Source organism: Bubalus kerabau, chromosome 13, assembly GCF_029407905.1.
Source record: "Bubalus kerabau isolate K-KA32 ecotype Philippines breed swamp buffalo chromosome 13, PCC_UOA_SB_1v2, whole genome shotgun sequence".
Lineage (NCBI taxonomy): Eukaryota > Metazoa > Chordata > Mammalia > Artiodactyla > Bovidae > Bubalus > Bubalus kerabau.
The window spans coordinates 63,243,878-63,315,025 of NC_073636.1; the positions used below are offsets into that span (position 1 = coordinate 63,243,878).

General features: G+C 45.2%; 3 protein-coding genes across 3 annotated transcripts; all 3 read left to right on the forward strand.

Annotated features, from left to right (window-relative positions):
* Window positions 1-422: 422 nt before the first annotated feature.
* LOC129625218 (latherin-like) lies at window positions 423-5,730 on the forward strand. Its single transcript, XM_055543335.1, has 4 exons — window positions 423-672; window positions 1,839-1,971; window positions 4,603-4,707; window positions 5,577-5,730. The coding sequence occupies exons 1-4, from the start codon at window positions 573-575 to the stop codon at window positions 5,728-5,730; spliced, it is 492 nt and encodes a 163-aa protein (XP_055399310.1). The 5' UTR covers window positions 423-572.
* Window positions 5,731-31,275: 25,545 nt separating this feature from the next.
* On the forward strand, window positions 31,276-42,981 carry BPIFA3 (BPI fold containing family A member 3). The gene is made up of 7 exons (XM_055543223.1): window positions 31,276-31,399; window positions 38,405-38,555; window positions 39,566-39,673; window positions 40,551-40,700; window positions 41,891-41,975; window positions 42,397-42,460; window positions 42,977-42,981. The coding sequence occupies exons 1-7, from the start codon at window positions 31,276-31,278 to the stop codon at window positions 42,979-42,981; spliced, it is 687 nt and encodes a 228-aa protein (XP_055399198.1).
* A 7,752-nt stretch (window positions 42,982-50,733) lies between these two features.
* Window positions 50,734-58,784, forward strand: BPIFA1 (BPI fold containing family A member 1). The gene is made up of 10 exons (XM_055543224.1): window positions 50,734-51,305; window positions 51,636-51,836; window positions 53,384-53,558; window positions 53,708-53,867; window positions 55,317-55,424; window positions 55,742-55,891; window positions 56,736-56,820; window positions 57,395-57,458; window positions 57,959-58,034; window positions 58,597-58,784. Exons 3-9 carry the CDS (start codon window positions 53,399-53,401, stop codon window positions 57,997-57,999), a joined length of 768 nt encoding a protein of 255 aa, XP_055399199.1. The 5' UTR covers window positions 50,734-51,305; window positions 51,636-51,836; window positions 53,384-53,398; the 3' UTR covers window positions 58,000-58,034; window positions 58,597-58,784.
* Window positions 58,785-71,148: the final 12,364 nt, after the last annotated feature.

The window sequence follows — 71,148 nt, forward strand, 5'->3', positions numbered from 1 at the left end:
GAGCCACCAGGGAAGCCCACAAAGGAGTGTAGGGAGTGTTAATCCCTGCAAAAATGTAATTCACACCAAGTCAGGGAGTGTTAGAGGTTAGCTTTTGAAGAGCCATCTAGTTACAGACACTACAGATTAGTAACAGTTAAAACTCAGATAGATCAACTTTTTCAGGCCTGTTTATGCTGTTTCTCTAGACCAGTTCGCTGTTCTCTTTATTTTCTTTGTTATCAGGATAGGAAAAGCCTCATTTCTGATTTTGTTGCTATAGTCTTGTAACTACAACTTTATACAGCCTCTCACAGAGGCAGTCAGAGCTCCACTGGGGGAGGCTGTGTCCCTGAAGGAAGAGTTGTATGTCTAGATCTCTTGGGCATAAAATATGGGTTGTGAAGCCTTGGGCTGGACCTTCCATTTCTTGCTCAGTACTATGGGGAAAAGTGTGTCTCCTCTCTGAGCCTCAGTGGCCCCATCTGTAAAATGAGTCCAGTGAGTTCTGTGGCCATCCTGGATCCAAGCTCTGGGGAGATTCTCTCAGAGAACCATCTCTGCCCTGCTTACCCACAGGTACCCATTCCAAGATGCTGAAGGTCTCCAGCCTCTTCATTGTCCTCTGTGGGCTGCTTGCTTTATCCTCTGCTCAAGAAGTCCTGTCTGAAGTTTCTTCCCAGATCAACGATGGTGAGACTGTCCAGCCTTGGGTCACACCTAGTTGTGTCAGGCCCACAGGCCTCTTCTAGAGATCCAGGTCATTAACTAATGTCAGTAAAGTTCTGATTAGCCTAGTACCTGGGACACAGTTAACTCCAATAATCGTTAACAGCTCTGATCATCACTGCATTATTCTATTTAACCCCCTTCCCCCAAGGTTCCTCCCTTTCCTGTCTCTGTGCTTCATCGATTAAAACCTCTGCCCACTTCTCCTACTACTGCATGCTCACTCCCTCCCCTCTGCCACAGTAGCATCCTCAGCACGTTAAGCACACCCCAGGACCTTTGCACATGCTATTCCTTCTGGCTGGAACACTCCTCCCCTAACTATCAGCACCGTTCCCTCCCTTTCTTCAGGTCTCTGCTAAAATTTTGAATTTGCATGAAGACCTTCCTCCATCTCGCTGCATATATAAACACCCTCACCCAGGACTCTCAATTCCTCACTCTGCCTTTTATTTTCCCTCATAGACAAAAATAACATTCAGTATATTGAAAAATTTTTCTATTCTTCCTGGGAAATAATCCTTGTTCAGAGACTCCCAGCGGCTCTCGCTCATCACCCTAACCATCCCAGCTTCACCCGCCGCTTCCCCCCACCCCCTTCCCCCAGAACTCCAGGCTCCTCACCAACCAAAAATCTGAAAAGTTAAGCACAGGAGCCCCAGGACCAGGCCTCAGCTACAGCTGATGTTCTTTCTGACCAGCCAGTGCTGTGCCAAACTGGTTGCTAAATATTTTGAAATCAACCCCTTTATAGCATTTATTTGCCCCCGCCTCCTGCAAGTCTCTTCATTCATGGCTCTGCCGTCTCTCCCCTCACTCTCACTGACACGCCAGCTCCACCAGGGCAGAGAGTTCTGCCTGTTCTCACTGCGGCAGCCCCATCCCTGACAGAGCTGTGGCTCCTATAAATGTTTACTGAGTGACGGTGTCTGGAACTTGGCTCGGCACTGAGCAGACCAGAAAGACTAGGTGAACGAAGAGGAAGCACCTCGTATGGGACTTACTCAGAGGTCAAGGTTGCATCTGAGACACTTTGACCTCTAAATGTCTAATTGGGTTTGGGGGTGGGGGTGGGGGGCATGTTTTTCAGTCTTGACTCAAGAACTCCTCAGCGTGGGCTTTCTCCGGAGCCTGCAGAACATTGACCTTCAAGAGTCATTGCAGAATGTCTTCGGCCAACCAGCTGGCCTGCTGGACATCAACAGTGATAGCAATGCTGTGTGAGTGTGCTCCAGTCGCCGCCCCCAGGTCCAGGCTCTCCGGGTTTGTCAATTTATTAGAGCTCATCGCACGTGCCCTGGCTTCACAGAGGCCTTCCCTTCAGTTAGCAGCCCTTCCAGCACCTATGACCTTAGATCCACTACAGTAAGTCCCCTACATAAAAGGAGTTCCTTTCAGAGAGCACGTTCATAAGTCCAATGTGTCTGTAAGTCCAACAAATTTAGCCTTGGTAACTAACACCAATGGCTATATAGTACTGTACTATAATAGGTTTATAATATTTTCACACAAATAATGCATTAAAAATACAAAAAAAATAAAGAAAACATTTTAAGTCTTATAGCACAGTACGTTGAAAAGTACAGTCATACAGTACAACAGCTGGCACACCGGGGTTGGCACTGAGTGAACAGGGCAAGAAGAGCTGCTGACTGCAGGAGGTGAGAGATGGTAGAGCTGAAGGATGGTCAGCAATGGGAGACAGAGGGTAAGCTGCAGTTTCACTCACACCTTATGTGATTGGACACGCAAACACATGTTGCATCTTTGAAAGTTCACAACTGAAAGATTCGTACATAGGGGATGTACTACAGTTGGAAGAAATTCCCACAGTGGGGGTTGTCGAGGGGGCTACAGGAGTTGAGGAGGTGCTGCAGACAGGGTTCAATCTCTCTATCTGCCAGGAGGGCAACAGTTCTCTTCCCTTCTCTCTTCCTCTTCCCTTCCCTTCTCAATTCTTGTTCCATGTTAAATAGGGAATGATAGCATTTATCCCTGGAGAACTGCTGTGAATATTACATGAAATAATACATGTAAAACGCTTGCACAGTTCCCCATCCTTAGTAAGACCCCAATTGGCAGTAACAATAGCAACCTCTACAATAATGGGTTTCCCTTGTTGCTCAGATAGTAAAGAATCTGCCTGCAATGCAAGAGACCTCCATTCAATCCCTGGGTTGGGAAGATACCCTGGAGAAAAGGAATGGCAACCCACTCCAGTATGCCTGCCTGGAAAATCCCATGGACAAAGGAAACTGGCAGGCTACAGCCCATGAGGGTCACAAAGAGTCGGACACAACTGAGCAACTAACACTTTCTCTTTCACTTTTTCTACAATAATCAATGTTATCTGACCACCAGAGTGAAAAAGACCCAGCTCCTGTTCCTAACACACCCAACATAACTGCTGATTCCCACCCACACTCGTCCCACCCTACCTGGTCCTTCCCCGACCTAGCTCATCTTAGTTAATGACAGGTCCACTCAGGAAGTTTGCTCTGGCCAAAGCTCCTAATGTGGTCCTAGCCTCCTCTCTTTCCCTCAGAGCCACATCCTCTCAGCAAATCTGGGCAGCCCTACCTTCAAAACACATCCAGGCATTTGCCCATTTTGCCCACCTCCTCTGATCTGAGAGACCCTCTTCTTTCACTTTAAGCCCTCCCCTCCATCCTGTTCCACCAGTATCCAGAAAAATCTAAGGAGTAAGACAGACTCTGTAACTCCCTTACTGAGACCCTCCAACGTCTTCTCTTTGCTCTCAAAACCAAACCCAAAGTCCTTATCACTGGCCCACAAGCCTTTGTGATGCCTGGCCCTGACTCTCTCGCTTCTCCTATAATTCTCCCCTCACCCACTGCCCACCAGCCACACTGAGTCTGTTGCTGTTCCTCAAACATGCTGGCCAAGTTTCAGCCTCAGGGCCTTTGCACTTACTCTGTCTTCAGCCTAGCTGTTTCTTCCCCTGGTTATCCTTTTGACTTGTTTATTCCCAGGCAAGAATATTGGAGTGGGTAGCCATTTCCTTCTCCAGAGGATCTTTCAGACCCAGGGATCAAACCCAAGTCTCCTGCATTGGCAGGCAAATTTTTTACTGCTGAGCCACCAGGGAAGCCTCCCTCCTCATGACCTGTGCCCTTATTTTATTCGTGATTCTGGCCACCAAATGTCACCACCAATGAAATGGTTTCCTTGACTACCCTATCTAAAACTCCATTCTTCCCAATGTCATCCTTTTTTTCCTGATCCTACAAGGGCCTTTTCACAGTACCTGTCACCTGGGTTTATTTACTGCGTTTATTGCTTTACACATACACACCCTCTCTAGGTATGTGCTACATATGGCTTTCAGTCTTTTCCTGACTATTTATCCACTCTTTTATTCCAGCCTGCTTTCGTGTGTGTGTGCATGCTAAGTCGCTCAGTCACGTCTGGCTCTTTGTGACTTAGCACTCACGCACACACACTGTAGCCCACCAGGCTCCTCTGTCCATGGGATTCTCTAGGCAAGAATACTGGAGTGGGTTGCCATGCCCTGCTCCAGGGGATCTTCCCAACCCAGGGATCCAGCCCACATCTCTTTACATCTCCTGCATTGGCAGGCGGGTTCTTTACCACTAGCACCATCTGGAAAGCCCTCCAAACTGCTTAGTGCTGACCAAAGGACTGGACTGGATCATCCTGAGATGCATTAAGACAAGAGTTTCTTTCTGCTTAGGGCTATATTCCCAGTGCTCATAACATGCAGTAGCTATGCAATTCCATGATTAAAGAGTGAGCAACCATATTTGCATACCTTCAGCTTCTGCTCTGCAGGAGACCTGCCTTCACACAAAGCGAGGTCCACCCACAGCTGAAGCCCACAACCTTCCCCTGTTGTGCTATTTCTTCACCCAGGGTAGAACTAGAAGACCCCCGCCTCCTTCAGGTCTTCCTCCAGGACTCCGTCAACAACAAGGAAGCCGAATTACTGGTAGCATTGGCATTTTCTGTACGTACAAAGTAAGTAACAGCTGCAAATCTCATGTGCAACTCCATTCACTTTTGTGCAGTGTGCAGCAGGGGGAGGGGGGAGGATGTCCAGCACAGTCTCAGAAAGACTCATTGTGTGGTTGAAATAAAACAGCCCCTCCCCCCCCAGGCCTGGGTCACCCTATGTGTAGAATCAGGAGCCTGAAGAATACTCGAATGCTTCCATCCTGGGGCCCCTCTAAGGAAAGGAGGAAGGTTGAGTGAGTTTCTTTTTCCCTGCTTCGTTCAAAGGCCCCCACTCATTGATTTGGACTTCATGAGCCAACTCAGTTCTGACTGAATAGGATTTAAGGTGAGAACTCAGGAACCTGCTCTAGATCCCTACACTCCTTGGCACTAACACATACAGATGCCTAGAGATATGTTTTTTTAGTCTGCATAGTATATTTTTAGAGAGGATGGGCGTTCTTCAGTTCATCACAGCCTTCACTCATCTCCCTACAAAGCCAAGCCCTGGTCTGTTTCATTCATTTCCATTTCAAGTCTGACCCTCGAGGCAGTAGATTTTAAGACCTCTAAAAGAGTACTTTACAAGGTCATGGTTTCTTGGTTTGATAGGATGCCATACTCAGAATTAACTTTTTCCTTTCTAACTGTCCCCTGAGCCAGAGGTAGTATCAGTCGTGTGTTCTGGATGCTGCTGGCTGGATACATGACTTCAAGAAAGCCACTCCTGCTCTCCAGTCTTGAGTCACATCTTTTGAAAAATGAGGAAAGGGATGTAATAGGGTGATTTTTAGGATCTTGTGTGAACATGGAGACCCTCATTCTAGAAATAAATGGGAATGTAGAAAGCTCTGAAATTCTCTCCCACCATCCTTAACTCTTCCCTCCCACAGGCTTCCAGTTCTTAATCCCCTCATATTTCAAGTGAGGACAAATATGAAAGTCCAGCTGCGTTTGGAGAAGGATGTAAATGGCATATACCGGCTCACCTTCGGGCATTGCAGGCTCGTTCCTGAGAGTGTTCGGATCCAATCTGGAAGTCTGTGAGTTTTCCATCTTTTTCCACCAGGTGCGATGAAGCCCACAGTGAGGCTTCAACTGAAAGATGTCACCAGCAACTGTACCCTCCAAAATCAGCCTTTTGTGTAAATCAGTTCAGTTCAGTCACTCAGTCATGTCTGACTCTCTGTGACCTCATGGACTACATTTTATAAAGGGAACTTCATAGTAATTTAGAATTGTGTAGTTTGTAAAATTAGTAATTTCATTTATATGAAAATGGTTCCCTGAATAGTACTAAGGACAAAGAAAACAGAATCACTTGATCATTGGTTGGCATTTAGGTTATTTATGAATTCTTTACTATCATAAGTAATCCTGAGACTTTGGGAAATTTTTTTCCAAAAATAGAATTACAAATGGGATCATTTCCTTACTGTAGATAAATAAAAATATTCAAAAACTATAAACATTTTTATGACTTTAAAATCTGAAGGCATATAATAGTTTAAAGACACTCCAAATAACTTACCAAATACTTCACCATTAGAACTAAATTAAGTGATTTGTTTCTAGTCAGTGTTGGTCAGTTTCACTTCATATTCAAACAACACCAATTATTCCATTTTCACAACTTTTCTCTTCAGTAGCTAGAAAATACCATAGATGAAATTCTCTTCTTTTCTTTTTTTTTCCTTTTCTTTTTATTTGGAGGAGGAGGTGGGCAGGCTACCAGTAGGGCCAGGATTTCATCAATCTCTTATTAGTCTGTGACGTTTCCTCTTCTGAGTAACCGTCTTCAGAGGTTTGCTCTTTTATTAACCAGAGTTTTAGTGTTTTCCTATACATTTATAATCTCTTTTTTACAATCTTCTTTAGTAAAATTTTTTAAAACTTAGGCTGACATCCACAATTAACTGAATCCAGTGATCATCCCCAATCTATTTTATTCCCTGTCTTTTTTCACTTCCATGTTCTTTATTTTGATTCGTCTCCCAGTTTTCTTACTGTTTCCAGAGAGAACTGAGTGTGGAATCCTTTCTGAGCCCATACAGATCTGGTAATGTTCTCCAGTCATGTTCAAATATAAGTGAGAACCAAGCTGAACACAGCCTCCCTGGCTCTCAGTCACCTCCCCTTCACTTCAGTTCAGTTCAGTCGTTCAGTTGTATCCAACTCTTTGCAATCCCATGGACCACAGCACACCAGGCCTCCCTGTCCATCACCTGACCATCATCCTGGAGTTGACTCAAACTCATGTCCATTGATTTGGTGATGCCATCCAACCATCTCATCCTCTGTCATCCCCTTTTCTTCCCACCTTAAATCTTTCCCAGCATCAGGGTCTTTTCAAATGAGTTAGTTCTTTGCATCAGGTGGCCAAAGTATTGGCGTTTCAGCTTCAACATCAGTCCTTCCAATGAATATTCAGGACTGATTTCCTTTAAGATGGACTGGTTGGATCTCCTTACAGTCCAAGGGACTCTCAAGAATCTTCTCCAACACCACAGTTCCAAAGCATCAATTCTTCGGTGCTCAGCTTTCTTTATAATCAAAGTCTCACAAGCATACATGACTACTGGAAAAACCATAGCTCTGACTAGACGGATCTTTGTTGGCAAAGTAATGTCTCTGCTTTTCTCTGAAGATGGCTCCCATGTCTTTTGATGTGTTGAAGAAAACAAGTCCCTTCTCTGTGGGAAATCTAAGATGTCAGGCTGGCAGAGGTAGATCAATTGATTTACATGCAAGGTTTTATAGAATAAAGACACATGGAATTTATATTTACATGTAATTATAGATGGGCTTTCCAGGTGGTTCAGTGGTAAAGAATCTGCCTGACAATGCAGGAAACACAGGAGACTTGGGTTCGATCCCTGGATCAGGAAGTTCCCCTAGAAAAGGAAATGGCAACCCACTCCAGTTTTCTTGCCTGGAAAATCCCATGGACAGAGCAGCCTGGTGGGCTGCAGTCCATGGGGTTGAAAAGAGTCAGACTCGATTTAGCACACAAACATGCCATCTCCCCATGATTATATATATTTGCATATATATAAATTTATATATAATTTATAGAATACATCCACAAACCTAATGCCTGAGAATTAGATTTTCCCTCACCTGTAAGGATTAAAGACTGAGTAAGAAATACAAAGATACCTTGTCACTGTTATTTCCTGTTTCTTTCTCATCTCTCCCAACTGAAGACTGTTAAAATATTCCTTTGGTGAATGCACAACCATCTAGCCAAGGGAACACGTTCTACTAGGGTGTTAGATAATCAGCGAAATAGGAGTTTGCCAGAGCAAACTCAGAGTTGGCTGGAAAACTTCAGAAGGGCTCTCTGGAGGAAACGGCTGGACCTAAAAGCATGACAGGAGTTGAAGAAGGCATCTCAGAAGAGAAAAATAAAATAGTCACAGAGAGGGGGGTGAAGGGCAGCAGTGATGAGGTCAGGGTGATTTAAATGGGAAGATTCATTTTGAGGATCCCTAAGAAGTAGGTCAAGGCAGAAGGGCAAGACTGAGTCATGAAGCACTCTGTATGTGTATGTTAGCCATTCAGTCATGTCCAACTCTTTTCAACTTCATGAACTATAGCCCACCAGGCTCCTCTGTCCATGGAATTTTCCAGGCAAGGATACTGGAGTGGGTTGCCATTTCCTTCTCCAGGGGATCTTCCTGACCCAGGGATCAAACCCAGGTCTCCTGCCTTGCAGGCTGATGCTTTACCGTCTGAGCTACTAGGGAAGACCCATAAAGTGCTATGGAAAAAAGCAATAGACTTTAAGCAATTTAGGGTCCATTGAGCAAAGAAGTGAAATGAAAAAAGGAGAGTTTGGGAGAAATTAATCCCTTCTACCCACTTTTTTCATTCTTCATTTAGAACCAGTCGGATACCAAATTTTGTTTGGGAATATGTGGAGATAACTATAAAAAACCTGATCATCAATAATTTGGGAGAAAAAGTAAGTCTACAAAATCCAATTGCTTCAGTACAGCATGTAGGATCTTAGTTCTCCAACCAGAAATTAAACTTTGCCTGTATTGGAAGTGTTTCCCAGGTGATGATAATGGTAAAGAACCTGCCTGCCAATGCAGGAGACATAAAAGACACAGGTCGGATCCCTGGGTTGGGAAGATCCCCTGGAGAAGAGCACAGTGACCCACTCCAGTATTCTTGCCTGGAGAATCCCACAGACAGAAGAGACTGGCAGGCTTCAGTCCATAGGGTCGCAAAGAGTCGGACACGACTGAAGCGACTTAGCACCCACGCACATATCGGAAGTGCAGTCTTAACTGCTAGACCACCAGGGAAATCCAGGATTAGCTATTCTTAAACTGGAAGGAAATCTCCCAGGAAGGAAAGTTAGAGAAAGAGGAAATGGGAGAAAAAAGCTTCCATTCTGCATCCAGGCATGGAGAAAGTGCTTTACAAACATTTAATTCTTCATATCAGAACCAGCTTCTGTGTGATTGGAGGCAAATTGATAAGCCTCTCCAAGACTCAATTTCCTTAATCAGTAAAATCAGTAGAAGGTAATTATAAATTTGAGAGCTAACATTCATTAAGGTCACAGAAACTGTGCTAAGTATCTTACATGAATTTTCTTATCCCATCCTTCAAACTATCTCATACTTTAAGGAACAATATTATTTCCATTTTCCAAATTTTAAAAAAAAGTCCCAAAGAAGAATGACTTACCCAAGTCATAGAGCTGTCAAATGGCTCAGCTGACATTTGATGCCAGGGCAGTCTGTCCCCCAAAGCCCTTTACCTGATTTTTCCCTCGGATGGGTTGGCTTAGAAGAACTTGCCTTGATTACTTCCATTCAGGCTCCAGTGGGTAGCACCTTCCTCCTGATTCTTGCATATTTCCTTTTCTTTCAGGTATGCCCCTTCATCAATTCATGGCTCTATAACCTGAACCCACAGGTGGCTAATGAGCTGATAAGTAAGTGATGGCGATGGAAAGGGACTGGAATACTCCAGGAGAAAGCTCCAACCCTCCTTCACACTTCATCTCCTCTGCCTTGACCTCACCTTATACTTCTCTCAGATTGAAACCAGAATGGCCCCTAATAATAACAATTCTAATGACCTCAACAGCCATTAATTGGGAGAGTCCTGTGCACACCAAGCCCAGGGGTAATCACCCTGCTTGCCCTAGCCATTAACCCTCCACCACTAGCTAAGTCATGCTGATTTCAATTCTATTCTGGTCCCAAAAGCCTAGAGAAGCTGAAGTATGAATGGAGGTTTCTGTGGGAGACAAAAGCTGTCCAATTCCTCCTAAATTTTAGATGTTGCTTTATAAGCAGAAAATGGTTTCAGCCCAGTCAAAACCTGCCTCCTTCCAACAGTCACTATCTCTAAGCCACTGAAGTTCCCACATCTGCAAGAACCCAAAGCAACAGATCCAAGATTGAATCTCAGTAGCTGAGGCCCCAGTGGGACTCGGAAAACCAATGGACTTGCTGGGTTGAAAAGACTCTTCCTACCTTCAATGACTATTCACTTGTTCTACCAAGTGCTAGATGCTGCAGTTTCTCTCCCAGTAAGCAATTTTCTGGTGGCTGTTCACATCCCTCCATTGACAGGGTACACCCAGATTATGCAATAGGAAGCTCAAGGCAGTTAAATCTGGTTGAGCTTTAAGGCAGAGGTCCCCAACCTCTATCAGTCCATAGCCTGTTAGGAACTGGCCCACAAAGCAGCTTCATCTGCCACTCCCTATTACTCCCATTACTACCTGAACCATCTTCTCTCAATCCCCATCTATGGAAAAATTGTCTTCCACGAAACCAGTCCCTAATGCCAAGAAAGTTGGGGACCACTGCTTTAAAGTTCCCAAAGCTTAGTCCCCAGCTTCTCAAAGTAAATGTGAGTGGAGGAGCTCAATCTCACCCTGATGATTCTGGGCCACCACAATGGGGAGATGGCTGGGCAAATGGAGACTCTGGCTGCTATAATGCCAACTTCCTCTACTGTCTCACTCTTCAGTGATTCGCTTGGGAAGGATAGTTGTTCCCAATATATAGATGAGGAAAAGAAGGCTCAGAACTGTCAGTGAAGTGGTCAGAGACAGCTAGTGACCGATAGTGACAGCCCCAGCTTCCTGTCTTCAAGCCTTTGGCTCACTCCCACACCCTGCCACCCCCAGTTAAAGCAGAGGGAATTCCTTTTGGTCTCTCTGATCTGCCTTCACTCCCACTGTTCTAAGCTATCTGTTTTGCATTCTAGACTGGCTGCTGCAGCAGAGTGGGTACAAAGCCGCCATTGAAATAGCTTCAAAGTGAAGAAGCCATGTTTGTACCAGTCTGGTAAGACATCAGAGCATATTCCACTCCTTAGTGATGATGCTTGGCCTCTAGAGCCATTATGTCATTCATTCATAAAATTTCAATTTAAGGGTCTGTTATGTGCTAGATGGGGCTTTCCTAGTAGCGCAGATGGTAAAGCATCTGCCTGCTGCAGGGGACCTGGATTCAATCCCTAGGTCAGGAAGATCCTCTGGAGAAGGAAATGGCAACCCACTCCAGTATTCTTGCCTGGAGAATTTCATAGACAGAGGATCCTGGTGGGCTGCAGTTCATGGGGTTGCAGAGTTGGACACGACTGAGCGACTAACACACACACACATGTGCTAGATATGAGGGATACAGCCATGAACAACACAAGACTCTTATCTCCTGAGCTTGTATCCTAGTTGAGTGCACTAACAATGAACTAGGAAATAAATACACAGTCAACTAAATTCCAGAGAATGGTGAGCACGGTGAAGAAAATCAAATAGGAGGAGAGTGGCTGGGGTGAATGCAGGGAAGAACACATCAAATTAAGAGAACATAAGCAGGCAGAAGCCCCTTTGAGGAGATCTTTCAGCTGAGCCCTGTATTGTAAAGCAGGAGTTGTGCCAAACCCTGGGAAAGAACATCACTGGCAGGAGGATGAACATGTGCAAAAGTCCTGAGGCAGGAAGATTTCCTTTTTGAAGCAAAGACAGAAGAGCAATGTGACTGCAGTGTGGAAAGGGCTCAGCTATTGGAAGCGTCTTTACAAGGGTGATGTTTGATGGAGAAAAGAGGGAGGTTTCTGTAAAAGGAGATGCCATTATTCATGTGTCATGTGCTTTTTGCAATTATTCTGTGCTGATACACCCTGCTCAAGTGTCACAATCTCAGGTCTCTCAAAAAGAGACATATTTTCCACTCTCTTCCTTACTTTACTATCCATCATAACATTCTTTACTATCTGATTTCCTACTATACTACCTGTTTATTTTCTGTCTTCTCTACTAGAATGTAGACTTCATGAAGACAAAGACTTTATCTTTTTCCCTATTTTATTCCAATTGCCAGATTACAAAGACTCACACATGGCTTATAACCTCAAGAGCCCCCAGCCTACTGAAGGATAAGACAAATGAATAGAAAATTTTATGTGCAGTAAAGTATTCTGTGGAAGTAGAGAGGCAAGATCAAGGGGGGCTTCACAGAGGAGGCAGGATTTAAACTGGGTGATGAAGGATGATTAAGAGTTTTCTTGTGGTAAAAGACATTAAAAGCAAAGGATAGGGACTTTCCTGGTGGCCCAGTGGTTAAGAATCCACCTGCCAATGCAGGGCACACAGATTCAATCCCTGGTCCAGGAAGATCCCACATGCCATGGGGCAACTAAACCTGTGTGCCCCAACTACTAAAGCCTGAGCGCTCTACAGCCCATGCTCTGCAACAAGAGAAGCCACCCCAACGAGAAGCCTGGGCCCTACAAGTGCAGCCCCCACTTGCTGCAACTAGAGAAAGCTCTTGCACAGCAATGAAGAGCCTGTGTGCTGCAATGAAGACCCAGGAAAGCCAAAAATAAATCGATAAATAAATTAATAATAACAAAGCAAAGGATACACAGCATGTGCAAACACACAGGGGTAGGAAAGCATCTGATGCTCTCTCCAATGGGGAGAACTTTTGGGTGCCTGGACATAGGACTCATGGGGGACAGAGGCATCCTCCTCTGAGAGGTAATGATAAGTTTGTAATGAACTGTACACATGCTTTCTGGAGACAAGGTGGATGTGATGAATTCAGCCACCAAGTAGTAGATGCCATCCATGACAGGAGACTTAAGAAACTGAATAGTCAACATCACAATTGGATCTATGTCCTTGGGTTGATTAGCTTAGTTACATAATAGTCTATTAATAAACCAGTGTGGTTCAACAGAAATGTAACACACAAAACACATGCATAATTTTGAGTGCCTTAGTAATGCCATTTTCTAAGGAAAAAGATATATATTATATATAAGATATATAATATATAATTAATAGATTATATTAATTTTAGTAATAAATTTTATTTAGGTAATATATCTAAAATATTACCATGTTAACATATAATCAATATAAAATATTAATGAAATGTTTTACATTCTATATTTTGCACCAAATCTTTTATAACTATTGTGTATTTTATACTTACAGCACATTTCAATATTAAGTGCTTAATATGCACATGTGGCTAGCTGCTGCCATATTAGACAGTGCAGCTCTAACTAAGCTAGTTTGCTGCCAGTTGCAAACTGTTAAAAGGCCTATAACATCTCATTTTATTCCCATCAGTATATCTAGGCATCCTATTCTGTTTGGGACAGAAGTCCCAAACTTTGTCCCCTATATTTTATTCAGCCCACTGACATAGAAAGCATTGGGTTAGCCAAAAAGTTCTTTCAGGCTTCTCCATAACACTTGCAAAAAAACCCAAACCAACTTGTTAGCCAACCCAGTGTTTTATAAATGTGAATTAGTTGCCAATATTAAAAGTAAGAAATATGTCTTTTGATCAACCAAAGCATCTGGCAATACTTTACATCTTTCTGTCATGAAGTAGGCCAAGGTGAGGAGCAAGATTCACCTTAGTTGATGAGAGTCCAGAAAACAGCAAGAATTTGTTATTCAGTGATAGGCAGAGCATGCGTGTCAGGCTAGGAATATGGTTCAGCACCATGGATAGCGGACAGTCGTACCAATCTGAAGGAAGGTGGGGGAAGGGGAAAGGCTCCGCACTGGTTTACAATCTCCTTAGAAAGGGTATGAAGTTAACTAATATCTTGATTATTTCATACAGAGTCAGGTTCTGGCTGGTCTCCCTGGAATGTCCTCCAAGCTCCAGGCCATCACCTATGTAGATGTTCATGTTGATTATTCAGCTGCTGCCTGGAATTTCATTACCTGCCCTGGACCCAAAGACTCACTACGACTCTTGATATAGAGAGTATTTCCCTATATATCTCACCAGAATCCATATATTGATTCACTATAATTTTCCCACAATAAATTTTTTGCAGCTCTGACCTGTGGACTGTCCAGCTTCCATAGCACCATGTGAGCAGGGACAACAAAAACCAGAGATGGCAGTGGGTCTGGTTATGACAACAAAAGTTCACAAGATGGAAGAAGATGCCTGGATTGATTTAGCCTTTATCTCAGAAATACCAGAACACTTCGATACAGAGTTTCCCAAAAGCTAAGAACCAAGTCTTCCTGTCCGATCTGAAGTGTTTTCTAAACTGATTCTGTGACCTTGGGCAGCTCCCTGCTCTGGGCCACGGTCTCCTCACTGTGAAGTGAGAGTGTCGATCTCGTCTTCTAATTGCTCTCAGGCTAGAACAGTCTACAAGTTTTGTGCTTCATGAAAGAAAAACTGTCTGTTCTAGTATTCCCATTTTTATTCCATCCATCACCAGGCTCAAAAGACATACAGCTATTCACTACCTCTACTTCTTCACCTGCTTCCACTGTTCAGTTCTGGATAATCTGGTTTCTTCCCCTAACTCCTCAAAATAACTTGCCCAGGGCCGTCTATGAACTTCTTTGTGTCCAGTGCCAAAGAACCCTTATCAGGTGTTCATATTTCTCAATTCATTAGCAGTTAGCACTTTGGATGACAACCCAACCTACCCTCTACCTGCTCTGCCCCCTTTTTTTCTTCCTCATCACTACCTTGATTCATACCTGGCACTCTTCTGTGCATTTTACAATATTACATCACTTACTCTTCTAAATAAACCATGTTGGTTATTAAGATTTTTCCTCTTGCTTCCAAATCTATCATTCTGTACTCTGCTTTGCCATGCTGGTCTGGGACCCTGCAAGCCACGTGTCTTCTTTTCTGGTTTGCTCCTTGTTAGGATCTGTCAACAGAGGCTACTAGAGGGAGATTGCAAAGCTGGAGGAGGAGAAAAGAAAACTCCTGTCTCCTGTTTATTTCTATTCCTCTGAGCATCACCTAGCAATGGCTCTTCACTCAGCTAGGGGAAGTCAGATGGAATTTAGGTTTTTATTTAATGTTCCTAAAACCAGCCTTATCAAAAGCATTTTCTGAATACTGCACCAGCCAATAGGAGTCCCTTCCTCAGAAGTTTGCTTCCAAGTTCCATAGGATTACTCCTCAAAGATCCTCAAAGTTCATCCTACCACTTTCTGCTGCCACTAGACCCACAACTAGGTTCAGATCTCAGCATGCTCTGCTGCTACAGCTAAGTCGCTTCAGTCATGTCCGACTCTGTGCGACCCCATAGATGGCAGCCCACCAGGTTCCTCCATCCCTGGGATTCCCCAGGCAAGGATACTGAAGTGGGTTGCCATTTCCTTTTCCAATGCATGAAAGTGAAAAGTAAAAGTGAAGTCGTTCAGTCGTGTCCGACTCTTAGCGACCCCATGGACTGCAGCCTACCAGGCTCCTTCATCCATGGGGTTTTCCAGGCAAGAGTACTGGGGGGGACAAAAATAAAAGACAAAACAACTTTTACACTTAATTGAAATTTTTGACAATTTATTTAAGCAGATATGGAAAATATTGTAGCAAGTGATTCTAAATACATTAGACCAAGGATGATAGGATATAGCAATGGGTTGTACTTAATTAATTGATGGGTACATTTATGAAAGATTCTGAATCTAGTCCTAGTATCAAACAATTGAAAATGGCTTTAATAGTTTATTATGTTGGTTACTGGAAATTGAACTCAACAATGGCCTTCATCCAATGTGGTTGAGATGCTACAACTTCCCAGGCTTTAAACTTTACTTAATTAAGGCTTTACTTAAAGTAAGTCTCCCAGAGGTTTGGGAGATAGGACTGTTGGAGTGGATTTATGTTTTGCAAATACATGCACCTCCCCCAACACCATCGTTATCTCCTGAGGGGGCCCAAAGAACATCTCTTCACTAGAAAACTGAGAAATAGTTTGCATTAGGAGAAGAGCATCAGTATCCTTGAAGAGCTTTATGATGGCTTTTTGTTTCTTGGGACATGTGACCATTGAGAAGGCCTCCATAAAAAAAAATGGTTAATGGGACTTCCCTGGTGGTCCAGTGGTTAAGACTCCATGCTTCCACTGCAGGGGGCACAGATTTGATCCCTGGTTGGAGAATTAAAATCCCATATGCCATGTGGTGCTGCCAAAAGAGAGAGTGAAGGATTCCTTTATTTCACTTGGGATGATGAGATATAAAAAAACAGAGAGCAAGTGCAGAGCTTAATTGGCAGGAACAAGATGGCAAGCTCATTTTAATGAATAGCAATGATAAATTGGTAATTCGACTACTTGGCAGTTTCTAATCAATCAATCTCCCTAAAAAAGAACTAGTCCATCTACTAAATGTTAATTGATCAGGAGACTCTTCAAGTTTGGTATCCAGAAACCTGACTCGGGTTGCCAAAAGGGAGAATCAGAGCCTCTCATCCAGTTTCCAGTTATAAGCTAGTTCAGAATCAGGAAGACACTGATGGAAAAGAAGGCAAAGGATCCTGCAATGTGGCCACAGTGTATACTGTAAATCTTCCTTCAAGTCTCTCCCAGACTGGCCCATTGACATTCATCACAATCATGGTGTACTATGAAAAAAAAATACCCCAAACTTTTGGGAATGTGAGATACTGGCTGCGAGTTTATGTAATTTTCTGGGAACCCAATTTTCCAGGTCCACTAGTTAAAATGGGCTTCTGCTTTTCAAGTGATAAATGGGATTTTGGTACAAGTTTGATTCAGAGTGGGCCCGATCATTATGGGGACCCATTCTGTGATTATTTCCCCAGTTTATTCATGTATAATTGGAACAGATATAATTAGCAACTGACAGAATCCCCAGATGGCTCTCTGATTTATAGAGTGAGAATTGTTTTAGGAGACAATGGCAAGCAGAAACTCCTGGAGTTTTCTCTTGTCACAGGATAATAAACCAAAAGCAGTTGGAGGAGTTGAAGAGACAAAGGTTATAATTAAGATTTGAGAGACAAAATGATGCTGATACTTGTAACATTCAGGATCAATTTACAGAAGAAGGAGGAGAGAGAGCGTGCAAGCTCAAGCTCTTGAGAAATTGGCTTATGTGATTATGGAGGTGGGTTAAGCAAGACCAAAACCAGTAGGTAAAGCTACCAGGAAGGGAAAAGCCAGAACTGAAGCTGCATCCCCCAAGAAATTTTTCTTCTCTTTTTCCTTCTCTTCCTCCTTCTTGTTCTTATTCTCTGTCTCCTTCTATCTCTCTCCCTCCCCCTCAGCATTGCTTTAAAGGTCTTCCAACTGATTGAATTTGTCCTACCTAAATCATCCAAGATAACCTCATTTACATAAAGTCATCTCATTATGGACTTGAATTATATCTGGAAACTCCTTTCAAAGTAACACTTAGATTTGTACCTGATTAAATAACTGGAGACTGTAGCCTAGCCAAATGGACACACTGAAAAAGAAAATCATATTATTATCCCATCCCCACCTAACACGACTGCTCACTGTCCACAGCCCCTGGCACCTGGGATCCACTATTGCCCTGGGAAACATTTTTTGACCCTATACCAAGCTGTAGGAACCATCAGAATCAGCTTGCTTTTACTTATCAATGCTATCAACACACCTTCACAGTTTTGCTTTGGGCCAGTAAGCATCTTGCTCTCTACCATAATATAGTTTGCAGGACTTCCCTGGTGGTCCAGTGGTTAAGAATCTGCCTGTCAATGGAGGGGACACGGGTTCGATCCCTGGTCCAGGAAGATTTCACATGCTGCAGGGCAACTAATCCCATGCACCACAACTACTGAAGGCCACTTGCCCTAGAGCGTTTGCTCTGCAAAAAGAGAAGCCAACACAATGAGAAGCCCATCCACCACGACTAAAGAGCAGCCCCTGATCAATGCAATTAGAGAAAGGCCACACACAGCAACAAAGACCCAGCACAGCCAAAAATAAATAAAATTTAAAAGTGTACAATTTTAAAATAATAATAATATGGCTTGCAAAAATATTGATTATCTTGACATCAAAGAACATTTCATACATCCAATACACTGTTAACATTATGCTTGTTATATGTGATGAGCAGAAATTAGCAATAAATTTAAATGCATTATCAAAATACATGAGAGCAAAAAGATAAGAGAAAATTTCACGAAAACCCAGGACCCCACCACTGTGATGAAACTTTTGAAAGGACAATGGTTTGGAGCATGTCAGAGTGTCCCTCCAAGATAAATAAAAAATTGTTGTGCCCTTGCAATGCCTATTCTTACAAAAAGGCACAATGCTTCATAAGCCATTTTGATTTTTAAGACAATATATAATACAACTAAGGCTTCACAGGCGGTGTCAGTGGTAAAGAACCTACCAATGCAGGAGACATAAGAGACTCAGTTTCAGTCCCTAGGTTGGGAAGATCCTCTGGAGAATGAAATGGCAACCCACTTCAGTATTCCTGCCTGGAAAATCCTATTAACAGAGGAGCCTCGTGGACTACAGTCCATGGGGTCACAAAGAATTAGACATGACTGAGCACCCACAAACATGCATACATACCACAGTTAAAAGTGCCTTTCTGATTGCATGTACTAACTCTTAAGGTACCAGATTTGAGTAGGAATCAGAGCAAGAAAAGTCTCTCCACCAAGCAGTTCAAGCTTCTCTACCACTTTGTCCTTATGATCAAGGCAGAGCCAGTTATACTTTTAAAGTATCTTTAGCAAACAAGGGTGTTGTACTGATGTTCTGGCAAACTTTAATAAGAGAAACACAACACAAAATTTTGGAGAAATTTCCAGCATTTTGGAGAAGAGTACTGTCCTATTGTGCGGATAACTGTTTTGATTTTGAAAAACCGCTCCTGTCTTGAAACTGAGTTCTGGTAGAGATGACCATCTAACTATGAGATATCAAATGACCATGCAACCTGAGATGCCCTTCCTAGAGTATATGTAGTCTGATCTATCAGGTTTTAATATTGGGCATGCACAGCAACAATCCTTGTCCAGTTGGAAACTATATAAGAGACTGAGCCTGAGCAGGTCCTAAAGTCACAAGTTAATTTGTATATTTGACTCCTTGCAAAGAAAAAAACATGCTATTATTTTCATATACATTATGCCCAATACTCTCTGAATATTAAACACTAATTCTGATAAGCCCTTAATGTACCACCATTCCAGGGGGAAGGAAGAACACCATCCAGCCAGGTTATGGCAGGTTGAAAAGAATCAGTCATTTCTACTCACTGTAATAAGCACATCATCTTCATATGGGTTTGCCTTTCTGTCCCTAGTGATTCAGCCATCATCACTATCTGTGGTCTGACATAATGCCTATTTACCCCATGGTATTCCACACAACATTGGTTCTTATTTTCTTTTTAATGTTACAGAAAAAGCTTTCCACTTTGGTTAGGACTGAGAAGTGAAAGACCATTGTTCCAACAATAAAACAACAGTTACGTGAAATCCACACTTTTTCTTAAAGTCATTGAAATGAACTAAATTCAAAATGGACAAACCCTGCATAGATGATTAAAGAATAGTGGCCTCTATAATATCTGGGGTCAATTGTCTAGTTTAGATAAATATTTGGGTTGAGTGAAATGCAAGAGTGCCCTGGGTGGAGATACTTTGCTAAGAAGAGAGACCAGTACTCAGTGGCTGAGGACAGAGCCTGGCTGGCATCTACCCTCAGAGTCATCTCAACCAGTTGGTTGGTTGTGACTCTTCTACAATGAATGCTCTCTGGTGGGCACTGGTGCAACACAAAGATTCACACCCATTAGTAACCCTCCTACATTGTTAGTGGAGCTGTAAATTAGTGCAGCCACTATAGAAAATAGCCAAGACATGGAAGCAATCTGTGTCCATCAACAGATGAACATCTAAAGAAGATGTGCTATATATATATATATATATACACAATGGAATAGTAATCCGCCATATAAAGAAAAATGAAGTAATGCCATTTGCAGTAACATGGACAGAAGTGGAGATTATCATACTAAGTGAAATATGTCAAACAAAGACAAATATCACATGACATCACTTATATGTAGAATCTAAATATCATACAAATTAACTTGTTTACAAAATAGAAATAGACTCACAACACAGAAAACAAATTTTTGTTTACCAAAGGGGAAAGGGGGCGGGGAGAAATAAATTAGGAGTTTGGGATTAGCATGTACAAACTACCATATATAAAATAGACAAACAGCACGGTCCTGCTATAGAGCACAGGGAACTATATTCAACATCCTGTAATAAACAATAATGGAGAAAATATGAAAAAGAATAGAAGACTTCCTCAGTGGCCAAGTGGTTAAGAGTCAGCCTGCAAATGCAGGGGACACAGGTTATATCTCTGGTCCTGGAAGGTTATGCATGCCACGGAGCAGCTAAGCCCATGCTCCACAACAAGAGAAGCCACCATCTGAGAAGCCCACGCACAGCAACAAAGATCCAGCACAGCCAAAAATCATAAATAAATGTTCATTAAAAAGAAAAAATACGTGTGTAATGATCTATATCTGTATAACTGAATCACTTTGCTATATACCAGAAACTAACACAACATTGTAAATCAACTCTACTTCAATTTTTAAAAATAATAAAAGGGGAACTGATCACACACGCGCACGCACACACACACATATTCACACTCTTTGTATTGTCTCAGTCCATTCGGGCTACTATAGCAAAACACCTTAGCCTGAATGGCTTATAACTAACAGAAATTTATTTCTATAGTTCTGCAGGCTGGAAAGCCCAAGATTAAAGAATGACAGATTCTGTGTCTGGTGAGCCTTCACTTCCTGGTTCATAGATGGCCATCTTTTTGCTGTGCCTTTACATGTCAGAAGGGGCAAGGGAGCTCTTTTGGGCCTCTTTATAAGGACACTAATCCTGAAAACTTCATGATCTAATCACCTGCCAAAGGCCCCACCTCCAAATACCATCACATTGGGTGTTAGGTTTCAACATATGAATTTCAGGGGGACAAAAACTTCCATTTATAGTGATATTCACTCCCACTGTTCATCCATGCACCTCTTCCCCAGATCCATCCAATATCCTCAATCATCCAATATTGTTTCTTCCAGTCCTATGACCAATGAGCCCTTCATCACAGCCCACAAGTCCATGTCTAGCCTTACACTCTCTCTGCACAGAGTAGGTGACAGGTACTTGGCCTAAAGCTCTGTCCAGAGAAATGGTCTGGGCTCCTTGTGAGAGGAGCTGTAGTGCTGAACAGATGTTTTTCATGTCATATCAGCATACCAAGCTGATCCACTCATGAATCAAATTTCAAAAATTTTCCTCCTCTGTCAGTTGGTTGTAGAAAACTTCTATAAGGCCATAGATGTCGAGGAAAAGATGCCAGTGCAACAGTGAGAGGTGACGTGGGACCTGGGTCGCCTGCTTATGTACCTTATTTGTACCCTCTGAACTGCTCAGGACTAGTCCTGGATAGGACACTTCCAATGTATGATGGACTGATCCTGGGCCAACATGACTTTTTGGCTTATTTGCTGGTTCAGGCTGTACCAAGCTCAAGAGGAGTAGTTCTGGACACATGGTTATTTGAGAGCCCACAGTCAGACACAGTTGTCTACCAGGGGCTGGTATCAAGCTAGGTGCTATTTTCCAAATGATATATAGTTCTCTGCAGCAGATGGTGTGGCCTTGTTCTAGAACTCCAAGGGGTATGCACTATGATTTTCTATTGGCACTTCACAAAGGCTCCACCTGGTATTACTTCCTATCACTAAAGCTTCTTGTACCTAGTTTTCTCTTGCTTCGTTTCACAGTTATTTTAGCTATTCTAACTCCTTAACATCTCCATGTGAATTTTAAGAATAAATTTATAAATTTCTACACAATCTTGCAGGGATTTTTAATGGAATTTCATTGAGTCTGAAATCCAACTGGAGGAGAAAACTTATTAACAATATTGAGTCTTCCAACAGAACATATCTCTCCATTTATCTAGATCTTTTAAAATATCTCTCAGCAATATTTTGTAGTTTTCAGTGTACAGATCTTACATACCTTTGGCCATATTATTCCAAAGTATTTAATATTTTTTTAATTTAAATTTATTTATTTTAATTAGAGGCTAATTACTTTACAATATTATATTGGTTTTGCCATACATCAACATGAATCCACCACGAGTGTACACCCCTCCCACCTCCCTCCCCATACCATCCCTCTGGGTCATCCCAGTGCTAATGTTATCAAAATAGTATTGTTTTAATGTCAGTTTCCAATCATTCATGGCTAGTATATAAAAATGTAATTTGATTTTTCTTCTTGATCTTGTATTCTGTAACTGCTAAGCTCACACATTAGTTCTAGTGACTTTTCTGTAGAATCCATCAGACTTTGTGTTGATGGTCATATCATCTGTGAATAAAGCTAGTTGACATCTCTCTTTCTGATCCAGCTGTTTAATTTTCTTTCCCGTCTAGGTAGAACATCCAGAACAACGTTGAACAGAAGTGGTGAGAGCAGACATCCTTGTCTGGTCCCTGAAATTAGTGGGGAAGCATTCAGTCTTTCACCATTAACTACAATGTTAGTTATAGGTTTTGTGTACAATGTTAGTTGTAGGTTTTGTGTAGATGCCCTTTACTTTATCAGACTGAGGAAGTTCCCTTCAATTCCTAGCAAGATGAAAGTTTTTATCAAATCTAGATGTTGGAGATATATGAAATGCTTTTTAAGTATCTACTGAGTTGTGTAATTTTTCTTCTTTAGTTTGTTAATGTGGTGATTTTCAAATGCCAAACCAATATTTCATTCTTGAGATAAGCCCCTACATAGTCAAGATGTGTTACCCTTTTTATACATTACCATATTTAAATCACTAAAATTTTGGGGGGTTTTGTCTCTGTGTTCACAATGGACATTGGTCTGTATTAGTCTGGTTTTGGTATTAGGGTAAGGCTGGCCTCAGAGAAGAACTTGGTAAGTCTTCCTTCCTCTTCAGTTTTCTGGAATAGCTTGGATATAATGTCGTGTTTGGTGATGACATGATCTTAGCCTAGTGTTTTCTGTGTGCTAAGGCTTTTTCTACAAATTCAATTTCTGTAATAGATATAGAGCTTTTCAGGTCATCTATTTCTTCTAGAGAAGCTTTGGTAGTTCGTGTCTTTCAAGGACTTTATTTTTGTCTAAGTTGTAGATTTTGTCACAGAATTCTTCACAATATTTCTTTATTAACATTTTAATACCTGTGAAGTCTATAATACTGCCACCCCTTTCATTCCCAATATTGGTCACTTGTGTCCTCTCCCTTTCCTAATTTCACTGCTGAGATTTTTTCAATTTTATTAATCTTCTAAGAGAAACAGCTTTTGATTTTATTTTCTCTACTATTTTTCTGCATTTATTTCATTAGTTTCTACTTTGATTTTTATTACTTCCTTGCTTCTGGTCACTTTGGGTTTAGCTGACTCTTTTTCTAACTTCTTACAATGGATGCTGAGGTCTGATATGTGTAGTAAGGGCTCAAGCACATTCCCTCCTTCCCACTGGCTGACATTTAAGGCCAACATTGTGGCCCTGAATGGCTGGTGCTCCTGGATGACTCGCCTTCCCCCGTCCTGAGAACACCTCCGCTGTGCAGGACCCTGGGCTGGGTGGAGTCAGCTTCTGCCCCCTTGTGGTCCAGAGTGTGCACGGTTGTGGCAAGACCTGCAGTCTTCACTCCCCTGGTGCACCAGCAACTCCAGCTCATTGAAAATCTTTGATATTCACCATGCGGGTCCCACGGACTCTTTAGCGGTCTCTGTAGAATACGAGAGGAAATGCCACTGGACAAGGCAAGCTCACAGAGTCCAGAATGAAGGGTGAGAACTGTGAGTGAATTTATCCAGAGACAAACTAGCGCCTACTATAATCAGACAACTTCACACTTATGGGTGCGTGTCTGTAGGCAAGTGCCCGCATCCCTCTGTGTCTCAGGCTTTGCATCTGTGAAATGGGGCAACAACAAAGCAAGCCTCAAGGGTTGTTGGGAGGAGTCGTCAAATTAATCTACAAAGAATTAGAGCAGAGCCTGGCACAGATTCAGGGTTCAATGAGCCTGCTCTTGTTGCTCTTCCTGCCTCTCCTTGTACTGCCTGTGGGGCCTATGGATGGTGTTGGGGGGCACAGAGGCGTGTAGGGTGGGAGCTTGGTGGGAAATGAGTGACAGCTCGTCTGATCTCCCTCCTGTGGGTCTGGCTGCCTGGTTCCTGCCCCAGCCCCACCTCCCACAGCTGGGTGACTGGGAATTTTACCTAACCTCTCTGTGCCTCCGCAAAGGGAGGCCAATAACAACAGTACCTACCTCAGGGGGTGGTGTGGAGGACTAACTAAGCAACTACAAGTAAGGCACTTAGATGGCCCCTCATGCACAGTCAGCACTCAACAAATGTTGACTAGTATCATTACTCTTATTTCAGCTAAACGGACCTCCTGCACCCTGTACAGCAGGATGGCCCAGAAGCTCATTCCCAGGTCCCATATGCAGGGAGACTCTGACTCCATGGCTCAGGGGTGGCCTACAAATCTGAATTTTCACAAGGACCACCCATCCCTCCAAAAGTACTGCAATGCCCCAGAAACCCCAGCTCTTCTGTCTTCTCTTCCCCTTCTCCAGGCCACGGTAGAACCCACTGTCGTCATTTTTTGTTAAATTCCAATATTCCATTCAGGAAGGCCCCTACCTCCATTTTAGGGAAACTTGTATGTGAGTTAAAGTTCTAATCTTGTGTGATAAATAGCATATCAATGAATAATATATCCCATTCCTTAGACGAGTGATTCTCAATGAGTGGACCAAGAAGGCCTGGCCCAAACCCTGCTGATTCAGGTGCAGGAGGCTGCCTGTTACCCACTTGCTCTGCTGCTCCCTGAAGTTTGAAGACCTCTGCCCTGGGGGACCTTAAGCTGTCTTAGAGCGCAAGGAGATGGGGGAAGCCACGGCCAATGGCCACAGGAGGGCACTCGTACACAGCACTTGCACAGCCATCACTCTGCCTGGGGCGCCTGTCCCCTTTCATGGCTGGATGCCCCTCCCTGGAACCGTGGAGGTGAGCCGGAGCCTCTTCTGGGCACATGGTTGCTAACTTCTTACCTGATGGTCCCAGCCACACCCAGTTCTTTTGTTCCTCTGACCTACTGAGCCTTTTCCCACTGCAGGGCCTTTAGCCTGTGGCTCCCCCTGCTGGCAGCTCTTACCTAAGTACCCAAGGCCAGCTTCATCTCCTTCTCCTGGTTCAGTTCAGAGGCCGCTTTCTCCAGAGAATCTCCCTAACCCTTGTCCAGAGTGACCTCCCTGCAATTCCCAGGCTCACCTCACTTTACCCCCTCAATACAATTTGTAATTATTTCATGTATTGTTCATCTTTTGTCCTGATTCTTTCACCAGACTATAAGCTGCAAGAGAAGCAGGGATCCTGTTACTGCCCAAACCAAGTGCAGTACCTGGCACATAGTGGGCCCACAGGAAATAGTGGTTGAGTGGACAAATCAATGTTCCTGCAAGTCAAACTCTTGGAAAGCCAACTGTTGTTCAGTCGCTCAGTTGTGTCCAACTCTTTGCGACCCCATGGGCTGCAGCATGACAGTCTTCCCTGTCCATCACCATTTCCCCAAATTTGCTCAAACTCGCGTCCATTGAGTCAGTGATGCCATCCAAACATCTCATTTTCTGTCGCCCCTTCTCCTCCTGCCCTCAATCTTTCCCAGCAACAGGGTCTTTTCCAATGAGTTGGCTCTTCACATTAGGTAGTCAAAGGATTGGAGTTTCAGCTTCAGTATCAGTTCTTCCAATGAATATTCAGGATTGATTTCCTTTAGGATTGACTGTGATCTCCTTGCAGTCCAAAGGACTCTCAAGAGTCTTCTCCAACACCACAATTTGAAAGCCAATTACCTACATGCCTTAGGAGGACCACAGAAATTCTGCTACTGTGAGCAACATTTTTAAACCAGGTACATATATGTTTATCATCACAAACCCAAGTTTTCTTCATATTTCCAAATATCCCCCCAAAACGTAAAGAAGCCTGTTCTAAGGAACGTTATTTGAAATAGTATTGGGGATTGCTAATGGGTGAAGTTTGGGGTGTCCAGCAGCTCCATCTTCCAAAGGGAAACAGCATCTCACTGCTCTGGGAAGGCAGGCTGCTGGGTTTATCTGGGTCCCCGTCCCCTCATGTATGGCAGGAGGGTAGAATGAGATCTCACATGAAGCAGGCTTAGCACGGTGAATGAGGCCATCAGATAAATATCATGACCATCCTCGTAGGTAGCTGCTTACAGAGGAGCTGAGCATTCTCCAGCACCCCCTTCTCTGGGAGCACCAGCAGGGACAGAGGTGGGATAACACTCAGCTAGCTGTAGTCTTTCCCTTAAATGTCAACTCTGCCTTCTCAGGCAGGTCTTTTCTCTGATTACCCCCTCCCCACCAGCCAGGTCTCCCTTCACTGTACCCTGGCGTAGCTCCTCCCACCTCCACTCCACAGCAGAGCCCAGCTTCATAGCCACATGCTCGCTGAAGACTGTCTGTCTCCCCGTGGGTGTGTGAGCACCAAGAGGATGAGGAACCCGGTGGATGCTCGGAGCCATGGTGCCTGACATGTAGCATTCAACACTTCGGTGCTTTGTTTGTTGAATGAATGAGAGTGAAGCCCACCATCTGATTGGACATCTGCAAACGCCCTCCAGGCACTGGAGGCACACAGCCCTGCCTTGTAATTCCTGATAGAATTGCCCAAACAGCCACACGCTCATTTGCAGACACACTCCGGAGAGGCGGCTCCCTAACATGCTGTGCATTTTCAGTGTCCTGGGCACCATCTCCAGGCTAATCGTACATGGTGTCATTCACTCCGCCAGCTTCTCCAGTTTACAGGTGAGGAAACTGAGACTCAGAGAGGCGAGGGTGAGGGTGACCGCAATCATAGCTACAAGCATTTTGAGCATCACCCTGAGCATGATTCCCCTTAATTCTCACTATAGCCCTGCACGATGCTCCTCCTCCTTTTACACATCTGGAAACTGAGTCTGCCAGGAGGGAAAGCCAGGATTTGCATCCTAGTCCATGTGACTGAGAAGCCCATGCTCTTAACCACCTGTGATTATGCGTTAGTGAAAGTGAAGTCACTCAGTCGTGTCCAACTCTTAGCGACCCCATGGACTACAACCCACCAGGCTCTCCGTCCATGGGATTTTCCAGGCAAGAGTACTGGAGTGGGGTGCCATTGCCTTCTCCGGATTATGACTCCAAATCCAGGGCTCACCCCTGAGCAGTGCTTCCTGTTCCCAAATCATGCCCCAGACCTGGAAAGTCTACACCTTCCACGTCATCATTTCTTTACACTCAGTGGCCCTGAGAACCACAGCCTGTGATGAGGTGGGACTGACAGCCCCTACCCTCACCCCCAGTTCACACTTCCAAAGAGCCAAGGACAACAGTGCCCTCTCTTCTCCAATTTTCTTAATAAAATAATAACAAAATCCCAGCTGGTTACACAAGACCAGGAAGACTAGAAAAGTACATTTCAAAGTAATGGAGATTCTACAAACATCCTCAAGGGGATCATGAACCCTGAGAGAGAACCTCAAATGAGAAAAGCTATCACCCTGAACTGATGCTTTTGATTTACGAAACCAGAAGTGAAGTGTCCAGGAATGGCCCAGGGCTTCAGAGAAACTCACACAGGACCTGCACTTCCCCCCTCTGTGGGGGGAGCATGGGAAGGGGAAAGTGCCTTTGTCTCAGAGTTCAGGGCAGCTGACTTGTGGAGCCCAGAACCCCAAGGTCTTTGCAGCTGCAGGGGAGCAGAGGAGAGACAGAGTAGTAGGGGTTGCCGTCAGAGAGGCCACAGGGACCCTATACTGCAGGCTCTGGGAGGCTTTGCATAGCATTTGGCTTTTTCTGTGGGAAACTTTGCAGGGTTTTGAGCAGGGGAGTGCATGGTCTAACTTAGGTCTCAAAACAATTACTCAAGCAGCTATATGCCAAAGAGCTTGTAAATGGGCCATGAAGGAAGATGAGACACCAGGTAGGACTCACCTGCAATAGCTCAGGCCGAGATGATGGCGACTGAGGAAGAGCTGTTAAATGTGGTCAGATTTCAGGAGTGTTAACAGGACTTCTGGACAGATGGGTTGTGGGAGATGAGGAAAGAGGAGTCAAGGAGGACTCCAAGGGCTGTAGCTGGAGCCCCTGGATGGGTTGGGATACCATTTCTTAAGAAGGTGAGGACAGGGGGTTTGAGCTGAATTCTCTATGACCCTCAAACCCAGAGCAACAAGGTAAACTTACACTTTGCAGTGCTTTGACTTCAAGGCTGTCTCTCCGCTCCTTATAAATCTTAACCAGAAACCGCCCATCCAATGATTCAGTTACTCATTTGTGTCAATTAACAAACATTGCTAGCAACTGCCACGTGGTAAACATGGGAAGCACTAGACACATGAGGATGGATTAAACTCACACCCTGCCCTCAGAAACGTTTACTTTAGTGGGGGATTTAGAGACCAACCAAAGATGCAGCCAAAGATGGAGAAGCTCTATACAGTCAGCAAAAACAAGACCGGGAGCTGCCTGTGGCTCAGATCATAAACTCCTTATTGCCAAATTCAGACTTAAATTGAAGAAAGTAGGGAAAACCGCTAGACCATTCAGATATGACCTAAATCAAATCCCTTATGATTATACAGTGGAAGTGACAAATAGATTCACAGGATTAGATCTGATAGACAGAGTGCCTGAAGAACTACAGTTGGAGGTTTGTGACATTGTACAGGAGGCAGTGATAAAGACTATCCCCAAGAAAAAGAAATGTAAAAAGGCAAAATGGTTGTTTGAGGAGGCCTTACAAACAACTGAGAAAAGAAGAGAAGCTAAAGGCAAAAGAGAAAAGGAAAGACATACCCATTTGAATGTAGAGTTCCAAACACTAGCAAAGAGAGATAAGAAAGCCTTCCTCGGTGATCAATGCAAAGAAATAGAGGAAAACAATAGAATGGGAAAGATTAGAGATCTCTTCAAGAAAGTTAGAGATACCAAGGGACCATTTCATGCAAAAAATGGGCTCAATAAAGGACAGAAATGGTATGGACTGAACAGAAGCAGAAGTTATTAATAAGAGGTTGCAAGAATACACAGAAGAACTATAGAAAAAAGATCTTCATGACCCAGATAACCATGATGGTATGATCACTCACATAGAGCCAGACATCCTGGAGTCTGAAGTCAAGTGGGACTTAGGAAGCATCACTACGAACAAAGCTAGTGGAGGTGATGGAATTCCAGTTGAGCTATTTCAAATCCTGAAAGATGATGCTGTGAAAGTGCTGCACTCAATATGCCAGCAAATTTGGAAGATTCAGCAGTGGCCACAAGACTGGAAAAAGTCAGTTTTCATTCCAATCCCAAAGAAAGGCAATGCCAAAGAATGTTCATACTACCGCAAAATTGCATTCATCTCACATGCTAGCAAAGCAACCCTCAAAATTCTCCAAGCCAAGCTTTAACAGTACATGAACTGTGAACTTCCAAATGTTCAAGCTGGATTTAGAAAAGGCAAAAGAACCAGAGATCAAATTGCCAACATCTGTTGGATCATTGAAAAACAAGAGTTCCAGAAAAACATCTACTTCTTTATTATGTTAAAGCCTTTGGCTGTGTGCTTCACAATAAACTCTGGAAAATTCTTCAGGAAATGGGAATATCAGACCACCTGACCTGCCTCCTGAGAAATCTGTATGCAGGTCAAGAAGCAACAGTTAGAACTGGACATGAAACAACAGACTGGTTCTATATTGGGAAAAGAGTACATCAAGGCTGCATATTGTCACCCTTCTCATTTAACTTATATGCATAGTACATCATGCAAAATGCTGGACTGGATGAAGCACAAGCTGGAATCAAGATTGCCGGGAGAAATATCAATAACCTCAGATATGCAGATGACACCACCCTTATGGCAGAAAGTGAAGAAGAACTAAAGAGCCTCTTGATGAAAGTGAAAGAGGAGAGTGAAAAAGTTGGCTTAAAGCTCAACATTCAGAAAACGAAGATCATGGCATCTGGTCTCATCACTTAATGGCAAATAGATGGGGAAACAGTGAGAGACTTTATTTTGGGGGGCTCCAAAATCACTGCAGATGATGACCACAGCCATGAAATTAAAAGACGCTTACTCCTTGGAAGAAAAGCTATGACCAACCTAGACAGCATATTAAAAAGCAGAGACATTACTTTACCAACAAAGGTCCGTCTAGTCAAAGCTGTGGTTTTTCCAGTAGTCATGTATGGATGTTACAGTTGGACTATAAAGAAAGCTGAGAGCTGAAGAATTGATGCTTTTGAACTGTGGTGTTGGAGAAGACTCTTGAGAGTCCCTTGGACTGCAACTCCAGCCAGTCCATCCTAAAGGAAATCAGTCCTGAATATTCATTGGAAGGATTGATGCTGAAGCTGAAATTCCAATACTTTGGCCACCTGATGCGAAGAACTGACTCATTAGAAAAGGCCCTGATGCTGGGAAAGATTGAAGGCAGGAGGAGAAGGGGATGACAGAGGATGAGATGGTTGGATGGCATCACCGACTCAATGGACATGAGTTTGAGTAAGCTCTGGGAGTTGGTGATGAACAGGGAAGCTTGGCTTGCTGCAGTCCCTGGGGTCGCAAAGAGTCGTACACGACTGAGTGACTGAACTGAACTGAACAGAGACCAACCACTATTCATGTATTCATGTATCTCATCATTTCATGTATTCAGTCATTCAGTCATCAATAAACAATCACCAGCACTTAATTTCTACCAACCAAGCATGGTGGTAGACATTACAGATGATCCTGCCCTTAGGAAAATCCTAGCCCAATTGGGAAGCCTGAGATTAGCCATCCTCACCCATTCATTCATTCATTTATTCACTGAAGAGTCACCAACACCCAGGCTTTGCAGAGTCTGGGAGAGGACCCCTGCTGGATGACCCAACAGTGGGCTCTACTGGGTGTCTCCAAGCAACCAAGCCTCCCTCTGGATCCCTGGCCTCACCCCAGTGTTCCACCTGCTGCCCTCACCATGTGAGCAAGCCCCGGGGGCAGCTGCCAGAGCCCATCACAACACCTCCCCAGAGCATGCTGGGGGGCTAACTCTGGTGTCATCTTCCTACAAAAAACCATGAGTCCATTCATCCCGGTGGCCACCCTTGCAGCCATCCACCTGTGTATCAACTGATCTTTCTTGATACCCACAGGTCCCAGAACCCAAGATGCATTCTGTCTGGAGGCTCCTGGTCCTCCTCGGCTTGCTGGCCTTGCCCTCAGCCCTACACAAGCCACACCAGCCTGGCCTGGCCAAGACTCACACAGACAGCAAATTGGCTCTGGCGAGAAGTAAGATAACCTCATGCTCTGCCTGCTGTCACAGGGAGGGTGGGAAAGCATTACCCAGCTAGATGAGCTGAGATCAGTCACTTACCCTCTTATCTTTCTCTTTTTCGTAGACTCGAAGTACAAAAAATTGAGGTTGAGTTGATCATATGCCTATTCATAGCACATTGTCATTATCAGACGCCAATAGCAAGGCCCCTCTTGTGTTATTTTATGTTATTTTCCCCCCAACCTCTTGTTGTACTGTTTTTTCTGGATATTATTTTATGTTATTTTCCCCTAAACCTCTTATTATTCCCCTCTTCCTTGGCAGGCAATGCAGTGTGTTTAATATATGTGTTTTAAAATGCCCATATCCTTGTAAAATATAGGTTGGCCATAATGGTTGTTCAGGTTCTTCCATGACATCTTAATGATGTCAATAAATAAGTTGATGCCAACCCAATAAATAAGACTTCATTTTTTTTTTACTGTTTTTTCTGGACATTATGCTGTTGACATCTGTTGCTTCATATTAGTGCAGAAAAGTCCATGAAATTCATCCACTTCACCACCACTTGTCCATTTCCCTAGGGATGAACACTTGAGTTGTCTCCAACTCCCTGCTATTATAAACTGCACGGTGATGAACATTCTCATATGTGTTCCTTTTAGAACCTGTGGGAGAATTTCTCTGGGGTATATCCTAAAGGGAGATGGCTGGGCTCTAAGGCAGATGCAAACTGAATTTAAAGACTGCTAGGTTGCTCTCTAGAATGATTACATCCCTTCCAGTAGCAAACAAGCATACCTCTGTCCCCATGTTTCCCAACACTGAATCAGTCTTCTTGGGCTGCCATAGCAAGATACTACAGACCAGGGTGCTTGAACAATAGATATTTATTGTCTCACATCTCTGGAGGCTGGAAGTTCAAGTTGCCAGGGTTGGTTTCTGGTGAAACGTCTCTTCCTGGCTTGCAGAAAGCCACCTTGTGTCTTCACCAAGCCTTTGCTCTGTGTGCACACAGAGAGTGAGTGAGTGAGTGTACTCTGGTGTCTCTTCTTCTTCTTATAAGGACACCAGTCCCATTGGATTAAGGCCCCACCCTTAGGACCTGGTTTAAGCTTAACTCCTCCCTCAAGGCTTCATCTCCAAACAGAGTCAAATTGGAGTCTGAGGCTTCAATATGTTCATCTGGGGAGGGGTAGCGCAATTCAGTACATAATGTCATCTTTCTAAATGTCTGCTAGTCTGTTTTGTTTTGTTGTGAGCAATATCTAATTGTTGTAGCTTGACTATCTGATTAGTAGGAACTTTGAGCATCATATCTTTTTTTAATTTTATTTATTTATGACTGCACTGGGTCTTCGTTGCTTTCTTTAGTTTCCACAAGTAGGGGCTACTCTTCGTCACAGTGCTCGGGCTTCTCATTGCCTGGCCTCTCTTGTTGCGGAGCACAGGCTCTAGGCGTGCAGGCTGCAGTAGATGCAGCACATCAGCTCGATAGTTGCAGCTCATGGGCTCTAGAGCGTGGACTCAGCAGTTGGGGTGCATGGGCTTAGTCACCCTGCAGTATATGGGTCCTTAGCCAGTGAATTCTTAACCACTGGACCACCAGGGAGGTCCCGAGCATCACATCTTAATTTCTTTAGCCATTTTGACTTCTTTGAATTCCCTTTTCTTACCCTTTGCCCATTTTTCTATTTGCTTTCCATTTTTTAAATTCTCTTTCATTCGAGGAGATGTTAATTTATTTGACGTTAGTCCCTTGTCAGTCCAAGCACTGCTACCATTTCTCCCAAACTGTCATCTGTTAACTTTGTTTGTAGATGCTTCATTGAACAGGAATATTTTCAAACTTACATGTAAGATTTTAATTCATTTGGAGGCCATCTTTATGTATATTTATATACATAAGTTAGAGATTCAACTTCACTTCTCTCCATATGAGTCCATTTTCTCAACTCATCTACTAAATGATTAAGTTTCCAAACACGTGGATTCCTTTTTGAGTTCGGTGTTCTGTTTCTGTGTAACTGTTTCTGTACCAAGAACATAGTATTTTAAACACTACATCTTTGTAAAATGCCATTTCATCTGATAGAACTGTCTTCTTCCAAATGAATTTTAGACTGGGTTTAGTTCATTGAAAATCTTCTGGAAATTTAATTAGGATTTTATTGAATTTGTTTATGAATTTAATGATATTTTTGCAATATTACATTATCCAGTGGCAAACTTACTATACCTTTTCATTTATTCAGATTTTATTTTATAACCCTTAATAGAATTTTAAAGTTCAGTAAATGCTTTGAGCATGCTTTGTAAAATTGATTCCTAGAGATTTTGTGAGTTTTGTTGCCTCAGTAAATATTGCCTGATTTTCTATTATGTTTTCTAGTTGGTATTGCTGGTAAAGATGAGAGGAAAGTTGTTGATTTTTGAAAATTAATCTGCTACCCCAAAGTCTTATGGTTTATTAGTTCTAATAATTTGTCTTATTTATTCTGTTCAATTTTCTGTCTAGAGTATTACATCATCTGCAAATAGTGACAGTCTTTCCTATTTTCTTCTAAACCTTATAGTTCTTGTGCCTTTTTCTTATTTTGCAGTATAGCCAAGGTCTCCTATAGGGGTGGGAATATATCTAGAATTCTTCACTAAGTATATTTTCTGTAGGTTTTTCGAATATAGTTTTTATTTTGTTAAAGAAGTCCCCTTATATTCCTAGTTTCCTAAATTTTTCTTAATCGTAAATCCATATTAGCCTTTAACAAGTGCTTTTCTGCATCTAAAAATTACCTTTTTATATACATTATGTTAATATGATAAATTATATTAACAGATTTTCTTATGTTAAACCCATCCTAGCATTTCTAAAATAAATATTATATTTTATAATGTACTATAATTATATCTTTACAAGATACTATTTTATAATGTATTTTTATAGTATATTATAATGTATCTATAATGTATCAGTGTCAGATTTTGTTTTTTGGGGCTCCAAAATCACTGCAGATGGTGACTGCAGCCATGAAATTAAAAGACGCTTACTCCTTGGAAGGAAAGTTATGACCAACCCAGATAGCATATTCAAAAGCTCAGACATTACTTTGCCAGCAAAGGTCTGTCTAGTCAAGGCTATGGTTTTTCCTGTGGTCATGTATGGATGTGAGAGTTGGACTGTGAAGAAGGCTGAGCGCCGAAGAATTGATGCTTTTGAAGTGTGGTGTTGGAGAAGACTCTTGAGAGTCCCTTGGACTGCAAGGAGATCCAGCCAGTCCATTCTGAAGGAGATCAGCCCTGGGATTTCTTTGGAAGGAATGATGCACAAGCTGAAACTCCAGTACTTTGGCCACCTCATGCAAAGAGTTGACTCACTGGAAAAGACTCTGATGCTGGGAGGGATTGGGGGCAGAAGGAGAAGGGGACGACAGAGGATGAGATGGCTGAATGGCATCACTGACTCAATGGACGTGAGTTTAAGTGAACTCCGGGAGTTGGTGATGGACAGGGAGGCCTGGCGTGCTGTGATTCATGGGGTTGCAAAGAGTCGGACACGACTGAGCGACTGAACTCAACTGAACTGAATAATGTATCAAACCAAAATCTATATTTTGTAATGTCATGTGATATTTTTATAATGTACTATTAGGTTTTTCTGGAACTCTTTTGCTTTTTCGATGATCCAGCGGATGTTGGCAATTTGATCTCTGGTTCCTCTGCCTTTTCTAAAACCAGCTTGAACATCAGGAAGTTCATGGTTCACGTATTGCCGAAGCCTGGCTTGGAGAATTTTGAGCGTTACTTTACTAGCGTGTGAGATGAATGCAATTGTGAGGTAGTCTGAGCATTACATGGCCTTTCTTTGGGATTGGAATGAAAACTGACCTTTTCCAGTCCTGTGGCCACTGCTGAGTTTTCCAAATTTGCTGGCATATTGAGTGCAGCACTTTCACAGCATCATCTTTCAGGATTTGAAATAGCTCAACTGGAATTCCATCACCTCCACTAGCTTTGTTCATAGTGATGCTTTCTAAGGCCCACTTGACTTCACATTCCACGATGTCTGGCTCTAGGTGAGTGATCATACCATCGTGATTATCTTGGTCGTGAAAATCTTTTTTCTATAGTTCTTCTGTGTATTCTTGCCACCTCTTCTTAATATCTTGTGCTTCTGTTAGGTCCATACCATTTCTGTCCTTTATAGAGCTCATCTTTGCATGAAATGTTCCCTTGGTATCTCTAATTTTCTTGAAGAGATCTCTGCTCTTTCCCATTCTGTTGTTTTCCTCTATTTCTTTGCATTGATCGCTGAGGAAGGCTTTCTTATCTCTTCTTGCTATTCTTTGGAACTCTGCATTTAGATGTTTATATCTTTCCTTTTCTCCTTTGTTTTTTGCTTCTCTTCTTTTCACAGCTATTTGCAAGGCCTCCCCAGACAGCCATTTTGCTTTTTTGCATTTATTTTCCATGGGGATGGTCTTGATCCCTGTCTCCTGTGCAATGTCACGAACCTCTGTCCATAGTTCATCAGGCACTCTATCAGATCTAGTCCTTTAAATTTATTTCTCACTTCCACTGTATAATCATAAGGGATTTGATTTAGGTCATACCTGAATGGTCTAGTGGTTTTCCCTACTTTCTTCAATTTAAGTCTGAATTTGGCAATAAGGCTCTCATGATCTGAGCCACAGTCAACTCCCAGTCTTGTTTTTGCTGACTGTATAGAGCTTCTCTATCTTTGGCTGCAAAGAATATAATCAATCTGATTTCGGTGTTGACCATCTGGTGATGTCTATGTGTAGAGTCTTCTCTTGTGTTGTTGGAAGAGGGTGTTTGCTATGACCAGTGCATTCTCTTGGCAAAACTCTATTAACCTTTGCTCTGCTTCATTTTGTATTCCAAGACCAAATTTGCCTGTTACTCCAGGTGTTTCTTGACTTCCTACTTTTGCATTCCAGTCCCCTATAATGAAAAGGACATCTTTTTTGGGTGTTAGTTCTAAAAGGTCTTGTAGGTCTTCATAGAACCGTTCAACTTCAGCTTCTTCAGCATTACTGGTTGGGGCATAGACTTGGATTACTGTGATATTGAATGGTTTGCCTTGGAAACAAACAGAGATCATTCTGTCATTTTTGAGATTGCATCCAAGTACTGCATTCTGGACTCTTTTGTTGACCATGATGGCTACTCCATTTCTTCTAAGGGATTCCTGCCCACAGTAGTAGACATATTGGTCATCTGAGTTAAATTCACCCATTCCAGTCCATTTTAGTTCGCCAAAGCCTTTGACTGTGTGGATCACAAGAAACTGTGGAAAATTCTGAAAGAGATGGGAATCCCAGACCACCTGACCTGCCTCTTCAGAAACCTATATGCAGGTCAGGAAGCAACAGTTAGAACTGGACATGGAACAACAGACTGGTTCCAAATAGGAAAAGGAGTACATCAAGGCTGTATATTGTCACCCTGCTTATTTAACTTATATGCAGAGTACATCATGAGAAACGCTGGGCTGGAAGAGGCACAAGCTGGAATCAAGATTGCTGGGAGAAATATCAATAACCTCAGATATGTAGATGGCACCACCCTTATGGCAGAAAGTGAAGAGGAACTCAAAAGCCTCTTGATGAAAGTGAAAGAGGAGAGTGAAAAAGTTGGCTTAAAGCTCAACATTCAGAAAGCAAAGATCATGGCATCTGGTCCCATCACTTCATGGGAAATAGATGGGGAAAGTGTCAGACTTTATTTTTCTGGGCTCCAAAATCACTGCAGATGGTGATTTCAGCCATGAAATTAAAAGACGGTTACTCCTTGGAAGGAAAGTTATGACCAACCTAGATAGCATATTCAAAAGCAGAGACATTACTTTGCCAACAAGGGTCTGTCTAGTCAAGGCTATGGTTTTTCCAGTGGTCATGTATGGATGTGAGAGTTGGACTGTGAAGAAGGCTGAGTGCCGAAGAATTGATGCTTTTGAACTGTGGTGTTGGAAAAGACTCCTGAGAGTCCCTTGGACTGCAAGGAGATCCAACCAGTCCATTCTGAAGGAGATCAGCCCTGGGATTTCTTTGGAAGGAATGATGCACAAGCTGAAACTCCAGTACTTTGGCCACCTCATGCGAAGAGTTGACTCATTGGAAAAGACTCTGATGCTGGGAGGGATTGTGGGCAGGAGGAAGAGGGGATGACAGAGGATGAGATGGCTGGATGGCATCACCCACTCGATGGACATGAGTTTGAGTGAACGCCAGGAGTTGGTGATGGACAGGGAGGCCTGGCGTGCTGTGATTCATGGGGTCACAAAGAGTTGGACATGACTGAGCAACTGAACTGAAATGAACTATTAGGTTTGTTAGCTAGTCATTTATTCAGGATCTTAGCAAATTTTTCATATATAAAATTGATACATAACTTCCCTTGTACTGTTCTTTTTTTCTAATTTTTTATTTTTAATTGGAGGATAATTGCTTTGCAGTGTTGTGTTGGTTTCTGCTGTACGACAACGTGAATCAGCTATAAGTATACGTGTGCTCCTTCCCTCTTGAGCCTCCCTCACACCACTCCACCCCACCCCTCTAGGTCATCAATCTTGTACTGTTCTTGAAGCAAGTCGTACTAGCCTCATAAAATGAATTTTGCATCTTCTTTTCCCATTTACTTTCATAATTACCTTTTTATAAAGTTGGGTAAGAGTCTTCCATGAAACCAGGGACTCTTTGTGAACCATGGACTGTAGCCCGCCAGGCTCCCCTGTCCATGGAATTCTCCGGGCAAGAGCACTGGATGCTGGAGTGGGTTGCATTTCCTGCTCCAGGGGGTCTTCCTCCAGGGAACAAACCTGGGTCTCCTGCATTGCAGGCAGATTTCTTTATCATCTGAGCCACCAGGGAAGCCCCCAGTATATCACTCGGCAAAAAGTAGGTGCTGCAGCCAGCAACCTGGGCCTCCTGGCTTCAACACAACCCCCCTACATTTGCCAGGACATCATGCAACATCACTGGTCCCATGTCCATTTCCAGTTATTGCCCAGGGCCTCATGAAGCACAACACAGAGGGCCGAATCCAGAACATTCACCTCCTGGACAGTCTGAATGCCTCTGGGCAGATGGCCCCAGGGATGGTGGGCTGGCTAATCGGCAGCATGAGCCTTCATCACCATCAAGAAGGCAGGTGAGATCCTGAACACCATCCCTGACCCTGGGATTCCTTAAAAGGCTCTGGGTCAGAGGGCAGAGCTAAGGCCTGGAGGTGCAAGCCCGGTGAAGAAGGAAGGAGGGAAGATGAGTTGGGGGGTCACTGGGCAAGGCAGCACAGCATAGTCATTAAAGGTAGAGGTTTCGGGAGCAAAAGTGTCCTCACTTACATCCTGGCGCTGCCACCAACTTTGGGGAAATTTTTGGACCACTCTGATCTCATCTATGGCATAGGTACCCAGAGCACAGCCCAGATAACATCTGGGGTGCCATAGGAACCCAGGGCTAGAGTCAGACATTCGAACCCCACTTTATTGCTTGAAAGCTGTGTGACCCTGGGCAAGGTCACATTTGAGCTCCCCGAGCTTCAGCCTTGAGTCCCATCAGTGAAATGGGCATAATGGCCCCTGCATCCTGGAGTTGTTAGGGGCTTTCCCCACTGCACTCACAGCCACTGCACAGCCAGATTAAACAACTGCATAGCCATTGGTATAGTCAGTCTCACAGAACTGGGCCTGTCTTTCACCTTCACTTTCCCTCCTTCCTCTCAATGGATGCAGGTCTCAAAGCTACTCAGCTGTAACACCTGCTGTGCCCTTGACCTGCCTTCTCTGTGATCTGAATACCTTATTCCCTCCATTTTAATGAGTGCCAGTGCTCATCACCTTGCTGTATGAGGCCACAATCGCTTCCTTTCATTCATTCCTTTAACAGTCATCCTCTGAGAGTATTAGGCTGGCTCTGAGAACAAGCCCTGTGGCTGGGTCTGCAGTTGGCTGTGGGTTTCACGAGACAGCTGTATGGAGCTGTTAGGGGTGCTTGGGGTCAGCTTGCAGCCCAGGACTCCTACCGGGAGCTCTTGCCAGCAGAACACCTGTAAAAGGATCTGACTCCAAACCCAACTGCCAGCCTTGTCTGTCAACCCAAGGTCTTGAGGTCTGAGGTCCTTCAGCATTGGTGGGGGCCTTTTTCTCCTTCCTTGTGTAGTGCCAACATTACCAACGCTCAGCTGGACTATGGTGGGATCCGGATGTCTTTCCATAAGGAATGGTTCACAGCAAACATCTCACTTGGATTTGACGTTGACTTGAGACTGTGAGTTATACAGAAGCAGGGTCTAAAGGGCACTGTTCCTCTTCATTGGGAAGCTGGGAGGTGAGGCAGGCAGATTTTGGCCATTTGGGGAACACAGATCTTTCTGCTCCAACCTGGTTTCAAATCCTGGTTTCCAAACTCACTTGCTATGTAACCTCAGGCAAGTCACTTCACCTCTCTGAGCCTTGGTTTCTTCAGCTGAAATGTGGATGGCCATCACTGATAAGTGGAGACAGGTCATTTGCTCATTTAAACCTATGTGAGTTCCCTACAATGATCTTTAAAAAGACAAACACTTTAATGATCTCATCACCCTTCCCTCTGCCTGTTTAAACTGTCCTTTAACATTTGCTGCTCTCAAGGAAATGAAGGGCTCCACTAAATGATAAAGATTTTTATAATAAAATTAAATCTCCATTTTTTAATTCCCAAGGCCCCCTCCCAGAAAGTGTTAGTCACTCAGTCATGTCTGACTCTTTGCCACCCCATAGACTGTAGCCTGCCAGGCTCCTCTGTCAATGGGATTTCCCAGGCAAGAATACTGGAGTGGGTTGCCATTCCTTTCTCTAGGGGATCTTCCCAACGCAGGAATTGAACCCGGGTCTCTTGGCTTGCAGGAAGATTATTTTACCATCTGAGCAACCAGGAAAGCCCAAAGGCCCCCTAATCTAGTCTATTTAAAAGGATCTTTGGAAGCCACTCAGGCTAATAACATTTTTCTCCTTAATCACTGACAACAGAATTTAACATCCAGGCACCGTGGAGCCCCACTGGGCTGGTTTGGCAAAACAGCCACTCTCCATGTTGACTGCTTTCTCCTCCCTCTACTCTTTCTCTGTCCCCTGCCCTTCCCTCTCCTCCTCTCTCTCATCCCCAGGCCTTTCAATAACCATATCATAAAGACACACGAACGCATGAACCTCTCTGTGGAGTTCTGGCTGGAGAAAGATGAGTTTGGCCGGAGGGATCTGGTGATAGGCAAATGCCACGTGGAGCCCAGGAGTGTCCACACGACCTTCCTCACTGAGTAAGATCCCAGCTTCCCCTTCCCAGGGCTGGGCCCCTTCTGGACTGACACTGGCTTCGGTCGCACGTCTCCACCACCTCCTGGGAAAGCCCTAGACCGACCTCACGCTTTCCCCCAGATCTCTTCCTCCTCCTGCATTCCCATCCTGGGGATGGCCCTGCCACCCTCCCAGAAGCCAGACTCTTCCTCCCCCTCCCCACAGGTCATCTTCACCAGGTCCCATCAGTGACCTTCTGGCAGCCCTCACCTGCTCCCTCTCTCTCCATCCCCACACCCACTGGCCGGGCTCATAGTCCACTTTCTGAACCTCCTCTGGCTTTCCCTGACTCAGACCTCACTGCCTTCACTCCGTTCTCCCCCTGCAGCAGGGAGACTTTCTGGTCTTCATTCTCCCCCAGTCCAGAAATCTGGTCTTGTTCCCCCAGCCTCTGCCTCAAACCCTCCAGCAGTTCTCCAACACCCTCTGGATAGAGAGCAAACTCCTGGCTGTCACTCAAGGCCCTGCTTGTCCTGTCCCATGCCCCACTCTGCGGTCCTGTGCCCTCGAGCCTCTCAGGACTCCCTCCATCAGCATGATATATTTTCCTGCCACTGTGCCTTTGCACATGCTGGTCCTTAGGCCTACACGCCCCTCCCTTCTCCTTTAAAGCTCCTCCTCATCACTCAGCCAGTCAACAGATACTAGATGAGGGCCTACTATGTGCTAGGCATGGTGTGCTTACTGCTAGGGATACAGTAGTGAGCAAGATAGAAAAAAACAGATCTAAATGAAGATCTGTAGGCTGGCTGACCAAGTGAGTGAATCCCAACAGACTAGTGAGTCCCTCAAGGGCAAGATCTATGTCTGATTTCTCTCCATAATTCCAGATGGCTGAAAGCAACTAGGTCCTCAGTGTATGTCCGTTCATTTATTCATCAGATATTCACTGAATGCCTAGATCATGCCAGATATCCACAAAGAGGACTGTGGGGTGTGGCTACTGACCTGGTTCTAATCTAATCAGCACTTAACTAGCTGTGTGACCTTGGGCAAGGCACATCACTTCGCCCTTTGATTACTGCTTACCGTGACACCTCTCATGTAGAGCTGGCTGAGGAGTCAATGGCTGTGTGAGATGCTCTCCACACACAGACCTTGCCGTTAGCGTTCCCTGTATTTATCTATGCAATACACCCACCTCTCTTTCTAGAGCTATCCCACCAAAGGTGAATCCTTTTCTCCGCAACTTCAGAGACAACCTGGAAAAAGTTATCCCACATCTGATAGAAAGTCAGGTAAGTTTGAGAAAAAGGGTTTTCACCTTGGGCATCCTTGAGTCTGTGGGTCAGGGCATATATATTGGCATTTCATTGGAGAAATGGGTCTTTAGAACCTGGGAAATCTCCATTAAAATGTTCAGTTTTGCCATCTACCATCTGTGTCCTTAAGCAAGTGACTTAGCCTCCCTGAACCTCAGTTTCCCCATCTGTAGCATGGGAACCATCACACTCTCTATCTTACAGAAAGTCACAGAGATTTAGGGGGACAAAGCAGAGTAGTGTGGTGCATGGCTCCTGGCAAATAGTTGGCACTCAATACAGGAGAGCCACTCTTGCCATGATTCCTTGTTGAAATCCCATGGCTCCCAGCCACAAGCCCTCCAGGTTTCTTCTTCCAGTCCCTGGTCTGACCCTTCTTTCTGGCCTGGTGGCCCAGGTATGTCCTCTGATTGACGAGATACTCAGGCAGCTGGATGTGAAACTGTTGAAAAGCCTCATGGGTAAGTGAGCACCTGTGTCCATTTGGTGGGGAGGACTGAAGATGGGCAAATGGACAAGAGAGCTGCCCCTGCTTCAGCTCCCATGGAGGCCTTCTGAGGGGTACCTGCATGTGCTCTGAGGACACTTGGAGGTGAATGTGTGACCATGACCATCACTGTCTGCAAGTGAGGTGGGACAGTGGAGGGCACCCCTACCAATCAGGCTGTACTCCATCAAACCTCCAGGTCACCAGAGCTTCCCCCAAGATCTCCACTCAATCCTTTAGGGAATACTGACCTCTTACCTGAGCTCACCTGAGCCCCCGTTGCAGATAAACAGATAAAGTCCCTGCCTTCAGGGAACTCACTGTGAATGGAAGACACAAGAAGTGATTAGATATCGTTTGAAGAGTTTCAATGCAAGTGTTCCCAGCACTGGGCCTTGGTCATCATGGAAGGATGAGAGACCCCTTCAGTGTGGAGCTGGGGAGTTGGGGGCAGACACTTGGTGACTGATTCTGCCTCTTCTCCTTACAGAATAGGATATTGCTCATGAACTCAACCAACTCTGAGTCCAGCCAACCTTCCATGAACCAGACTTGAGCACCCTCCAGCAGCCACTGATGATTAGAGGGAAAAAACACACTTGGAGACCTTAAGTCTCCCTTACGGTGGGGTTTCTGATGCCCCAAAAACTTGTACCACAGGTTCTATGGACATCCTGTCCTCTTCCATAATAAATTCTAGCTCTGAAGAGTGCAAAGGTCTGCACTAGGTCCTGAGGTTTGGATTCCAGAAGTCAGACCTGATGAAGATCCATCCTGAGACTAGATATACCTGGGTTTGCTCATCAGCCCAGAAATGACACAGAAAACATCGTTTCTTATCCTGTAATTGGCAGCCAGTAGCCCCCATCCATGGATCTGCTCAACAGTGCAGGGAGGGTCCTGTTGAGATTTCCCATTCTCTCATCCATTCAACCCATGTTTATTAAGCACCTGGGTTCCCTGGTGGCTCAGATGGTAGAGTCTGCCCACAATGCAGGAGACCTGGATTTGATCCCTGGGTTGGGAAAATCCCCTGGAGAAGGAAATATAATCCACTCCAGTATTCTTGCCTGGAGAATTCCATGGAGAGAGGAGCCTGGAGGGCTATAGTCCATGGGGTTGCAAAGAGCTGGACATGACTGAGCGACTAACACTTTCACTTTATTGAGCATCTAATACGTGCCAACCACTCTGCTGGATTCCAGGGGAGTGAAGAATGGTGATAGAGTGGTAAAGTAGAAACACTTGCACCAAACAGATCTGCGTTCAAGTTCAATTCAACTCAAAAAGAAGTTCCATGAGCAGATGGACATGTGCATCAGGGTAGCCAGTGACGACACACCCCCCACCCGCCCCCAGCATCGGCCTGGCACATTTACTCGTGATTAGATGCTGGGTGAGTCCTGGTCTTAGGACTCCCTGGCTGTGTCAGGGACAAGGCACGTAACCTTTTGGTCTTCCTCCCTTGCAGAAAGGGGATAGAAATCTTGCAGGACGTGGAGCAACAGGAGCCAGCACACTACTGGAGGGAGGCGAGTCATAACTCCACTTTATAAAACTAGGTGGCAGCATCTCCAGAAGGGCAACATATTCCTCCCTCTGACCCAAAATCCTGCCCCTAAGTACAGAAATACGTGTCTGTGGACCCCACAAGACCTGTCCAAGATTGCTCGTGGCAGCCATAGTCATAAGAGTCCCAAAGTGAAATCTCCCTAAGTGCACATCTAAAAAAAAGGATAAATACAGTGGATAGATAAATAGCTTGTGGGACGGTCACCAGCAGAATCCTCTACAGTAATGGGAATGACCTGCACTCACTCGACTCCATGGATGGATCTCACACACCTAATAAAGCCAGGCTCCGAAACACAGATCTCCCATCTATGTGAAGCTCCAAAACAGCAGACCTAATCCATGCAGTCAGCAGTTAAGTTGGTGTTATCCTCGGGGAGATGCTTGGTGACTAGAAGTAGAGGGAGGGGCTCTGCAGGGCTGATGCCATTCTGTTACTTGATCTGGGTGCTGATTTACAGGGAAGGTGTTCAGTTTGTGAAAGTTCATTGAGCTATTCACTTATGTGCGTTTTTCCCCTTTATGTTATAGTTTAACCAAAAATTTTTATTCTGAAAATAAAAACTATTTACCCTGCAAGATATTTGCAGGAATACACAAAAGCAGTTGCAGCATGATTAACATGTGCTAGGTCCATGGGAAGTGCTAATTAAAAGTCATTTAATTTGTTGTTAATAAGTTGATTAATGACTATTCAATTCTTTTTTTTTTTTTTTAGTTGCAGTGTGAGAACTCTTAGTTATGGCATGGGACCTAGTTCCTTAATCAGGGATTGAACGTGGGCCCCCTGCATTGGGAGCTCGGAGTCTTAGCCACTGGGACCACCAGAGAAGTCCCTCAGTTGTTAAATATAGATTCCTGTCCTCTTCCACCCAAGGCAAGGAAGAGCATACTGAAAAATAAAGAGGAAATAACACACACACACAATTAATAGCAGTAACACACACATTTAAGGACTCAGCATATGCCAAGCTTGGTGCTCAGAGCTTGCATCCAGCATCTTATCAAATCCTCACAGCAACCCCATGAAGTTCAAAACTGTTCTCTTATTCAAAACTGCTCTTCTTACACAGCCAGGAAATGACCAAGCCAACTGCACTCAAGCAGCCAGACTCCAGAGCCCACAACTTTGACCACTGTGGATCGCCCACTTCACTCCCAACATCCCTGCACCCATCTACACACACCCTACACTTAGGGGAAAATGATGAAATATTCATTCAGCTTGACTGACAAGCTCAAACAAGGAGGTGTCAACAGTTGAGATGAGAATGGGGCAAGCGATACTCACGTCTCTATCTTTCAACTCATACTCCCTAATCCAAAATGCTTCACCGGGGATTTGCAACCCTAAACGCCCACGTTCACACAAAAGATTCCCCTTGACAGCCTTGAGTTTACGGGATTTTCCTGCTCGTGATTCAGAGAGCAAACACAGGAGGGCTGGGCCTCATCCTCCGGCGACGTTACCTGGTCCCTCGGTGAAAGCGGCTTTTGTCCACCTTTCTTCTGACCCCTGCCAGGAGTGCCTTTCTCAAGAGCCCTCCTTGGGTTTCTTGAATTCTGGGTTTTGTTTTGTTTTGTTTTAAGGTTCACAGAGCTGTGGACTCATCATATTTTCTCCTGGAGGAGCTTGGTACACAATGGACCTCTAATATGATACCGGGGTCTGGGGTAGGGGGTAATTGAAGCAGAAATTCAGCCCCAAATACTCAGATGCTTGCTCCAGACCCTGCCCGCCTATGCTTGTAACGACTTCCTCTCGCTTCCATACAGAGTTCTGGCTCCCAGGGGACACAGCTAGCGTCCCACTCCCAAGTTCTGGAGAGCAGACCTTGCACAATTGAAAAATAAAATGAACTCTGCCCTTTAAAAAGGGATCTCTTGATTCACAAAACAATGCCAGCAAAGACTCCCCAACACAATCACAGTCTGATATGTAGGATGAAAAGGGCACAATCTCCAGTTTGTGAGAAACACAACGAGGAGGCACTGACGTCACCAACGCGGAAAACACTGTCTTGAAACGTTAGCTGGGTGTCCGTCCACACTTCTTGATGCCTCATGACCCTTGTCCTGCTCGGGGCAGCGAAACCAGCCACACCGGTGCTTCCAGGAAGGGCAACTGCAGCAGAAGCTGAGAGAAGGCTTTTGAGTCTGCGAAGCCTGGGTCTCTGACAAAGCATCAGTGACAAAGAACAGATGAGTGGTTGCCAGTTGCAGGGGCGGGAGGGAGTTGGGAGAAGGGAAGGAGTGACTCTGAAAGGGCGGCATGAGGGTATTTTGGGGGTGATGGACATGTTCTGTAGTAACCTGGTTATTATTGTGGCTACATAAAACTATTCATGTGTTAAAACTCATTGAATTATCAGATCAGATCAGATCAGTCGCTGAGTCGTGTCCAACTCTTTGCGACCCCATGAATCGCAGCACGCCAGGCCTCCCTGTCCATCACCCCAAAAGTCAATTTTACTGTAGGTTAATTATTTTTTAAGCCTGAGTTTTTCAATTTCAAAATGTGGGACATAGGAGAATAGCATGTATATGACTATGTTATAGCATAGTCTAATGTATAGTCTAATGCTATCCATTAAGAATAGCATGCATATGGCTAATTGAAGCAAGGTTTCTTGCTCCCAGGACTAGAAAATCTCCCTGTTTGTGGAGTATGTGAGAGTCCAAGAGAAACCGAAGAGCACATAGTTGTTGTGGGTTCTGAGAAGTGTCTCCTGCTTCTCCCCAGGCAAACCTTGGCGTGAGAGGAGGGCCAGCAGAAACCCCAGGTCAAATTGGGGGATTCCAGAATGGGCAGAGTCTGTGCCCCTATTCCCTTCCAGAGCCAGGAAAGATGGCTGGACCCCAAGGAGAGAAGGTCAACTGGAAGGTCATAGTCCAGACAGATGGGCTAAGGTCCTGCCCAAGGCCCAAGGAATTGCAACACAGAACACTTCTGGGTGTCCAGCAAGAGAGTAAAAAGTAAAGGCTAAATTTAAAGGGATGGAATTTCCCTGATGTTCCAGTGGTTAGAATCCACCTGCTAATGCAGGGAATGAAGGTTTAACCCCTAGTCAGGGATCTAAGATCCCACATACCATGGAGCAACTAAGCCTGCCTGCAGCAACGACTGAGCCCATACCTGGCAATGAAAGATCCCCCAGGCTTCAACCAAGACCCAGTGCAGACAAATAAGAGGGAAGGAACGGGGTGGGGGTGGGACGGAGGTTCAAGACGGAGGGGACGTTAAGTATATCAGTGGTTGATTCGTGTTGTTTTATGGCAGAAACTAGCACGATACTGTAAAGCGATTATCCTCCAATTAAAAATAAAAGAGAAAATATAATTTAAAAAGTTAACTCGAAGGGGCTTTTAGGATGGAAGGAAAGCACAGCATTTAGGCATCAAGGGACTAAATGGGGTGTGGCTGTCTCTACATTTCCAGTCAAAACAAGGACAGGGCAGCCTCCTTCAGATGCCCTGGCACCAATAAAGCCCCTGGAACAGAAATAAAATGCCAGGGGGAAATGGGGAAAGTTCTGTTATTCAACAAAATGATACTTGAAATATTAAACTCTACATACATTGGGGGGGGGGGGGTGGCGGGCGGGGGGAACATGTAGGGAAGTTCCCTGGTGGCCTAGTGGTTAGGATTCAATGCTGCCATTATGGAGGCCTGGGTTCAATCCCTGGTCAGGGAACCATCCCACATGCCATGTGGCAAGATGCAACCAAAATACAATAAATGAAAAAATAAAGGGATTATATATTTAAAAAGAAAACCATGTAGGGACTTAATAATCCACCTTCCAATGCAGGAAACACGGGTTTGATCCCTGGTCTAGGAACCAAGATCCCACATGCCACAGAGCAACTAAGCTCAGGAGCTGCAACTACCGACCTGCACGCTCGGAGCCGGTGCACCACAGCCAGAGCCCACGCACTGCAACAAAGATCCCCGTGATGCAACTAAGACTCGGCACAGCCAAACAGGTAGTACGTTTTTTTAACTTTTTAAACTTTTTTTTTTTTTAAAGAAAACCATGTAGACACACGAGCTTATGCACTGAACATAAACCCCCTCCTTAGATATTATCCCCACAGCCCTGTGAGGTAGATAATAACTTCCCATTTTACAGATGAGGAAACTGAGGTTCAAAGGATTGGAGGGACTTGCCCAGGGTCATAGGATTTGAACCAGGGCAATATGTGCCCAAAGCCATCCCCTTTCTGCCGTAACACAAATGTAACTTCCTAGCTTGGCTGTTAGCTGTCCAGTAACAAACTTGAATCCATTCCCTGACTTATCTGCCTCTGTTTCCCCAAAAGATAGTAACAATGTGACCCAGTCCAGAAGAGCTGTACCAAAATAACAAAAAAAGGGGGCCCCTCGGAGGGTGACTGTCAACACACAGGCTGTGGGAACAGTCTGGTATGTGCTTGAACGGATAACTGAGTTCAAAGCCACAGCCTCCTAGAGGCATCAGCCAGACTCACAGGAAGCAGGAGTAGCTCCTGTGACGGTCTGAGATGAAGGGAGGGCAGCACGGCTCACTGTTTACCAGTACATCAGACAGGGGGGAGAATTCTGATTCCACGACTCACTCGCTGTGTGTTCCTCGGCAATAATCACCCTCTCTGAACCTTAGTCTCCTCTGACATTTGAGGTTCAACCATATCAACCAATCATGTCAAAGATGAAGTTCATGTATGGAAAGCATCTGGCACACAGTAGGTCCTCAATAAATGTGCATTTCCTCCTTCACTCTCTGCTTTTGCTTATAAGGTGTTTGGTCCCACAAGACAAGAGCTGCTCTCACTGGACTAAGACCTGGAACTCCCTGTGCCTCATTTTTTTTTCATCTGTAAAACAGACTCCAAAGACCCAAGGGGTGGGAACAAATTCCTCATACCTTCATTTGGGGAAGGGGAGAAAAAAGGGTAAGGGTAGAGATCGGGATGCCACACAATCCCTCAGGCCTGGGACACCGGGTAGCCTTTTTCAGGTTATACAAGTGGGAGCATGACATTCACAGATGGAGGGATGTAAAATGGTCAGAGCATGCCCAAGGCATCCTCATTTCAGCCCAGTGATCAAGAGAAAGAACTGGAGCATGGATACCTGGGCCCCACGCCCACCGTGAGACTCTGGACTTGTCTCAGACTCCAAGCCTCAGTTTCCCCCTTTGTAAAATGGATGTATTCATTCCCACCCCACACAAGGCTATGAGGATTCGTGAAGGGCTGGATGTGAAAAATAGCAATGCTGGGCCTGACATTTAGGCAGAGCTCCACAAGCCTTAGCTGTTGACACTGTTTTATTGTGATTATTATCCAGTAGCTTGAGTCCTAATGACACTGACCAGGGTTCTTGGCCTTCCTTAGTCAATAGAAATTGACTAGAGGCTAGACAATAAGTTCAGGGAAGACTTTATTGGGGCCCCTGCTAACAGCAGGGGGAAGCGAAAATAAGTAACAGGCTCCCTTGCTCCCTCCCCAAGGCGGGGCATTCTGGTTCCTTCTATGGGGTGAGGGTAGGGGGTGTGTCCAGGGGTTGGGCTGGACAGGGGCTTAAATGGTCTGCCCACCCTTTTGATGGTGTTGGGTGCAGGGGGTATGTGCAGTACCCTGCTTTTGCTCCCGACCACCACCCCCTCGGTTTTGGTTCTCAGCCTTTCAGAAGTGGCAGATGGGTTTAGGGTCTTTTTATGTCTTGTTGTCCATAATTTGCCCCAACTGCAAATGCATGCAGTTATTTTTAGTCCCTTATAGTTTTTTTGTATTTTGTTACTTAAAGAGACATTTGTCCAGGAGTAAGCACTGCAGCAACTAACTCTGCCCTCATCTTCTCTGTGTCCTTGGGCACCTGTATCCACTGGGCCTCGTGTCAGGAGCCACGTTAGGCATTACTGACAAAATGGAGGCAGGGTCCCCAGCCCCCTCTCCTCATTCCGCAGGCACGGATCCCAGGATGAAGGAGTTAGGCCTTGTAATTCTCACTTGTCTTTTTCTCGCCTTGGCTGAGTTGACTGAAAAGGAATATTAAGGTGCTTATTGGTCTTGAGAGGAGCATGAGAAGGCACAAAGCCTTCTGCAGCTGTGCTCAGAAAATAATTCATAAAATTAATCATTGACATTTGTTCAAGGACTTTTACAAAAGAGTGTTCCAGGATGAGCACATAGGCCGTAGCTTGAGGCCATGGGAGGGATTGATATCTGAAGCCTATTTGTGAGGAGAATGTTTATGGCAAAGGAGTTTACTGAATTTAGGGCTTAGAAATAATTAAAATAGTTAGAAGTTAAAGATTTAAGGAATGTTGTAAAGTTAGCAGATTTTACTATAGCTTATAGAAGTTAGGAATTTTTAGAGACACTATAGCTAGAAGCCTTGTTAAGAGATCGTGAGCTCAGGATGTTAGGGGCAAACAGGATTTAGGAAGGTAAGTAGTAAACTGAGGAATGTAGCATGAGTTACAATGTAATCACAAGTTAACTATAGGACACATTAGAAGAGGTAGATAATAGATGATAAGAATCACTGAAGCAGGAACTCTGAAGAGCAACAATAATTTATGGAGACAATAAATCTGGGAGAGGGGGAACTGAAAATGTCAAACCTCTGGCTTAATGTTTTTGTAAAAGTATAAAAGAGAATCTTAAACTTGGAATAAACAGGCAGTCCATAGAAAACCGAGAGGTTGTCTCATTGGCTGACACCGTCATCTCTTCAGGTTGAATCCCTGGTTGCTGGAATTGGACTCCGGCAGCCTCAGTTTCCACTTCTGCAAAGGAGGAGCAGCAACCCCTCCCTCCAGGGTTCTGTGAAGATGTCTAGTTCCCAGCATGTGACTATCATGCAACTGGGATTCAGAAGTCAGGAGACCCCCGCCCTGGAACCAAGGGGCGTCCCAGATGTAGGGAAATCAGAGACAATTCGATTCTTTTTCTACATTGGATATGAGACTTTGGCCACCTGATGCGAAGAGCCAACTCACTGGATAAGACCCTGATGCTGGGAAAGACTGAAAGCAGGAGAAGGGGACAACAGAGGATGAGATGGTCAGATGGCATCACCGACTCGATGGACATGAGTTTGAGCAAACTCTGAGAGATGGTGAAGGACGGGGAAGCCTGGAGTGCTGCAGACCATGGAGTTGCAAAGAGTTGGACATGACTGAGCGACTGAACAACAACAATGAGACTGGTGGTGCTAGTGATTAAGAACCCAGCTGCCAAAGAAGGAGAGTAGAAAGGTGGGTTCAATACGTGGGTCAGGAAGATTCCCCTGGAGAAGGAAATGGCAACCCACTCCAGTATTCTTGCCTGGAGAATCCCATGGACAGAGGAGCCTGGAGGGCTATAGTCCATGGGGTCGCAAAGAGTCGAACACGACTTAGCGAGTTAAACCACGATGAGACTGAGGTCCCTTCCAGGGCTCCAACAGCTGCCTCTCCCAGTGTTCCAAACGTAATCTTCAGGCCACCTTGGAGCAAGGGTTCCCAGCCTCAGCCCCGCTCATGAAACCATGAAATCTTGAGTAACATCCGCATCTCATTTTTCTGTTTAACTTGTCAATCAAACAGCTTAACGGTCCCACCTACTAATGTGACTGGCAATTATTTACTTTGGAGAGCCATGAAAGACACCAACAGATTGCCGAATTCTGAATCATCTATAAATCCATCTCCCCATCACTCATTTCCTGATTTCCACACTATAAAAAAGGCTGCCTTCTCAGCAAAGTAAGGAGACCACGACAGCTGCCAGGACCTCTGAGAAGCCAGGTAAGACTTGTGCATTCCACCCTCCCCCCTGCCCCATCACCACTTACTGCCTCGGGGCGCAGTGGTGCTAGCCTCCACACTGTGGCATCACTGGCTGGCTGCACTTCAGATCACTCTTTGGGGGTCTTCCAAGAGAGCCAAAGCTTCCCATTAGGGGGGAAAGGTGATAACCGTCCACTCTGCCTCCCTAAGAGACCATTGACATCAATGTAGAGACTTTTGGCAGCAGGCTATTTGATGGTGATAGGGAGCACGTGGCTGTATGTACACTGCTCAAATTCCACGTGAGCTAGGAATCTCTCACGGGCGTGCTCCTCCTGCCCTAAATCCCAGTCTCTACAGAGTTTTATCTTGAGTTCACTGTGCATTGCTCAGGGTACACCCTCGCTCCATTGTGTATCCAGACCATCGTCCAGCAACCTCCTACAATCCACCCAATTTGGTACATTTTGGTGCATTTTTCTGGGACCAAGAGTCCTTAGCTTCCATTGGAGTCATAAAAGATCTGTTGCCAAAAAGAGATTCAGAGGACCCAAGCCAAGTTTACCTCTCAAGGAAGCCACAACTGACTCTTTGGACCAAAAAGCCCTTTCGATTCCTGTGGCAGCAACAGTGATGGTTCTTTGGCCAAATCAGCCAGTTTGTGGGATTTTGCCCGAAGCAGCCAAGTGTCTCCAGAGTGTGGGAGCCAGCTCCAGCTCTCGACGACTTTACTGACTACCAAAAAGGCCCTGGAGAAGGATGGTGGCATCTGGGAAGAGGACTGGTGCAAAAGGGAGGCAGATGTCAGAGGTTGCCCAGAAGTTCGTCCAGGTCATCTTGAGGGAAAAGAGAAAGACATGGACGAGATAGTGTGTATATTGGTGAGGGTGGAGAGTTGGGGTGAGAGGGACACCTTCCTCCAACGGCAGTTCTGCCATTAGTTTGCTGTTTGACCTTGGGAAAATCACTACCCCTCTCTGGTCCTCTTGTCCTTGTGGAATGAGGACTTTGGATGGTTCCCAGGATTTCCCAGCACTGGTATGAATGAGATGGTAGCTATAGCCCTGCCACCTTTGATAGTCTTGTGACTTCCACAAAGCGTCACGGGCTACACGCAGACCAAAGGACTTAAGGAGGATGGTGACAGAGCAGTCGAGTTCCTCAGCCACTAGCACGTTCAAGCCTTTTAATTTGCTTTGTCTCACTCAATACATTGTAAGCAAGCCCAGCTGGAAAGTAAATCTGATGGTCACTTAATTTAAACAGAGGCCCCTGGGCAGAGAGAGCTATCTTTAAATCCTATCCCCAGTGTGTACTTGTGACCTTGGGGAAAGGTACCTAAACTCACTAGACCCCTGTTGCCTCACTGGTGCAATGCAGGTGCTAAGTGTCCACATCTTAAGGGTAAAGCTGAAATCAGTCACCGAATGTGGAGCACTCAGCCTGACACCTGGCTCAGAGCAAATGCCTTAGCTGTTGCTGTCCACTCCCTGGTGTGCTGGGGCGGGGGCAGGCAGTGGATGGGTTCCTCTCTAGTATCTGTGCCACAGTGGTCCTTTCCGCAGATACTGAATGAGAGGATGTTTCAAATTGGGAGCCTCGTTGTCCTCTGTGGGCTGCTGGCCCAGACCACGGCCCAGCTGGAAGCCCTGCCCGTGCCCCTGGGTCAGACTGTGCCCTTGGCTGTGACTCCAGCCCTGGCCCCGAGTCCCCCAGATCTTGCTGGAAGCTTGACAGGTGGTGAGTAAGAGTCTGTGACAACTTCTTCCGGGTGTGTGTGGGTGTGTGTGTGCAATCATCTAATGGTTGGGAAGGGGGCTAAAGGGGGGCAAGGACTGAGGAGCCATAATTGTCAGATCTGACCCCCAAGCACCCACACCCATTTCCAGCTCTCAGCAATGGCCTGCTCTCTGAGGGTCTGTTGGGCATTCTCGAAAACCTTCCTCTCTTGGACACCCTGAAGACCGGAGGGAACGCTCCCAGTGGTCTGCTGGAGGGCCTGCTTGGGAAAGTGACTTCACTCACCCCTCTCCTGAACAACATCATTGAGTGAGTAGCCCTGAAACAGGGCCTTGGACCCCACCAGAGATCTCCTGCTGGAGACCAGCCAGCCCCAGGTAGTGGCCTTGGAGGAGGGAGTGGGGTCATCAGAACATGAGGCCAGGACTCAGGCTGAGACCCCCCTCACAGTCTGTCAGGGAGCAGCAGCTCTCCTGAACTGGCAATCGCTCCCAGTCCTGAAGCACAGCTTGGATCTCCAGCATCGTCTATAACCCTCACCATAGTCCTCTGAGGTCAATTTAATAATGCCTAGTTTTATAGAAAAGTGGAGGCACAGAAAGGGCCTGTGCCCACACCACCAGAGTGACGCAGAGTGCGGGTTCCGACTCTAACTGACTTAAGTCCAAAGCCAAGGCTTCCTCCACTCCACTATGATAATTTTGTTCTCTTCATCGGTGGAATCCCTTCTTAAGTTGCTCTCCTCACTAGTGAACACAATGGCTTTTGATGTAAGCAAGAAAGTATAAGCTATTCTCCTCAGGGACATCATCATGTGATGTCCGTGGAACAATCCAATTAACAAAGAGCAAGAGTGGAAAGTGAGCTGGCAAGACTGGGTCCTGTACAGAACTGGATCAGATCCATTCCCAGGATTCCTCCCCACCTCTCCCCCCAGATGCTTGCCTCTGACTTGAAGACAGATAGCCTTGAGTCTGATTTCTGTATCCATCACGTACTTGCTGGGTGACCTGGGGCAAGGCGCTCAGTCTCTCTGGGCTTGGTTTCTCCATCTGTAAAATGAAGATTATGGTACCCACAGAGAAGAACTGTCAGGAGGACTGGAGAAAATGTAAATCATCTGACACAGAGGCTAGCTCAGAGAAGAGAAAAGACCTCAGAGAAGAGGCTTTGCTTCCCCCCTCTCTCAGTTCTCCCCAGCTTCCTGCTCCTCTATCTTCATGATAAACTTTATTGATTGACCTGCCATTAAAGGACTCAGCAAGATTTATGATCCTTACTCTTAAATGTGAAGGACTTACTTCAGTTTCCCCGGCATCATCCACTTACCCACCCATACATCCACTTGACCATCTGCCCTTCATCTAGCCACTTTCTCTTCCATGCATCTACCCACATATTCATCCACCCACCTGCTCATCAGTCCACAAACTCAGCCAAAATAAAGTAGCCCCTTTCTTTGTAAGGCTCTGAGCTGGCGTACAGGATGCAAATATAACCCAGACACAGTTTCTTATCTTGGAAAACCTCATAGACCTAAGGTGAGCAGAGGGATCTGACCCAGTGCAGAGGATGAGAAAAACTGATGCGAGACTTGAAACTCATGTGACTACCATTGCAAGACTCCCCTCATGTCTCCTCCATCCCACCTTATGGGTAGCTCCATCTCTGAGATGCTCCTGGTGGGATTAGATGTGGTTTCTAAGTTTAGGACTAGAGGAGTTAATGTTTCTCACTCCAGTGTTTCTCCCTGGGCAGGTTGAAGATCACTAACCCTCAGCTGCTGGAGCTTGGCCTTGTGCAGAGCCCTGATGGCCATCGTCTGTATGTCACCATCCCTCTGGGCATGATCCTCAATGTGAAAACGTGAGTGGACTCCAAGGGGGGGATGGGAGGATGGCTCACCAAAAGAGACCCTGATGATTGTGAGTGGTAAGAAAGAAAAAAGCTGTTGGAGTCTATCCAAAAGACCTGAACCTCCAACATCAGCTCATTTGCTGCTATGCTAAGCAACCTTGAGTCACTTAGGAGACTCACTTGGCCTCTTTGAGCCTACTGGGAATTGAAACAAGTAGAGTTGTGGGCAAGATGGAATGAGGCGAAACTGGCATTTCTGTCCAGAAGAAAACCTCCTCTGCCTTGGGACATGGAAGCTCAGCTACAATGGACTGTCTCCTCTGCAGGTCCTTGGTGGGGAGTCTGTTGAAGCTGGCTGTAAAGCTAAACATCACCGTGGAACTCTTAGCTGTGACAGATGAGCAGAAGCATGTCCACCTGGTTGTTGGCGACTGCACTCACTCCCCTGGCAGCCTGCAAATCTCCCTGCTTGATGGGTGAGGCCAGAGGGGTGGCTGCTCCTGTTGACACAATATGATGGAATGATGGGTGCATGCTTGGACAGATGGAACAATGGGAGAATGGGTGAGTGGGAGGGTGGGAGGGTGAGATGATGGATGGATGGATGGGCAGATGGACGGATGAATGAGTCAATGGTCACTATCGCTTCTTAGGCCAGGCTGACCAATTTTATGCTGGATTAGGCAACAAGAAATCTGAGTTCAAGCCCCATCTAGCTGAGGGGTATGGCAAGAGATGGAGGGCTCCCTGTGTGAACTTGAACAGTTCTTATGCAACTTGAGTCTCAGCTTAATCAGATAATTGTAATATGGAGCTATATCGGCATTATTGAGAGAATCCTCAAAAATAATAAATGTGAGCATGCTTTGTCCCAGTGAATAGTAAAATAGCTATGGAGCTCACAAGGGTAATTATTTCAGTTACTCTTGAACGGGAGAGGGAGGCAGGTATGAAATACAGGAGTCACCCCATCATGACTAGCATTTATTGAGCACACATGTGTGTGTCGCATGTACTGTCTCATTGAATCCTCATGACAACACTGCACACTAAGAACCGTTCATTCCTATATGGAGTCTACAGAGCCTGACTGAACACCTACTGTGTGCTGGCACTGTGTGTCTATTCTACATGTACCTAGTGTGCACACTGCTGTGCAGGGCGTCGCTCCCTTTGGATGGGCGCCTTGTTATGGATGCACGTGGGTGCGGAGGCACAAGGCCAGGTCCCCTTATCAGTACTGAGACTGCAGTGGGCCCATACCCGTGCTTCTCCATACCAGCCCCAGGCCCCTGCACGCTCCATGCTTTTCTCTTTCAGATTGGGCCCCCTCCCCATTCAAAGCTTTGTTGACAACCTCACCAGCATCTTGAATGATGTCCTTCCTGGGCTGGTGCAAGGCAAGGTAAGTGGAGGTAAAGTGCTCCTCCTGGTCCTTGGATCTTAGAACTTCTCAGGCTAAAAGAAGCCCCTGGGGTGAGCTCTTCTGAGGCTCTCAGTCTATCTGTCCATTGATCCGTCTGTCCATGTTTCTTCTTCCCATCCTTCAAAATGTACTGATTGGTTTCTGCTCTGGGCCAGGCACTCTATGTGTCCACACTACAGCTGAAACAGATGGGTTCCTGCCCCAAGAAGCTTCCAGTCCACCCCCACTATGGCTGCAGACAAGGCTCACCCAGCCTACGCTTGGGATCTCCTATGACCAGAAACCCACCCCTCCCAGAGCAGTCCGCCCTGTTCAGAAACAGATGCCAGATCACAGAGTGAACAACCACTCGCTCTGTGATTGGACACCTCATCCCTGCCTTCATCATCTCCATCTACCCAGTGTGGACATGTGAGGGTTCATCTGTGGGATTGCTTAGACACTCTCAGACACAGACAGATGACAGAAGATCTCTCCAGGGAGCCCATGCTTGGGATGCGGTTGCTGCCCGTGTCCCCCAAGGTGCCTAATGCTCCTCTCTGCCCCTGCTCAGGTGTGCCCCCTGGTCAATGCAGTTCTCAGCCACTTGGACGTCACTCTGGTACATTCCATTGTCGGTAAGTACCCGCCCTGGGTCGGGAAAATCCCCTGGAGAAGGAAATGGCTACCCACTCTGGTATTCTTCTCTGGGAAATCCCATGGACCGAGGAGCCTAGTGGGCTACGGTCCAGGGGGTCACAAAAGAGTTGGACATGACCAGCTTCCATGTCCTCTCTCCCCTCTGCAGAAACAGGGCTTTTCGCCAGGGAGCTCTGTCCCCATACACATGGGACAGTTAGGGCCCTCCAGCCTCAGCTCTCCCCATTTTGGAGTTCTTTTTTACCTTGAATTATCAGGATCATCTTGAGACATAGACCCTGCCTGTCTCCCCACATCAGCCATAACTTAAGAATAGCTGGGCTGGTTGATGAAGGAGGCACAGTCCCCTTCAAGCCCTGCCTGAGTATGGTTGAATCTCAGAGTTCCCATTTCCCAGGCTCCTAGGGACCATGAAGATCCCTGAGCTCCTTCCCTCTGGTCTGTGGTTATTGTTTTTTTTTTTTTTTTCATTTTCCAGATGCACTGATCCATGGGCTACAATTTGTCATCAAGGTCTAAGACTTCCAGGAACAGACCTGGCCTCTGCTGAGCTGGTGAGTGTTGCTCCACACTCCATGGGATTTGGGGGGTGCTCGGCTGTTCTCTTCCTGGTGAGGGCAGCAGGGGGCTTGGGACAGTGACATCCAAAGGGCAAGACAAACAGCCTTATAGACAAACACCAAGATGCAGAGAGAAGTCCGCAGAAAGGTTGACAGTGGTGGAGAGACACAAAGGGCACCACAATACAGATACAGAGGGAAGCACACACGGTCAAGGACACACACACACACAAAGTGCCAGACACACCATGATTACTCAGACAGACATACAGATGCACACAATCTCACATCAGCACATGTACACCTTTATACTCTCATATGCAAACACGCCACACACAAATACACATGGACACACAGACACACACTCCCTCAAGCACATGCACAAGGAGCCCCCTGACTCTGGGTCTGGGCTCCCCCGGTGGCTGGAGACAAGACCCCCAGCTCCAGGGTCTCAGCCTCCTCCCCACCCTCTGGAGGGCAGGTTTGATCATGGGCCAATACCATCTAGACTCAAGGACCTTGAGTCTCCATTTTGTCTGGGGTCTTCTCCCAACAGAACCGTTTCCTGAGGCTGGATTCACTGCCTGCCCGAGGGCTCACAGAAGGCTTACCCATGTTCTGGACAATGACACAGCCATGTTTGGAGACCAGAGCAGCCGTCTCACCAAGGAAACTTCTCCCTTTGCTTTCCCACCAAGCATGTGTCATTCCTCATTCATCACCAAATAAAACTGCCCTTTCTCTGCATAATATATTGTCATTCTTCACCATCACTGGAGGGCTCACAGGTGGGAAAGAGTCCTGGCCTGAGGGACTGGAGCTGTAGAACAGAGTTTGAACCTTACATTGAAGATCTTAATGGTCTTAGGATATAAGGATGTTCAGATGAGCATGGATTTCAGAACGACTGCTCTGGGGTTCTTAGGATGTGTCACAAGGGGTTGGATAAATGTAACTCTCCAGGCAAAGCTGATGATACACAAGACGTTTCACAAGAAATGAAAATGACAGATGAGAGAGATGTTCAGGAAGTAGACCTAGAAGGGTAGAGGTGGGCGAGCAGGTGAGATTCCCATCTGTGTCTCAGATGGGGGATCCCAAAGGTAACCAGAAACATGAGGGGATGAGTTGATTCCAGCAGGAAGATCATGCCTTTAGCTGTGGCCATGCTGCATGAAAGTGCCTGGGAGACCCCAAGGAAGCCATCCAGGAATCTGATGGATACAAGTCGTCTACCACTGCTCTTTTGCCTATTTGCCTCCAGTCCATACTAGCCTCTTCTCTGCCTTTTCAACAAAAGGATGATAAAGATGACAGGAAGGAAGTGTAGGAGGAAGGACAAACTAGACCAAAATGTTCATTGCTGAAAGGCTTGGGAAAGTCAAGCACAGAGAAGGGTCAGAGGAGTTGCATATGAAAAGATTATTGATGATCTGAGTGAGAATCATATTTTTAGAAGAAGAAAACTGATTTTAAGGAAATGAGAAGAGAATGGGATATAAGGAAGTTGAGACTGTGAATCCAGGTAAGATTTATGAAATACTGGAAGCAAGAAGGAAGAAGAAGGGCTACCTAGGCTGAAGAACATTGTCCTCTCAAATAAAAAATAAACATGCTCTCATTATTTGAGATCCTTAGAGGACCAGCCCCACCTTTTCACTCCATAGAGGAAGCCTTGGGTTGTTGTATATGAATGACTTGAACAAGGTCACAGAATGACAAAAAGGCAAAGTAAGGACTGAAACATCACAGATATTGGGAGACCCCACTAACTTTGTGAGAATTAGAAGATTCAGGCTGGTGTTTCTCAACCCCTGCCAAGCATCTGCCATTATGTCTGGACCCACCACAATCTCCACTTTCTATTGCCACCAACCAATATGGCATCAAGGGAGGACAGTCCAATGGTTCAGAACTGCAAGAAGGTTTATTATAGGAAACCAATATATGTCTTCTGATGAGGATTTAAGAGGGGAAGTATTTTTCACACTCACAGAAGTAGAATATCTTTGAGCTCAGGATGAATAAGTTAAATTCTGTAAGCAGCTGAATTGATTGTTATGACTATGAATGACCTGAAATACAGAAAGGACCTTCCAGACTGGAAACCATCAATCAGGACCTGACTTGGAGAGAACCCAGGCATATCTTTCCTGGTCAGGACTGAGAGTCTCCCAGGGCTGAAGCCCCAAGAATCAAGGTGGATAAAGATGAGCACACACACACACCTGTGGGGGACCATTAGCAATGACCCTGCTGCCCTCTGACCTGGCACCAAACTGTGTTCCTGCCTGGACACACATCCACTGCCCATCTCTGGTTACTGTTTTCTTCCCACTGCTCCCTGGACTTCTTCCTATAGCTCACTAGTGGGTCTTTTCTCTCCCCTAACAATTTCAATTTCTAATTAACCAGTCTAACATTCCCCTGGATACAAGACAGTCTGCCAAGTGACCTGGTTAGTCAGAGCACATTTATGACTTTTAATAGTGACATTTTCACATTTTTAAAAACTCTCCACAAGGATGTCAGTGGCAATGGCAATGGCAGGTTAAAGACTTCCAAAATTGTCTCCTATCTAAAGCAATCAGAAAACTGGAAAAAACTGTCAGAACCAGTTTTTTCAGACCTCTTAAAATTTATAAAAGACTCGCAGCATCTGGGTGGGGAGGAGGTGTTTATTCAATAAAAACTGCTGAAAATTTGTGACATTTTATCAAGCTTTGTGACATTTTATCTTACCCATCTCCCACTTTCCAGGACATTTTATCTTACCCATCTCCGCCTTTCCAGTTCCACAGTAGACTTTAAAACTAAAATCCCATAATCTTGGTGAAAACCAGCAGCCTGGCAACCACTGGAGGCCAGCAGAAGGGGATTGATCAAACAACTTCAAAGCCTCATTCCCAGAGAACTGTCATATTTCGACCGGTCCATTAGTTCCCTGGATGAGCCCATTCCCAAGGCTGTCTTGACATGACCTGACTCAGAATTCAGCCAGTCAATATGAACTGTCTTTTCCCTAAGGACATTTGTCAAAATGGTACACAGGCCTTAAGACTGGATCCCCAGGAATCTTGTGGACTCTCAAGGTAGTCCACATTCAAGTTTTTAGGAACTTGTCATAATTACCTTTTAAATGTTCCTACAAGTTACCGGCTCTAGCAGCCTCTGCTTCAGGTAAGCTGTTCTTGACTATAACTCTATGTATTCATTGTCTCTCCAGATTTCGATATGGCAGTTCATCCTATGATCTCCACCTGCCAATACAGAAGACATGCGTTCGATCCCTGGTCTGGGAAGAGTCTACACGCCACAGAACAACTAGTCCTGTGCACCACAACTATTGAGCCAGTGCTCTAGAGCCCAAGAGCCCAACGACTGAGCCTGTGCACCACAACCACTGAAGCCCACATGCCCTAGAGCCATGCTCTGCAACCAAGAGAAGCCACCAGAGTGAGAAGCCCACCCACCCCAACTAGAGAGTAGACCCCATCTGCCGCAACTAGAGAAGGCCCTCGCAGCCCCAAAGACCCAACACAGCCAAAAATAAATGCATGAGTATTTTTTTAAGAGATGCAAGGGTGCAGGGAGGGTTCCTACTCCTCTTAGGGACACAGTGGAGAACCTGGGCAGTTGATAAGGCAGTGGAGTAAGAGCCAGAGATGGAATGCTGGTTCAGACCCCAACCCTACTTGCATGTGACCCTGAATGCAAAGTAGCCAAGACCGGTCACAATCCCAATGCCCTCTTGAGCTTTAGCTGCAATGCAGCAGAGCAGAACTCACTGCATGGCATCCTCCTCTTTGGGAATCGGTCTTCTAAGCTATGAAATGGGAGACTTTTAGCATTTGAGTCCTTGTTTCAGAAGAAAACTAACTCCCCAGGAAGGGCGCTGTTTTATTTATGCTGCAGCTGAATACCTGGCTCCCTTAGTTTCCCTTTGTATTAGTTATCTATTGTTGTGTAACAAATTACCCCAAAACTTTTTGGCTTAACACCATAAACATTTATTCTATCACAGTTTCTGTGGGTCAGGAATGTAGAAACAGCTAGGTGATTCTGGCTCAGAGTCTCCCATGAAGTTGCAGTTAAAATGTTTTCCAGGACTGTGTCTTCCAAAGACTTAACCAGGGCTAGAGAATCTACCCTCAGTACTTTGCCTCTCAGATCTTTCCATTGGTCTGCTTGAGTGTCCTCTCAACATGGCAGTTGGCCTCTCCCAGAGCAAGTGATCTGAGAAAAAGAAAGGGAAACTGCAGAATCTTTTATGACCTCATTCTAAAAGTCACACATCGTCAACTTCTACTATCTTCTCTTCATTAGAAGTGTGTCACTAAATCCATTCCACCCCCAAAGGGAGAATTAGTCCCCTCTTTGAAGGGCACATTAAAGAATTTGTGGGCATGTTTTAAAAACCACTGTCCCCCTCTCCATTCCAGATGCTTCCCTGGGCATTGCACTCAATGGCCAAAGGCTCAGAAGCATGTTTTCCTAAGCAAACAAGACTTTGCTCCCTAGCTAAAATCTTGAGCCTCCCAATAAGGTGGAAGTGGCTGCAATCCAGTTTGGATTTTGTGTTATTTTTATTTTGACTGTTTGTCTAAAAGCAGTTTTTCCTTCCCACTACATTCAAATCATTTAAAAGTAGAAATACTCTGACTGAAGTGGAGATAAAGGGCACAGTTTCAACATTTCTGCCCACTCTGTGTCTCCTCCAGAGCTGATGGTTTGTGAGATGACTTCAGACAGAGCATGAAATCCCAACGGGGAAACATTTTTGTTCTCTGTTGCTTCTTTTTCCCTTCTTGTGACTGCAGCATGAAGAAAGTCTCACTTGGGAGCTAGTCTGTCTTTACTACTTTGGGTGAATTGGCTACAATCGAGAGACAGAGAAAGTGAGATCCTCCAACTCTCACCACACTTTTCCATAAAATTTCACATTTTTCTGTTTCACTTATATCTACTTTGTGGTTACATTCTATTTCTGGAAGTTGATGGTGCTGGGACTTTTAACTGAAAATTGTGACGTTTCCTATTACAATAGATTTTCTTTAAAAATAGACAATTGAAAGGAGTAATAAGGTAATGGTGGCTGGTTTGGGGCAGAAATCGTGGAGATGACATGTGAATGATTGGAATCTTGGGATCAGATCCGCAGATCCTCTAATGGGGGACCAGTTTCTTGATGCCTGGAAAGCCTGGCTTCTGGATAGCCAGAAGCCAAGTAGACCTCCAGGGCCCTAGCCAGCACTCTCGCATAGCCCTGTGACCACTAGAGAGAGCTGTTGCATGGCAACCCAGCAGTCATCTTGAAAATGAACATTTATTTGGCAGTAATGGTGAGCCTGGCACCTTACTAAACACTTTAAAGGCAGAATCTTATTTAATCCTCACCCAGAGATGAGGACTCTATGACCTAAAGTCATCCAGACTGTGAGCAGCAGATTCAGGTTTCAGATTCCGGAAGTCGAACTCTAGAGCTCAAGCTCTTTGCCAGGGGTTATAGACTCACTATCCTCCAGCCAAATCAGCACATTTTCATTTTTACTGATTATTCTCCTATTGGGTACTGATTGCAAATGCGTTCACCTATTCCCCCACCTCCAGCATACCAAATTGTCTTATGCTATTAGATGCTTGGCCCTAAAAGTAGGGTGCCTGATCCACCAATAAAAATACAGGACACCTAGTTGAGTTTGAATTTCAGACAAACAATGAATATTTTGTGTGTATGTCCCCAATATTGCATTAAACATATTTAAACTATGAATTATCCATTTGTGAGCTGAAGTCCAAATTTAACTGGGCTTTCTGTATTTTTTTTTCTGGAAAATTTACCCTAGTGGCATTTGCATTTGTATCTCCCCACCTATACTCCATTCCCCTAGAGAGGGGAATATTTATTGAGCATCTACTCTGTGCAAGTTTTGAGCTGAGCCCAGGGCAGTCGAGGGCTCTGCAGCAGCTTCAGGCTGTAGTTCAAGCAGCACTTGTTTGAGCCATGTGATGAGACAGAACCCATGGTACTAGAAGTATCTATGATAGATAAAGATGCCATGTGGAGTGTTTGACAAGCCCCATGCCATCTTCAGCAGAGAACTGTACACCATTAGAAAAAACAGCTCCTCACTGGGTCATCAAGTGACCGTGAGGCCAGAGCTTCCCATCATGCATTAGGCATAGTTATCCAGCAAGTCATAAGGTCAGGCAGGACCTATAGCCATCCAACATCAGGTAGAAGTAGTACATCTAGCTTGAGTTTAAGGTCCAGGGGGCATAAATAAGCTGCAAGAATAAGCTGAGCATGAGGCCGGACGTCTATCTCCCGTGTCACATATGTCACCTACTAGTGTTTTTGCCCTTCCACTTCTCTCTTGGTTCACACCTATGGCTGCGTGACCAGTTGATGGAGGAGAAAAAAACCTGAGCGTGATCCTTTAAGAGGTTGGTCTAAACTGAAAACAGATGCTGTTTCACTATAGCTCTGCTCACTCAGGAGTGATCCTGAAAGATGAGAATGAGAAGGAATCCTGAAGTAGGCAAACTTCAGGCTGCACACGTGGTCATCCAATTGAGAAAAGAGAGATATGGCCAGATGGTCACTGTTTTGTGGGCTGAGGAAAATGCCTTAATAATTTAATCATGGACCTGGAAGAAATAAGATTTAGAGATTGGGAATGCCAAAGCAGCTTTAGTAACTGCCACCGAAGGTAGGTATGACCTGCCACCAACAAGGACCAGCACTGAGTGCCTGATGTGGTACCATCCATTCAGGTGACCAACCAGCCTCTTGGCCCAGCAGAAGGGCTGAGGATTAGGACAACTGGGAACAGACAGCATTTTAAGTATTGGCTGAGGCCTTATGATCCGCTGCAATACCATGGACTCCAGTTATTTATAGTTTGGAAACTTCCCATGAATTATGACTGCATCCGTTTTGTAGGGCAGCCATAAGAAAATACTACAGAAATGTATTTTCTCACAGTTTGGAGGCTGGACATCTAAGATCAGGGTCCCGGCAGGGCTGGTTTCCTCTGAGGCTCTCTCCTTGGCTCACAGGTGTCCTGTCTCTTGTTGCTTCTTCACATGGTGGCCCCTCCATGCAACCTCGCCTCTGATGTCATCTCCTCTTCTTATTAGGATACCAGCCAGCTGGAGTAGGGCCCATCCTAATGACTCCATTTTAACTCGATCACCTCAGTTGAAGGCCTTGTCTCCAAATATAGTCACAATCTGAGGCATTGGGTGGTTAGGGCTACAACATATGAATTTAGGGGAACACAGTTCAGTCCATATCACCTAGAATTCTGGAGTGGCTGAGCCTGCAGAGAGTAAACTTAATATGAATAGCAAGTCGGCCCAAGCAGTGAAAGGAGTGGCCTACAGATGCTGGCACTATCCCCCCACCCCTCCTCAACTGGGCAGAGCCTCACAGCTCCCTCTTCTCTAGAGAACAGCTTTCAGCCAACAGGATGGGTCCCACCCCCTTGGGGGACAACCCATCACAGATGATGGACTAATACGAGGTTGGGAAAGGCCAATCCCTGGGCCTGAGAGTGGAACAACTCTGTGCTGTGCTTTTGCACTCCCTCTCATAGCAGATGATCAGAGCTGTGGGAGGACCGGCTCAAGGTACCATCTGGCACTGAAAAGGGTGTGAATTCATGTGCGTGAGATGCTCACTATTGGAGACAATGGGGAAAGTTTATGGTACGATACAGCCTGTGAAATGAAAGACTCAAACTATATGTGCTGATGTGGGGAAAACCTCCAAGACACATTAATGATGGGTGAGGGAACAAGGTGCAAAACACAGAGTGGGTTGATCCTTCTATGATTGCTGCAAAAGGATAAGTCCTTTCTGGAAGGACAGACCAGGAAGTATCTACAAGAAATAAAACTCCAAGGGAGTAGAGTGGTTGGAATGAGGAAATTGTGCACCTGGGCTTCACTCAACATCCTTCTGTATTGGTGAAATTTTTATCCTATATATGTATGACTTTCCCCCAACATTTTACTATAAACATATTTATACATACAGGAAATTGAAAATAATTACAGTAAACCCCCATATACCTACACCTAGATTCTATAATGAACAATCTGCCATGCTTGCCCGATCACATAAAGGTCTATCCATCCTTCCATCTTATTTTTTATGCATTTCAAAGTAAATTGCAGATAGCAGTCCACTATGTCTTTAAACACTCCAGGAGACATTTCATTGATGAGAGTTTGGTAGTTGTGCATGTTTTTTAACTTTAAGGTAAAATGTATATCAAATGAAATGCACAAATCTTTGTGTATGTATGTATGTATGTATCATTTTAAAATTACTTTGTTATACTTTTACGCACCCCACTCCAGTACTCTTGCCTGGAAAATCCCATGGACCGAGGACCCTGGAAGGCTGCAGTCCATGGGGTCGCTAAGAGTCAGACACGACTGAGCGACTTCACTTTGACTTTTCACTTTGATGCATTGGAGAAGGAAATGGCAACCCACTCCAGTATTCTTGCCTGGAGAATCCCAGGGATGGGGGAGCCTGGTGGGCTGCTGTCTATGGGGTTGCACAGAGTCGGACACGACTGAAGTGACTTAGCAGTAGCCTACACCTCTTTTTTCCTTTTTTATAAAGCCATTTTTTATTTTATTTTATTTAGTGAGTTGGGTGTTTTTTTTTTTTTTTTTTTTTTGGCCACACTGTGCAGCATGCAGGATCTTGGTTCCCCAACCAGGGATTGAACCCACATACCCTGCATCGGAAACATGGAGCCAACCATTGGACCATCAGGGAAGTCCCCTCTGTGTATCATTTTTATACTTGATTTTCTTAAAGACATTTTTTTGAAAAGAGTGCAGGCGCTGGCCACCACTGCTGCACATTCAGCCAGCACGTATTGAGCCCCTACTCTGCGCCACATAGCGTGGCAATGTGCTGGGGGCGAGTCAGTGCACAGGACCACGTTGCAGTTCTCATGAGCTCCTCGTCCAGTGATGGGGGAGGAGAACAAACAATAAGCACATAAAAGAATAAGTAAATAAGCTCATTGTATATTGAGGGAAAGAAGCCAGGTGCAGCCAGGTACGTACAGCGTGTTCTATTTGTATGAAAACCAAGTACAGACAAAACCAATTTACGGTAGGAAAAAATGAGAACCCACTCCCCCTACGGGGACAGAGGGTGTGAAGCTGACTGGAAAGGGGCATAAGGGAACTTTCTAAGGGAATGGCGAAATTCTGTATTTTGATACAGGTTTGGGTTACACAGGTGTGCATATTTGTCAAATCTCAGCAAATGAACACTTAAGATCTGCGCTTCTCATTGTGTACTGAAAGTTTTTCCGCTGCAGCCCACTGACTGGACAGCCCCCAGGATCACTTCGATGGTTCCAGAGAGTTCTCTAGCTAAAGACCAGTGTGCATCTATCAGGCAATGTCGACAGCCTTATCAAAAGTGATATTTCCAAAGTGCTTAATGTTTTTCTGCTCCTTTCTGTCCCTGCATGGTTCCTTGAGGGCTGTGATGTTTGAGCCTGTGTGTTCTGAACAGTCAGTTCCACTGTAAGCCTCAGACCCTTTTGGTCCCCAGTTGCCTTGGCAATGTCATCACCAAACTTTTTTGGAGAGACTCAGGGAGCCAATCTGGGAGGCCAGGGCTGAAGTGGCCCCCACTTTCTCACGGGCACACGACTTTGATCTCCTTGGGGTGAGCTTGAACATCATGGAGGAGGCAGCCTATGTTGGATTCCAGGTGTCAGACAACCGGAAACAGGTACACCTTGGCCTCCTTCAAGCCGAGAGCCCAGCTGCAAGCAAGGTTGAATTCCAGGTCACCACACACGTGCTGAGGACTTGGTGGGAAGGGTACTCACATCTGCAATTTAGTCTGAAATGCATCAAACAAATATGGATGGACAGAATTTAGGCGGTAACGAGTAGTGTTATATGTAAAACTAACTGCTCTGTGTTTGAAACTTTCTTAAGAAAATACTAGGTCTCTGGCTATACTGCAGAGAGGAGATATGAGGGGGCCAGACCAGACTTACTGCAGTTGCCCCAGGGAAGAAATGATGAGGCCTGAGTTGAGGCCTGGCAGTAGCATGGAGAGGAGGGAGGCCAGAGACACCATTTGGGGGAGATGCCAGAGGCAGCCGGGGAGGTGAGAAATGACTGAAAACAGGCCAGAAGTCAGGACCCCATGAAAGCCCAGAATGACCTCTCCCAGGAGCTGCAGATGCTGAAAGTGCAGAGATGATGGGCAGGAGGGTATCCTGAACGACCCTTCCCAACACAAAGGGGAATGTTGAAAAGAGGCCCTGGATGCCCCCAACTCCCAGGTGGGTCTCCTGGGTCACCCACTAACTCCCTCTTTCTCCTCTTCTGGAGGACTGGGTGACTGAGTGAACATGAGAACCTCTGTGGGGTGACTTCGAGGGAGGTGCCAGATGGGTCCCTGGGCTCTCCTTCCAGCCTCCAGGAAGTCGAGATAAGCCCAAAGCAAGACATTCACAGGCCAGGGAGGTCCCAAGTTCAGAAAAGACGCAAAGGGATTTGAGAACTCACTCGGTCTGGGTTTTGGAGCCTCCGCCGGTGCCAGGGGACACAGCCACCCACACAGTAAGAGATTTGTCCTCCAGGTCAGTCACACTCATAAAGAGCTCCTCACCTTTCTTGGTGCATGACAGAGAGCTTGGTGCAGGTTTTCCAGAAGCCGGGCTGCCTCCCACACCATCGCTGGGAGTGAGAAAGGGATTCCCCTTCTGCTCTGTCTCAGTCCTCCGCAGAATTTGGGTACGTCCTGAACGCCTCTCCAACCACTGCCTGTTCTCCCCCCCAGGTGCCTTGAGTGGGTGACATTCCCAGCTAGAGCTCTGCAACTCATGCTGTGGTTCACCGTGGCTTTAGAAAAAGTATGTCACCTCTCTGAAGGAGGATCATCCACAAAATGAGGATAAAACAGTGCCCAACTCCAGACACTGGAGTGGGCTTAAATGGGTTAACTCACACAAGGGTGCATAAGTGCTCATGAAGCTTAAGTATAGACTTTACCTTATCTTAATTATAGCCATTATCTCATCACTATAATCCTGCTGTCACCTTTTTTTCTGAGAAGCGATATCGTTCTTTCACTTTTGGCAGTGTTATACAATTTTCTGTTAGAAGTGGAAAATCAAATGTATTTAAGTTTGAAACCGATTCCATTTACCAAAATGCATGCTGAGTAAATAGTAATCTCAGGGGCGGGCAGATATTGCAAAACGTAAATGCAGTTGTGGCAGGCAAGGGGAGGTGGTACACAAAGAGCAGCAGATGATGGCTGAGAGGTTGAGAGCACAAGTTTCAGAGTCAGATGAACTGGAGTTCAAATCCTGCCATCTTGTCCCCGAAGCTGTGTGAGCTTGAGCCAGTCTTCCCACCTTTGTGTACCTCCATTTCCTTATGTACAATGGGGAGAGTAAAGACCCCACCTGCCAATGCAGGAGACTAGGGTTTGATCCCTGGGTTGGCAAGATCCCCTGGAGAAGGAAATGGCAACCCACTCCAGTATTCTTGCCTGGGAAACCCCGTGAACAGAGGAGTCTGATGGGCTACGGTCCATGGGGTCACAAAGAGTCAGACACCATTTAGCTACTAAACAACAACAACAATGAGGGGAATAGCGATGAACTTGCAGGTGGAGGCTGTATCTGGCAGGCAGTGACCCCTCAGAGGTGGTAGGGCTGTTCCTAGACTATAAAAGTCGAACAAGGAGAGATTTATACAAGGAGTGTGTGTGTGGTGTGTGGATGGAGGGCATCCAGTTCCCAGGCTGGCTGAAACCATTAAAGCCTCGTGATGCTCTGGTGGTACACTTCCAGCATCCCAAGTTTGCCTTTGTCTTTGGTCTCTGTTCTCCAGAGGCCCACAGAGTCCTGCTCAGTTTCAATTCAGGGAACTGGGTGACGACATCTCTGGCCACTTCTGCCAAAATGGGCATAGTCCTGCCTCAATTTGGAGAATAGGCATTGAATTGGACATATTTTTGAGTTCCAGGCCATGGATCTGAGTCTCATATGATTAAAATTTCAACCCGTTGGTCCTCGGTTTTGGTGTAACAAACTCAATTAGAAGTGTTGGAGGAGAGGTGATAACTAGAACTTTTATCTAAGTAGATTTTAACTTCCAATGTGGTACTAATACATACATAATTTCAGCCATTGGCCACTACATGTCTCCTTTTTCTACTAATATCTGATCTAAAGCAATTTCATTTTCTAAAAATTTAATAGTTATAAGAGATACCTTGAAACCATAATTACAGCTACCAACTGCCAGCAGACATTGTTTTGAGAGTGGCTGGTGGCATCCCAAGTCTGACACAGCTCAGATAACTCAAGTTCTTCCCAATTCAAGGACTTGTCTAGTCGGGTCTAGTATTACCTTGGATGTCTGAACCACAGCTACTCCATCTTTACTTTCAACTGCAACTCTCTCCTTAATGGCCAAAGCAGATGTCACCCACAATTAATGATCTTGGTGCTTTTTCTATGTATGAGAAGATACAAGAGTTTGGGCTCTTAAAAATCTTTTTCTAAAAGTGCCTAACTATCTAGAGGCCTGTTCTGCCAGTTTTTCCCAGAGCACAAATTACTTCATTCCTGATCTCCACCCTGAACTCCTTTCAAGGTATGTTGAAGGTCAGTGGCTATTGACCTAATTCTTGCAGAGACTGACAGCAAGTGCTGGTTTTCAGTCGGCAGGGCCCCTTCAGGGTCATGAATACAACCATGGCTTGAGGGGCAGTTTATGACCATTTCATCCCATGATGCTAGGAATGTTCATCCACAGGTCTGGCAAAAGTTTCAGTAATAGGCCACTCAATGAGCTAGGTCTTATCAACAGTGGCCAAAAATCTGGGCTAGGTCTTATTAACAGTAGCCAAAGGTCTCTGGACCATCTGTCTTACTAGTCTCTTATGTCCAGGGAAATATTCCCCCTGTTGCCTCTTCCCATATCTAGAGTTACACTATTACAATCATTGATCTCATACGGGACTATATCATCATTTTATTAGAGGTTTAGTCATACATTTGGTAATGAAAGAAACAATTTCATAAAACAG

Coding starts and splice junctions, on each gene's coding strand:
- LOC129625218 (XM_055543335.1), top strand. CDS start 573: ATGCTGAAGGTCTCCAGCCTCTTCATTGTCCTCTGTGGGCTGCTTGCT. Junction 673..1,838: donor TTCTTCCCAGATCAACGATG/GTGAGACTGTCC, acceptor CTTTCTCCGGAG/CCTGCAGAACATTGACCTTC. Junction 1,972..4,602: donor CCCAGGTCCAGGCTCTCCGG/GTTTGTCAATTT, acceptor TTCTTCACCCAG/GGTAGAACTAGAAGACCCCC.
- BPIFA3 (XM_055543223.1), top strand. CDS start 31,276: ATGCATTCTGTCTGGAGGCTCCTGGTCCTCCTCGGCTTGCTGGCCTTG. Junction 38,556..39,565: donor CATCACCATCAAGAAGGCAG/GTGAGATCCTGA, acceptor TTCCTTGTGTAG/TGCCAACATTACCAACGCTC. Junction 39,674..40,550: donor TTTGACGTTGACTTGAGACT/GTGAGTTATACA, acceptor TCTCATCCCCAG/GCCTTTCAATAACCATATCA.
- BPIFA1 (XM_055543224.1), top strand. CDS start 53,399: ATGTTTCAAATTGGGAGCCTCGTTGTCCTCTGTGGGCTGCTGGCCCAG. Junction 53,559..53,707: donor TGCTGGAAGCTTGACAGGTG/GTGAGTAAGAGT, acceptor ACCCATTTCCAG/CTCTCAGCAATGGCCTGCTC. Junction 55,425..55,741: donor ATGATCCTCAATGTGAAAAC/GTGAGTGGACTC, acceptor TCTCCTCTGCAG/GTCCTTGGTGGGGAGTCTGT.